The sequence below is a fragment of the Ranitomeya imitator genome, chromosome 6 (genome assembly GCF_032444005.1).
Source record: "Ranitomeya imitator isolate aRanImi1 chromosome 6, aRanImi1.pri, whole genome shotgun sequence".
Classification (NCBI taxonomy): domain Eukaryota; kingdom Metazoa; phylum Chordata; class Amphibia; order Anura; family Dendrobatidae; genus Ranitomeya; species Ranitomeya imitator.
The window spans coordinates 19,086,650-19,158,738 of record NC_091287.1 but is presented as its reverse complement, the minus strand read 5'-3'; the positions used below and the strand labels follow the sequence as shown (position 1 = coordinate 19,158,738).

The 72,089-nt window shown below is 48.7% G+C and overlaps 3 protein-coding genes across 6 annotated transcripts; 1 reads left to right on the top strand and 2 right to left on the bottom strand.

The window, feature by feature from the left end:
* Positions 1 to 19,778: 19,778 nt before the first annotated feature.
* Positions 19,779 to 21,952, bottom strand: LOC138641686 (E3 ubiquitin/ISG15 ligase TRIM25-like). The gene has a single exon (XM_069729275.1). The coding sequence runs from the start codon at positions 21,759 to 21,761 to the stop codon at positions 20,172 to 20,174; it is 1,590 nt and encodes a 529-aa protein (XP_069585376.1). The 5' UTR covers positions 21,762 to 21,952; the 3' UTR covers positions 19,779 to 20,171.
* A 17,689-nt stretch (positions 21,953 to 39,641) lies between these two features.
* On the top strand, positions 39,642 to 51,666 carry SELENON (selenoprotein N). 2 transcript variants are annotated; one of them, XM_069729271.1, is made up of 2 exons: positions 39,642 to 39,737; positions 48,243 to 50,607. In XM_069729271.1, the coding sequence occupies exon 2, from the start codon at positions 48,245 to 48,247 to the stop codon at positions 49,937 to 49,939; it is 1,695 nt and encodes a 564-aa protein (XP_069585372.1). In that variant the 5' UTR covers positions 39,642 to 39,737; positions 48,243 to 48,244; the 3' UTR covers positions 49,940 to 50,607. The 2 variants fall into 2 exon arrangements, with proteins under 2 accessions (XP_069585372.1, XP_069585371.1); XM_069729270.1 differs by having other exon boundaries at positions 39,728 to 39,844; positions 48,243 to 51,666.
* A 1,454-nt stretch (positions 51,667 to 53,120) lies between these two features.
* Positions 53,121 to 70,052, bottom strand: SEC22C (SEC22 homolog C, vesicle trafficking protein). Of its 3 annotated transcripts, none has more exons than XM_069729273.1 (10): positions 69,919 to 70,052; positions 67,932 to 68,007; positions 67,623 to 67,741; positions 65,239 to 65,450; positions 64,137 to 64,300; positions 63,185 to 63,340; positions 58,218 to 58,333; positions 57,984 to 58,049; positions 55,569 to 55,735; positions 53,121 to 53,359 (listed from the first exon to the last, which is right to left on the bottom strand). In XM_069729273.1, exons 4-10 carry the CDS (start codon positions 65,412 to 65,414, stop codon positions 53,257 to 53,259), a joined length of 948 nt encoding a protein of 315 aa, XP_069585374.1. In that variant the 5' UTR covers positions 65,415 to 65,450; positions 67,623 to 67,741; positions 67,932 to 68,007; positions 69,919 to 70,052; the 3' UTR covers positions 53,121 to 53,256. The 3 variants fall into 3 exon arrangements, with proteins under 3 accessions (XP_069585374.1, XP_069585373.1, XP_069585375.1); XM_069729272.1 differs by having other exon boundaries at positions 67,652 to 67,741; XM_069729274.1 differs by lacking the exon at positions 53,121 to 53,359 and having other exon boundaries at positions 55,388 to 55,735.
* Positions 70,053 to 72,089: the final 2,037 nt, after the last annotated feature.

Below are 72,089 nucleotides of genomic sequence, written 5' to 3'. Positions count from 1 at the left end.
CAGGGTCAGCAGGAGGAGTAGAGGAGCAGAGTGTAGGCCGAAGCCTAGTTGAACCAATTTCAAAGGTTACCTTTAACCCCCCCCTCAGGTGTTGCAAGGTACAAGAGCCACACCTTGAACAGCATTAATGATGCACAAGTCAAAGGTTGCTCTATTTAATTTTGCTCCTTGCACACGCTGAATTAAACACGTACACTATTTAGCCCATTATACTGTCAAACAGTTGTGGAGGCGTGACTTGTCTTTTTAACGAGACGCAGCACAGGTGTCAAAATTTGCACCTAGGTACTGGGCGCAGATTCCTGAGCGTTGTTATTTGCTGTACAGGAGTCTGCGCTCTTGTGTTATCCCTTGGCAATACCCTGTTAGTGCAGGCCGTCTCATGACCTCATTTCATGTTGGCCGGTGCGGTTAACGATGGCCATAAATCCCAGACCCACAGTGGCTTTTCCTAAAGTCACACTGCGGTGCTGGGATTCGTGGCCTTGTGCAGTAAATATGTTCGCCGCTCACACATGTCCTTACACCTGCTTCAGACTGGGCGGCCTCAGCTGATCCCTTATCGCATGCCGCGGCCATGAGGCCGCACAGTCAGAAGAAGGCGGAAGGAGGGGAGTGAAAACAGGGGAACATATGCACTGCTCGTGCCCATCAATCACACCCTCGCAGTCAAAATATATGAGACAACGGGGGGCGTTGTGTCGGGCAGGGGGGACGCACAGGCACAGCCAGCCAACCAATGATGTCAGGAGACGGGCAGCGCTAACAATGGGGGTGCTGCGTGTCATTACAAAGGAAAGTCACACCTCAGGGACATTGTAATGGTCTCTAATGAGACACATTTTGTACGTGTTGAGTTCCACGTGGGCAAGGAGAAAAAGTCAGCCACCTCGTACAAATGCAGCAGTACTGCTGTACAAGGTGGCTGATATACATAGAAACACCTGTGGGTGGGGGGCAGGCTCCCTTCAATTTCAGTTCATGTGCCTGCGTGGCGTTTGCAGGTCACGTTGCAAGCTACACAGCAGGGGAACAGCTGGCGTTGCTGAACCCCACTAACACATTGGCTGGTGTTTTTCTCTGTGCAGCTAGCATGTCCGGGCAGAAACTGGCGTTGTTTGAGCCCAGGGTCAGCAGGAGGAGGAGAGGAGCAAAGTGTAGGCCGAAGCCTGCACTGGTGGCAGCTTTTGGTCGGTTGTGCCAGCGTGGCTTGTGCTGGACACGATGCCGGCTACACAGCGGGGGAACAGCAGGCGGTGCTGAACCCCACTAACACATTGGCTGGTGTTTTTCTCTGTGCAGCTAGCATGTCCGGGCAGAAACTGGCGTTGTTTGAGCCCAGGGTCAGCAGGAGGAGGAGAGGAGCAAAGTGTAGGCCGAAGCCTGCACTGGTGGCAGCTTTTGGTCGGTTGTGCCAGCGTGGCTTGTGCTGGACACGTTGCCGACTACACAGCAGGGGAACAGCTGGCGGTGCTGAACCCCACTAACACATTGGCTGGTGTTTTTCTCTGTGCAGCTAGCATTTCCGGGCAAAAACTAGCGGTGTTTGAGCCCAGGGTCAGCAGGAGGAGTAGAGGAGCAGAGTGTAGGCCGAAGCCTAGTTGAACCAATTTCAAAGGTTACCTTTAACCCCCCCCTCAGGTGTTGCAAGGTACAAGAGCCACACCTTGAACAGCATTAATGATGCACAAGTCAAAGGTTGCTCTATTTAATTTTGCTCCTTGCACACGCTGAATTAAACACGTACACTATTTAGCCCATTATACTGTCAAACAGTTGTGGAGGCGTGACTTGTCTTTTTAACGAGACGCAGCACAGGTGTCAAAATTTGCACCTAGGTACTGGGCGCAGATTCCTGAGCGTTGTTATTTGCTGTACAGGAGTCTGCGCTCTTGTGTTATCCCTTGGCAATACCCTGTTAGTGCAGGCCGTCTCATGACCTCATTTCATGTTGGCCGGTGCGGTTAACGATGGCCATAAATCCCAGACCCACAGTGGCTTTTCCTAAAGTCACACTGCGGTGCTGGGATTCGTGGCCTTGTGCAGTAAATATGTTCGCCGCTCACACATGTCCTTACACCTGCTTCAGACTGGGCGGCCTCAGCTGATCCCTTATCGCATGCCGCGGCCATGAGGCCGCACAGTCAGAAGAAGGCGGAAGGAGGGGAGTGAAAACAGGGGAACATATGCACTGCTCGTGCCCATCAATCACACCCTCGCAGTCAAAATATATGAGACAACGGGGGGCGTTGTGTCGGGCAGGGGGGACGCACAGGCACAGCCAGCCAACCAATGATGTCAGGAGACGGGCAGCGCTAACAATGGGGGTGCTGCGTGTCATTACAAAGGAAAGTCACACCTCAGGGACATTGTAATGGTCTCTAATGAGACACATTTTGTACGTGTTGAGTTCCACGTGGGCAAGGAGAAAAAGTCAGCCACCTCGTACAAATGCAGCAGTACTGCTGTACAAGGTGGCTGATATACATAGAAACACCTGTGGGTGGGGGGCAGGCTCCCTTCAATTTCAGTTCATGTGCCTGCGTGGCGTTTGCAGGTCACGTTGCAAGCTACACAGCAGGGGAACAGCTGGCGTTGCTGAACCCCACTAACACATTGGCTGGTGTTTTTCTCTGTGCAGCTAGCATGTCCGGGCAGAAACTGGCGTTGTTTGAGCCCAGGGTCAGCAGGAGGAGGAGAGGAGCAAAGTGTAGGCCGAAGCCTGCACTGGTGGCAGCTTTTGGTCGGTTGTGCCAGCGTGGCTTGTGCTGGACACGATGCCGGCTACACAGCGGGGGAACAGCAGGCGGTGCTGAACCCCACTAACACATTGGCTGGTGTTTTTCTCTGTGCAGCTAGCATGTCCGGGCAGAAACTGGCGTTGTTTGAGCCCAGGGTCAGCAGGAGGAGGAGAGGAGCAAAGTGTAGGCCGAAGCCTGCACTGGTGGCAGCTTTTGGTCGGTTGTGCCAGCGTGGCTTGTGCTGGACACGTTGCCGACTACACAGCAGGGGAACAGCTGGCGGTGCTGAACCCCACTAACACATTGGCTGGTGTTTTTCTCTGTGCAGCTAGCATTTCCGGGCAAAAACTAGCGGTGTTTGAGCCCAGGGTCAGCAGGAGGAGTAGAGGAGCAGAGTGTAGGCCGAAGCCTAGTTGAACCAATTTCAAAGGTTACCTTTAACCCCCCCCTCAGGTGTTGCAAGGTACAAGAGCCACACCTTGTGCAGCATTAATGCTGCACAAGTAAAAGGTTGCTCTATTTGTTTTGCTCCTTGCACACGCTGACTAAAACACGTACACTATTTAGCCCATTATACTGTCAAACAGTTGTGGAGGCGTGACTTGTCTTTTTAACGAGACGCAGCACAGGTGTCAAAATTTGCACCTAGGTACTGGGCGCAGATTCCTGAGCGTTGTTATTTGCTGTACAGGAGTCTGCGCTATTGTGATCCCTTGGCCATGCGCTGTGAGCGCTTCCTGTCTTCTGACCTCATTTCATGTCGGCCGTTGCGGTTAGCGATGGACATGAATCCCAGACCCACAGTGTGTTTTTAAAAAATCACACTGCGGTGCTGGGATTCGTGCCCTGGTGCACTAAATATGTTTGCCGCTCACACATGTCCTTACACCTGCTTCAGACTGGGCGGCCTCATCTGATCCCTTATCGCCTGCCGCGGCCATGAGGACACCCAGTCTGAAGAAGGCGGAAGGAGATGAGTGAACACAGGCAAACATATGCACTGCACATGCCCATCAATCACACCCTCGCTGTCCAAAAAAATAAGACACCGAGGGCCGTTGTTTCGAGCAGGGGAGATGCACAGGCGCAGCCAGCTAACCAATGATGTCAAAAGACGGGCAGCGCTAACAAGGGTGGTGCTGCGTGTCATTACAAAGGAAAGTCACACCTCAGGGACATTGTAATGGTCTCTAATGAGACACATTTTGTACGTGTTGAGTTCCACGTGGGCAAGGAGAAAAAGTCAGCCACCTCGTACAAATGCAGCAGTACTGCTGTACAAGGTGGCTGATATACATAGAAACACCTGTGGGTGGGGGGCAGGCTCCCTTCAATTTCAGTTCATGTGCCTGCGTGGCGTTTGCAGGTCACGTTGCAAGCTACACAGCAGGGGAACAGCTGGCGTTGCTGAACCCCACTGACACATTGACTGGTGTTTTTCTCTGTGCAGATTGCATGTCCGGGCAGAAACTGGCGTTGTTTGAGCCCAGGGTCAGCAGGAGGAGGAGAGGAGCAAAGTGTAGGCCGAAGCCTGCACTGGTGGCAGCTTTTGGTCGGTTGTGCCAGCGTGGCTTGTGCTGGACACGATGCCGGCTACACAGCGGGGGAACAGCAGGCGGTGCTGAACCCCACTAACACATTGGCTGGTGTTTTTCTCTGTGCAGCTAGCATGTCCGGGCAGAAACTGGCGTTGTTTGAGCCCAGGGTCAGCAGGAGGAGGAGAGGAGCAAAGTGTAGGCCGAAGCCTGCACTGGTGGCAGCTTTTGGTCGGTTGTGCCAGCGTGGCTTTTGCTGGACACGATGCCGGCTACACAGCGGGGGAACAGCTGGCGGTGCTGAACCCCACTAACACATTGGCTGGTGTTTTTCTCTGTGCAGCTAGCATTTCCGGGCAAAAACTAGCGCTGTTTGAGCCCAGGGTCAGCAGGAGGAGTAGAGGAGCAGAGTGTAGGCCGAAGCCTAGTTGAACCAATTTCAAAGGTTACCTTTAACCCCCCCCTCAGGTGTTGCAAGGTACAAGAGCCACACCTTGTGCAGCATTAATGCTGCACAAGTAAAAGGTTGCTCTATTTGTTTTGCTCCTTGCACACGCTGACTAAAACACGTACACTATTTAGCCCATTATACTGTCAAACAGTTGTGGAGGCGTGACTTGTCTTTTTAACGAGACGCAGCACAGGTGTCAAAATTTGCACCTAGGTACTGGGCGCAGATTCCTGAGCGTTGTTATTTGCTGTACAGGAGTCTGCGCTATTGTGATCCCTTGGCCATGCGCTGTGAGCGCTTCCTGTCTTCTGACCTCATTTCATGTCGGCCGTTGCGGTTAGCGATGGACATGAATCCCAGACCCACAGTGTGTTTTCAAACAATCACACTACGTGGCTGGGATTCGTGGCCTTGTGCAGTAAATAGGTTTGCCGCTTACACATGTCCTTACACCGGCTCCAGACTGGGCGGCCTCAGCTGATCCCTTATCGCCTACCACGGCCAGGAGGCCGCACAGTCTGAAGAAGGCGGAAGGAGATGAGTTAAGACAGGCGAACATATGCACTGCTCGTGCCCATAAACCACACCCTCGCTGACAAAATAAATATGACAACGAGGGGCGTTGTTTCTAGCAGGGCGGATGCACAGGCGCAGCCAGCTAACCATGATGACAAAAGACGGGAAACGCTACCAAGGGGGGTGCTGCGTATCATTACAAAGGAAAGTCACACCTCAGGGACAGTGGAATGGTCTCAATGAGACACATTTTGTACGTGTTGAGTTCCACGTGGGCAAGGAGAAAAAGTCAGCCACCTTGTACAAATGCAGCAGTACTGCTGTACTAGGTGGCTGTTATACATAGAAACACCTGGGGGGGTGGGGCCAGGTTCCCTTTTAATTTCAGTTCCTGTGCCTGCATGGCGTTTGCAGGTCACGTTGCCGGCTACACAGCAGGGGAACAGCTGGCGTTGCTGAACCCCACTAACACATTGGCTGGTGTTTTTCTCTGTGCAGCTAGCACTTCCGGGCAAAAACTAGCGGTGTTTGAGCCCAGGGTCAGCAGGAGGAGGAGAGGAGCAGAGTGTAGGCCGAAGCCTGCACTGGTGGCAGCTTTTGTTCTGTTGTGCCAGCGTGGCTTGTGCTGGACACGTTGCCGACTACACAGCAGGGGAACAGCTGGCGGTGCTGAACCCCACTGACACATCACCTAGTGTTTTTTTCTGTGTAGACAACACTTCCAGGTGGCAACTGACAGTGTTGAAACCCAGGGAATCAAAGAGGAGCAGAGTGTAGGCCGAAGCCTGCAGTGGAGCAAGTTGAAAGGGAACCTTTAACCCCCCCCCCCAGGCATTTGTTGCTGAAAGAGCCATCTTGTACAGCAGTAATACTGCACATGGAAAATGGTGGCTCCGAAAATTATGCTCCTTGCAAACGCTGAAGTACACACTCATATAATGTGTCCCCTCACACCGTCAAACCATCCCGGAAGTGGGACTTTCCTTTGTAATGTGACACAGCACAGCCGTCATTCCAACCCCCTTGGTGCCGGGCACCACCTCCTCAACGTTGTTTGGTTCTGTCACGGAGCCCGCACTGTAATGTTATCCCTTGGCCATGCACAGTTAGCGGTGCCCGTCTTCTGACATCATGTAGGTGTCAGGCTGGCAGTGCCTGTGCGTCCAAGCTGCCCGAGATCCAACCTTGCAGTGTCATCTAATGTAGTCCCACTGCGGGCCAGGGATCCATGGGCATGCGCAGTGCATATCATCGCCTCTCACTCACCTCCTTCCTGCTTCTTCAGACTGTGCGGCGTCACGGCCGTGGCATGCTATTAGGGATCAGCTGACGCCGCCTAGTCTGAAGAAGCGTGAAGAAGGGGAGTGAGAGGCTAGTATATGCACTGCGCATGGCCATGGATACCAGGCCCACTGTGGGATCACATTAGACGACACTGCGAGGTGTGATTTCGGGCAGCGTGGACGCACAGGCGCAGCCAGGACGACAACAAATGATGTCAGAGGACGGGCAGCGCAAACTGTGCATGGCCAAGGGATAACATAACAGCGCAGGGTCCATGACGGAATCAAACAACGCTAAGGAGGCAGCGCACGGTGCCAAGGGGGTAGCAATGACGGCTGTGCTGTGTCACATTACAAAGGAAAGTCCCACCTCCGGGACGGTTGGACGGTGTGAGGGGACACATTACATGAGTGTGTAGTTCAGCGTTTGCAAGGAGCATAATTTCAAGAGCGACCTTTCCCTTGTGCAGTATTAGTGCTGCACATGGTGGCTCTTTCAGTAACAAACGCCTAGGGGGGGGGGGGACAGGTCCCCTTACATTTTAGTTGTGCCAGCGTGGCGGTCGCATGACACGTTGCCGGATACACAGCTGGGGATCAGCTGACGTTACTGAACCCCAATAACAGAGGAGCGACTGTTGACTGTGCACACAGCACTTCCAGGCACCAACTGGCGGTGTTAGAGCCCAGGGACAGCAGGAGGAGCAGATTGGAGGTATTGCCGCACACACAGCTGGGGATCAGCTGACGTTACTGAACCCCAATAACAGAGGAGCGACTGTTGACTGTGCACACAGCACTTCCAGGCACCAACTGGCGGTGTTAGAGCCCAGGGACAGCAGGAGGAGCAGATTGGAGGTATTGCCGCACACACAGCTGGGGATCAGCTGACGTTACTGAACCCCAATAACAGAGGAGCGACTGTTGACTGTGCACACAGCACTTCCAGGCACCAACTGGCGGTGTTAGAGCCCAGGGACAGCAGGAGGAGCAGAGGAACAGAGTGTAGGCCGAAGCCTGATTGGAGCAAGTTGAAAGGAAACCTTTAACCCCCCCCCCCAAGACGTTTGTAGCTGAAAGAGCCATGTTGTGCAGCACTAAGGATGCAAAAGGAAAAGGTTGCTCTTTTAATTATGCTCCTTGCAAACACCGAAGTAAACACTAAAAATGTGTCCCTTTATACCGTTAAACCGTTCCGGAGGTGCGAATTTCCTTCGTAATGGGACACAGCACAGCTGTCATTCCTATCCCCTTGATGCCGTGCGCTGCCTCCTCAGCGTTGTTTTAAGCTGCCACGGAGCCTGCGCTGTTCTGTTAGCCCTTGGCCATGCCCAATTAGCGCTGCCTGTCTTCTGACATAATTTGGTGTCAGGCTGTCAGTGCCTGTGCGTCCACGCTGCTCCAGATCCCACCTCGCAGTCTCATCTAACGTAATCCCACTGCGGGCCTTGGAACCATGGGCATGCACAGTGCATAACCTCGACTCTCACTCCCCTCCTTCCCTCTTCTTCAGACTGTGCGGTGTCACGGCCGTGGCATGCTAGGGATCAGCTGACGGCGCACAGTCTAAAGAAGGCGGAGGGAAATGAGCGAGAGCCCGAGGGGAAGATATGCACTGCGCATGCCCATGGATCCCAGGCCCGCAGTGTGACTCAATCAGAAGACACTGCGAGGCGGGATCTCGGGCACCGCGGCCGCACAGGCGCAGCCAGCCTGACACCAAATTATGTCAGAAGACAGGCAGCGCAAATAGGGCATGCCCAAGGGATAACAGAACAGCGCAGGCTCCGTGACAGCTTAAAACAACGCTGAGGAGGCAGCGCATGGCACCAAGGGGGTAGGAATGACGGCTGTGCTGCGTCACATTACGAAGGAAAGTCCCAGCTCCGGGACGGTATAACGGTATCAGTGAACACATTTTATAAGTGTTAAGTTCTGCGTGTGCAAAGAGCTAAAAAAAAAGAGCTACCTTTTCCTTGTGCAGCATTACTGCTGCACAAGATGGCTCTTTCAGTAACAAACGACGGGGGGGGGGGGGGGGACAGGTTCCCTTACATTTAGGTTGTTGTGCCAGCGTGGCGGTCGCAGGACACATTGCCGGCTACACAGCTGGGGATCAGCTGACGTTACTGAAACCCAATAACACTGGGTCGTATGTTTTTACTGTGCAGCCTGCACTTCTGAGCCGCAACTGGCGGTGTTGGAGCCCAGGAATAGCAGTTCAGGTGGTAGAAAGATGAACACAGCAGGAGACCTGGATGACACCCAATTACTTAATCAGGCAGAGGAGTGGCAAATTCCTGCGAGATCCAGGCCTGGTTCATTTTCAGGAAAGTAAGCCGGTCAACGTTATCGGAGGATAGTCGCATGCGACGGTCTGTTAGTACACCACCTGCGGCACTAAAGACACGTTCCGATAAGACACTAGCCGCAGGGCAAGCCAGCACCTCCAATGCATACTGGCTTAGCTCTGGCCATGTATCCAGCTTAGAGACCCAAAACTTGAACGGGGAAGAGCCGTCTGGGAGTACAGTAAGAGGGCAAGCCATGTAGTCTGTCACCATCTGACGGAACCGTTGCCTCCTGCTGACTGGAGCCGCCGGTGATGGTGTAGACATTTGGGGCGGGCACACAAAAGTGTGCCAGAGTTGTGCCATACTGGGCTTGCCTTGGGCAGAGGCACTGCTTCTGCTCCCTCTTTGGGCAGAGCCTCCCCCACTGCCTCGACGCACTGAGCTGCTTTGTAAAGCACTAGCAGCACTCCTCTCAGTTGGACAGGAGAAGATGATGGAATTCACCAGTGTGTCGTGGTACTCCCGCAATTTACGCTCCCGGGTCAACGCAGGGATGAGGTTTTGGACGTTGTCCCGGTAGCGAGGATCGAGGAGGGTGAACACCCAATAATCAGGCATGTTGAGAATGTGGTCGATGCGGCGGTCGTTTCTCAGGCACTGCAGCATGAAATCCACCATGTGCTGCAGAGTGCCAACCGGCCCAGAAACGCTGTCCCCTGCTTGAGACATGATCTCTGCCCGCTCGTCATCACCCCACCCTCGCTGTACACACTGACCACTGGACAATTGTGTCGCTCCCTCCTCTGGACGGAGCTCTTCCTCCTCCATTGACTCCTCCTCATCCTCCTCACAAATTGGCCCCTGCGTACCCCTTTGTGAGGAACCACGTGGCGCTGACTCTCCAGAAGCTGATGGAAAAGGTGACTCCTCATCCTCCACCTCTTCCACCACATCATCCCTTAACCCTTGCAAAGTTTGCTGAAGCAGGCAGATAAGGGGGACAGTCATGCTGACTAGTGCATCATCTGCACTTGCCATCCGCGTGGAATAATCAAAAGGACGCAAAACCTGGCAGACGTCCTTCATAGTGGCCCACTCTGTGGTTGTGAAGTCTGATCGGCGCTGACTGCGACTTCTTTGCGCCTGATGCAGCTGGTACTCCATAACTGCTTGCTGCTGCTCACACAACCGCTCCAACATATGTAACGTGGAATTCCACCGGGTAGGTAGGTCACATATGATGCGGTGTTCCGGAAGGCGGAATCGGCGCTGCAGAGCAGCAATGCGGGATCTGGCCAAGCTGGAACGCCGCAAGTGAGCACACTCTAGGCGGACCTTGTGCAGCAGGGCATCAAGATCCGGATAGTCCCTCAGAAAACTCTGCACAACCAAATTGAGCACATGTGCCAGACATGGGATGTGAGTGAGGTTGCCAAGGGCCAAAGCTGCCACCAGATTTCGGCCATTGTCACACACTACCATGCCTGGCTGGAGATTCGCTGGCAGTAACCACACATCGCTCTCCTGCTTGATGGCATTCCAGAGCTCCTGCGCTGTGTGGCTTCGATGCCCCAATGAAACTAGTTTCAAGACGGCCTGCTGACGTTTGGCCACGGCTGTGCTCATGTCGGTCATAGGTAAACGTTCACGGGTCCATGTGGAGGTGGACTGTGACGGATCCTGCAGAGAGGAATCAGAGGAACTGGTGTAAGAGGAGGAGTCGATGCGTACAGACTGGATTCCTGCAATCCTTGGAGTGGGCAGGACACGTCCTGCGCCACTCGCACGATCTGTACCTGGCTCAACAACATTAACCCAATGGGCAGTGAGGGAAACATATCGCCCCTGTCCATGCTGACTGGTCCACGCATCGGTGGTGAGGTGGACCTTGCTACTGACGGCGTTCAGTAGCGCATGTTTTATGTTTGCCTCAACATGCCTGTGCAGGGCAGGGACAGCCTGCCTGCTGAAGTAAAAGCGGCTGGGCACCTTGTACTGTGGGACTGCCAATGCCATCAAGTCACGGAAGCTGTCAGTCTCCACCAGCCTGAACGAGAGCATTTCCAGGGACAACAGTTTGGCAATGCCTGCATTCAGAGCCTGTGCTCGGGGGTGGTTGGCCGAGAATGCCCGCCTTTTCTCCCATGCCTGTACTACCGATGGCTGTAGAGTAGACTGGGAGTGTGAGGATGACTGGGAAGGTGGTGCTGTGGGTGGAATTACACAAGGTCTCTGGGAGGAAGCCAAACCAGCTGTGCGTGAGCTGGAGGAAGAGGCAACACGAGCTGAAGAGGTGGTAGCTGCCGCTGTTGGTTGGCCTACATCTTCAGTGTGTTTCTGTAACTCCACCGCGTGCCTGGTCCGCACATGTTTCCACATATTTGTGGTATTGAGGTTGCTGACATTTTTCCCTCTTTTTACTTTATGATGACACAGCTTGCATTTGACAAAACAAATGTCATCTGCAACTGTGTCAAAAAAGGACCAGGCACTGCAAGTCTTGGGAGCGCCCTTTTTGGCTTTGGAAAGAGACAGGCTCCTAACGGGTGCCAAAGTGGAGGCTACAGGCTCCGCAGTCTTCCCCCTCCCTCTCCCTCTTTGGCCCGTAAGAGGAAGCTCTTCCTCTGAGCTGCTCCCACCACCTTCCTGTTCCTCACGCCACGATGGGTCAAGGACCTCATCATCTCCACTACCCTCTGCCACCAACTGCTCCTCCTGGGTAGTCTCAGCAGCACAGTACGCACGAGAAAGCGGCACCTGAGTTTCATCATCAGATGCGTACTGCGCTGTGGTCACCGGAGGCACTGGCCCACCTGCCTCTTCAGAGTCAGAGAGAAAAAGGTGTTGGGCATCACTGCACACTGCCTCTTCTTCCATTTCTCCAATGCTGCTTGGCTGGCCCCCTGTTTCCAAGCCAAGAGATTCAGAGAACAGAAGTAGAGACGGCTCCTGTCCTGGGCTCTCTGACTGCCTGGCCAATTTGGCAGGTGGTGAAGAGACAGATGGCTGCTCTCCAGTGCTCTGTGCCTGAGAGGATGTGGCACTAACTGAAGTCGATGCCGAGGCGTTAGCTGCCATCCACCCGACAACGGCTTCAATTTGGTCTTCACGCAGCAGCGGTGCACGGCGCTCTCCGACAAAGCTGCGCATGAAGGACTGTTCCCTGCTGAAACTGAGTGACGACGAGTCACCGGCGCCCGCAGCAGGCACAGAATCACCACGTCCTCTCCCTGCTCCTCTCCCTGCTCCGCGCCCACGCCCACGTGCCTTACTCCCTGCCCTCTTCATCTTGGTTGACAGATAAAGATAAGCAGAAAAGTACTAAGGCCTTAGTGTGCTTATTCCTGTAATGCTCCTCCTAACAGGTGTAAGAAACACTAATGTTGTAAATTGTGGACTAAACTTTATTATTTTTCAAATGTGGCCTACACAAGTGTAAGTTGTGTTTGGTGAACTTAACCTTTTTTTTGGTGCAGATCGGGCTACAGAGCTAGTTTAAATCACACGGAGACCGTGCAGACAGCCGTAAACGGCGCTGCAAGGCCAAGAAACCCTCCTCTAGGTTATCCTATATAGTGTTTTTCCACTATTTAGCTGGATACAAGTGGAAAGACACTAATAGGAATTTTTTTTTTCAAATTTTAAACTGGCTGCACTATTTGAAAAAAAGGAAATTGTTTTTCAAGGTATGAGGCAGTAACGCACCCTGAGCTGAATCCAACCGGCTATGGCTGCACACAGACTACAGGGCGAGCTGCGCTCACACGGAGACCGTGCAGACAGCCGTAAACGGCGCTGCAAGGCCAAAAAACCCTCCTCTAGGTTATCCTATATAGTGTTTTTCCACTATTTAGCTGGATACGAGTGGAAAGACACTTATAGGATTTTTTTTTGTCAAATTTTAAACAGGCTGCACTATTTGAAAAAAAGGAAAATTTTTCTCAAGGTATGAGCCAGTAACGAACCCTGAGCTGAATCCAACCGGCTATGGCTGCACACAGACTACAGGGCGAGCTGGGCTCACACGGAGACCGTGCAGACAGCCGTAAACGGCGCTGCAAGGCCAAAAAACCCTCCTCTAGGTTATCCTATATAGTGTTTTTCCACTATTTAGCTGGATACGAGTGGAAAGACACTAATAGGAATTTTTTTTTTCAAATTTTAAACAGGCTGCACTATTTGAAAAAAAGGAAAATTTTTCTCAAGGTATGAGCCAGTAACGAACCCTGAGCTGAATCCAACCGGCTATGGCTGCACACAGACTACAGGGCGAGCTGGGCTCACACGGAGACCGTGCAGACAGCCGTAAACGGCGCTGCAAGGCCCAAAAACCCCCCTCTAGGTTATCCTATGTAGTGTTTTTCCACAATAGAGCTGGAGACTGGTGGAAAAACACTAATAGGAAATTTGAGAAAAAATGTGCAGCAGGCTGCACTAAGAGCAAAAAAGAACAACTGTGTGAGGCAGTGTGAACCCCCCCTGAGCTGAATACAACCGGGTATATGGCTGCACACAGACTACAGAGTGAGCTGCACACACACACACACACAGAGACCTTGCAGAACGCTGTTAAAACAGCGCTGCAAGGCAAGAGCAAGGTGAACAGTGAAGAACACACAGCGTTTTGCTAAATTAGCCTTTGGAAAGGAAAATAAAGCAATTAGCTAGCTCAACTGGCCCTCAGTTAGAACACAGCGTCCTGTCCCTAACTGAAATCACAGCAGAGTGAGCGCAAAATGGCGGCAGCGCTTTTTTATAGTGCAGAGTGACATCATTTCAGCAGCCAATCCAAGCCTTGCCAGTACTTACATGCCCACCATGCTAAACAGGATGTGCCCACACTTTCATTCATTCCTCATTGGCTGCTGCGTTCAATTTGAATTCTGGGAACTTCCGATTCCGGTATCCGATACGCGGGAAGTATCGGAATTCAGTATCGGAATTCCGATACCGCAAATATCGGCCGATACCCGATACTTGCGGTATCGGAATGCTCAACACTACCAGCGATCACTAAGTTATTGTCTTATGGATAGGAAAAAAAGTTCCGTTTAAAGAATACCCTTTTAAGAGGATTGGTGGTCCATGACACTGGGAGCTATGGGAACAGTCAAGCGTGCGGACCCCCAGTCTGGAGGTAGCACCTCAGTCATATAGGACATCTGTGGATATGCCATAAATGTCTGCAGAGAGGATACTCCTTAGGCTGGCAGGGATTCCGCTATCTATAAACCATCTTTCTATTTTTTTTATTGTAGCATTCCTGGGACCAGACGATAGAATATTGCCAGATTTACAGAAAGTTTAAAAAAAAAAATAAAGGAATTCTAAACATTCCTCATGGCAGCAGTGATAATCTGTGTAATCTGCTCTGATGTTACATCTGCCCCGCGGAGAGATCGCAGAGTATCGTCTACACGCAGAGAGATCGCAGAGTATCGTCTACACGTGGAGAGATCGCAGAGTATCGTCTACACGTGGAGAGATCGCAGAGTATCGTCTACAGGCGGAGAGATCGCAGAGTATCGTCTACACGTAGAGAGATCGCAGAGTATCGTCTACACGTGGAGAGATCGCAGAGTATCGTCTACAGGCGGAGAGATCGCAGAGTATCGTCTACAGGCGGAGAGATCGCAGAGTATCGTCTACACGTGGAGAGATCGCAGAGTATCGTCTACACGCAGAGAGATCGCAGAGTATCGTCTACACGCAGAGAGATCGCAGAGTATCGTCTACACAAGGAGAGATAGCAGAGTATCGTCTACACGTGGAGAGATCGCAGAGTATCGTCTACAGGCGGAGAGATCGCAGAGTATCGTCTACACGTAGAGAGATCGCAGAGTATCGTCTACACGTGGAGAGATCGCAGAGTATCGTCTACAGGCGGAGAGATCGCAGAGTATCGTCTACAGGTGGAGAGATCGCAGAGTATCGTCTACACGCAGAGAGATCGCAGAGTATCGTCTACACGCGGAGAGATCGCAGAGTATCGTCTACAGGCGGAGAGATCGCAGAGTATCGTCTACAGGCGGAGAGATCGCAGAGTATCGTCTACATGTGCAGAGATCGCAGAGTATCGTCTACACGTGGAGAGATCGCAGAGTATCGTCTACACGTAGAGAGATCGCAGAGTATCGTCTACAGGTGGAGAGATCGCAGAGTATCGTCTACACGTAGAGAGATCGCAGAGTATCGTCTACAGGTGGAGAGATCGCAGAGTATCGTCTACACGTGGAGAGATCGCAGAGTATCGTCTACACGTAGAGAGATCGCAGAGTATCGTCTACAGGCGGAGAGATCGCAGAGTATCGCCTACACGTGGAGAGATCGCAGAGTATCGTCTACAGGTGGAGAGATCACAGAGTATCGTCTACACATAGAGAGATCGCAGAGTATCGTCTACAGGCGGAGAGATTGCAGAGTATCGTCTACACGCAGAGAGATCGCAGAGTATCGTCTACACGTGGAGAGATCGCAGAGTATCGTCTACAGGTGGAGAGATCACAGAGTATCGTCTACAGGCGGAGAGATTGCAGAGTATCGTCTACACGTGGAGAGATCGCAGAGTATCGTCTACACATAGAGAGATCGCAGAGTATCGTCTACACGCGGAGAGATCGCAGAGTATCGTCTACACATAGAGAGATCGCAGAGTATCGTCTACACGCGGAGAGATCGCAGAGTATCGTCTACACATAGAGAGATTGCAGAGTATCGTCTACATGCGGAGAGATCGCAGAGTATCGTCTACACGTAGAGAGATCGCAGAGTATGGTCTACACGCGGAGAGATCGCAGAGTATCGTCTACACGTGGAGAGATCGCAGAGTATCGTCTACAGGCGGAGAGATCGCAGAGTATCGTCTACAGGCGGAGAGATTGCAGAGTATCGTCTACACATAGAGAGATTGCAGAGTATCGTCTACACATAGAGAGATCGCAGAGTATCGTCTACACGCGGAGAGATTGCAGAGTATCGTCTACAGGCGGAGAGATCGCAGAGTATCGTCTACAGGCGGAGAGATCGCAGAGTATCGTCTACACGCGGAGAGATCGCAGAGTATCGTCTACAGGTGGAGAGATCACAGAGTATCGTCTACAGGCGGAGAGATTGCAGAGTATCGTCTACACGTGGAGAGATCGCAGAGTATCGTCTACACGCGGAGAGATCGCAGAGTATCGTCTACACGTGGAGAGATCGCAGAGTATCGTCTACACGCGGAGAGATCGCAGAGTATCGTCTACACGTGGAGAGATCGCAAAGTATCGTCTACACATAGAGAGATCGCAGAGTATCTTCTACACATAGAGAGATCGCAGAGTATCGTCTACACGCGGAGAGATCGCAGAGTATCGTCTACACGTAGAGAGATCGCAGAGTATCGTCTACAGGCGGAGAGATCGCAGAGTATCGTCTACACATAGAGAGATCGCAGAGTATCGTCTACACATAGAGAGATCGCAGAGTATCGTCTACATGCGGAGAGATCGCAGAGTATCGTCTACACGTAGAGAGATCGCAGAGTATCGTCTACAGGCGGAGAGATCGCAGAGTATCGTCTACACGTGGAGAGATCGCAGAGTATCGTCTACAGGTGGAGAGATCGCAGAGTATCGTCTACAGGCGGAGAGATAGCAGAGTATCGTCTACACGTGGAGAGATCGCAGAGTATCGTCTACACGTGGCGAGATCGCAGAGTATCGTCTACACGCGGAGAGATCGCAGAGTATCGTCTACACATAGAGAGATCGCAGAGTATCGTCTACAGGCGGAGAGATCGCAGAGTATCGTCTACACGTGGAGAGATCGCAGAGTATCGTCTACAGGTGGAGAGATCACAGAGTATCGTCTACAGGCGGAGAGATTGCAGAGTATCGTCTACACGTGGAAAGATCGCAGAGTATCGTCTACACATAGAGAGATCGCAGAGTATCGTCTACACGCGGAGAGATCGCAGAGTATCGTCTACACGTGGAGAGATCGCAGAGTATCGTCTACAGGCGGAGAGATCGCAGAGTATCGTCTACAGGCGGAGAGATTGCAGAGTATCGTCTACACATAGAGAGATTGCAGAGTATCGTCTACACATAGAGAGATCGCAGAGTATCGTCTACACGCGGAGAGATCGCAGAGTATCGTCTACAGGCGGAGAGATCGCAGAGTATCGTCTACAGGCGGAGAGATCGCAGAGTATCGTCTACACGCGGAGAGATCGCAGAGTATCGTCTACAGGTGGAGAGATCACAGAGTATCGTCTACAGGCGGAGAGATTGCAGAGTATCGTCTACATGTGGAGAGATCGCAGAGTATCGTCTACACGCGGAGAGATCGCAGAGTATCGTCTACACGTGGAGAGATCGCAGAGTATCGTCTACACATAGAGAGATCGCAGAGTATCGTCTACACGCGGAGAGATCGCAGAGTATCGTCTACACGTAGAGAGATCGCAGAGTATCGTCTACAGGCGGAGAGATCGCAGAGTATCGTCTACAGGTGGAGAGATCGCAGAGTATCGTCTACAGGCGGAGAGATAGCAGAGTATCGTCTACACGTGGAGAGATCGCAGAGTATCGTCTACACGTGGAGAGATCGCAGAGTATCGTCTACACGCGGAGAGATCGCAGAGTATCGTCTACACATAGAGAGATCGCAGAGTATCGTCTACAGGCGGAGAGATTGCAGAGTATCGTCTACACGTGGAGAGATCGCAGAGTATCGTCTACACGCGGAGAGATCGCAGAGTATCGTCTACACGTGGAGAGATCGCAGAGTATCGTCTACACATAGAGAGATCGCAGAGTATCGTCTACACGCGGAGAGATCGCAGAGTATCGTCTACACGTAGAGAGATCGCAGAGTATCGCCTACAGGCGGAGAGATCGCAGAGTATCGTCTACACGTGGAGAGATCGCAGAGTATCGTCTACAGGTGGAGAGATCACAGAGTATCGTCTACAGGCGGAGAGATTGCAGAGTATCGTCTACACGTGGAGAGATCGCAGAGTATCGTCTACACATAGAGAGATCGCAGAGTATCGTCTACACGCGGAGAGATCGCAGAGTATCGTCTACAGGCGGAGAGATCGCAGAGTATCGTCTACACATAGAGAGATTGCAGAGTATCGTCTACATGCGGAGAGATCGCAGAGTATCGTCTACACATAGAGAGATCGCAGAGTATTGTCTACACGCGGAGAGATCGCAGAGTATCGTCTACAGGCGGAGAGATCGCAGAGTATCGTCTACAGGCGGAGAGATCGCAGAGTATCGTCTACACGTGGAGAGATCGCAGAGTATCATCTACAGGTGGAGAGATCACAGAGTATCGTCTACACGCGGAGAGATCGCAGAGTATCGTCTACACGTAGAGAGATCGCAGAGTATGGTCTACACGCGGAGAGATCGCAGAGTATCGTCTACACGTGGAGAGATCGCAGAGTATGGTCTACACACGGAGAGATCGTAGAGTATCGTCTACACGTAGAGAGATCGCAGAGTATCGTCTACACGCGGAGAGATCGCAAAGTATCGTCTACACGCGGAGAGATCCCAGAGTATCGTCTACACGTAGAGAGATCGCAGAGTATCGTCTACACATAGAGAGATCGCAGAGTATCGTCTACACGTGGAGAGATCGCAGAGTATCGTCTACACACGGAGAGATCGGAGAGTATCGTCTACTCGCGGAGAGATCGCAGAGTATCGTCTACAGGCGGAGAGATCGCAGAGTATCGTCTACACGCGTAGAGATCCCAGAGTATCGTCTACACGTGGAGAGATCGCAGAGTATCGTCTACACGCGGAGAGATCGCAGAGTATCGTCTACACGTGGAGAGATCGCAGAGTATCGTCTACACATAGAGAGATCGCAGAGTATCGTCTACACGCGGAGAGATCGCAGAGTATGGTCTACACACGGAGAGATCGCAGAGTATCGTCTACACACAGAGAGATCGCAGAGTATCGTCTACACGCGGAGAGATCGCAGAGTATCGTCTACACAGAGAGATCGCAGAGTATCGTCTACACGCGGAGAGATCGCAGAGTATCGTCTACACGCGGAGAGATCGCAGAGTATCGTCTACACACAGAGAGATCGCAGAGTATCGTCTACACGCGGAGAGATCGCAGAGTATCGTCTACACGTAGAGAGATCGCAGAGTATCATCTACACGCGGAGAGATCGCAGAGTATCATCTACACGTGGAGAGATCGCAGAGTATCGTCTACACGCGGAGAGATTGCAGAGTATTGTCTACACGTGGAGAGATCGCAGAGTATCGTCTACACACGGAGAGATCGGAGAGTATCGTCTACACGCGGAGAGATTGCAGAGTATCGTCTACACGTGGAGAGATCGCAGAGTATGGTCTACACATGGAGAGATCGAAGAGTATCGTCTACACATAGAGAGATCGCAGAGTATCGTCTACACATAGAGAGATCGCAGAGTATCGTCTACACGCGGAGAGATCGCAGAGTATCGTCTACACGCGGAGAGATCCCAGAGTATCGTCTACACGTAGAGAGATCGCAGAGTATCGTCTACACACGGAGAGATCGGAGAGTATCGTCTACTCGCGGAGAGATCGCAGAGTATCGTCTACAGGCGGAGAGATCGCAGAGTATTGTCTACACGCGGAGATATCGCAGAGTATCGTCTACACGTGGAGAGATCGCAGAGTATCGTCTACACGTGGAGAGATCGCAGAGTATCGTCTACACGTAGAGAGATCGCAGAGTATCGTCTACACGCGGAGAGATCGCAGAGTATCGTCTACACGTAGAGAGATCACAGAGTATCGTCTACACGTAGAGAGATCACAGAGTATCGTCTACACGTAGAGGGATCGCAGAGTATTGTCTACTCTGGGTACAAAGCTATTGGGTTTGTCTGTATTTTTTCAGACCTCAGGATTAAAACAAGAAAGGTTCCTTTACTGACAGCAATCAGAGATGTTAAAAATGGCAAAAAAGTATATTAGAAAGTTACAGAACATTGCATTACACAATAACAGTCACATTAAAGATTATAGCAACGTCACCCACATCAGGTCACAGAACTTACAGGGGATCAGGGGCTCCTTCCTTTTAAAGGGAATCACAGCAATCCGCAATCTGGCCATTGAGGAGCTCCATCAAACGGCCACAGAGGAGAGAGGCTACCGGACAATGCATGCTGGGAACACTACATCTCCCACAGTGCACCACAGCAGAACATGAACCAGCAGGGGATGACAAGGGCAGAGTTGAGGTCCTTTATCCTTCCATCTCAGACGTCTTGCCGCCCCCCCGATATCTGCGTCGCCCACTACATACATGTGACATGACCCCTCTGGCCTACGCTGGGTCTCAGCTTCTGATACGGACCCAGGAGTTATTGTAGACGCAGAAGGCGGCGTGCAGGGGTTCTGTGAAGTGTGCGATGAACGTGTGCAGGTGCCTGATGGACTCACACACCTGGTAGAAGGACAGGCGGCCCGCCTCGTAGTCCAGGTATATGCCGAGTCTTTGCACCGCCGTGTCGGGGTACAAGGGGTTAATCTTAGAGTCGTGGATGGCGGAGTGCGTCTTGTCCGACATTCGCAGGCACCAGGACTTCTTGTTGTAGCCGGTCACGGCTCGGTCTCCTTTCCTCTCGATACTTGGGTAGGCCAACCCCACCATCCAGTAGCCGGACTCGCTGGTCTCCACCTCCCAGTAGTTCTGTCCGGACGTGAAGATCCTGGTGCTTAATATGTGATAGTTCACGAAGCGTTCCGAGGTCTTGGGTCGGCACTGCTTAGTCTCAGACCAGGAGGCCGTTTTCAGGTCCCGGGACACTGCGACGTAGTCCCCGGCGGTGTTGACGTCCAGCAGTATATTGGAGGCCAGCTTCATGTTGAAGCCTCGCTTTGCCTTCAGGCCGGTCACGATGTCCGTTAGGGCCGTGTGGAGCATGACGGAGATCAGGCCTTCATCCAGATCGCACACGGCCTGGACCTTTTTCTCGTCCCTCTTCCTGTCCTCCAGTTCTCCACCATCGACGGCGTAACAGTTGGCGGCTTCCGACTCCCGTCCTTGCAAGACGGTCAGCGGGTCGGTGATGCTGCACAGCTCTTCGATGCATTGCATCTTCTTGGTCAATTGGTCCTTCTCCATCTCCAGCTGTTGGATCAGATCGGTCACGTGAAGGGAAACCTGCTCCTCTTGGCTGGACACCTCGTTCAAGACCTTCTTCTCCAGGACCTCCAACTCTTCCCGAATTTCCTTAAACAAGAGGGTGACCCTCTCGGTGATGGCGGACGCCTTCTCTTCTACTTTTTGCCGGTGCTCTTGTAAACTTTGCACCCTCTTTTCGGTCTCTTCTCTCTTCGAGGTCAGTTTCTCCATGACGAGTCTCAGTTTCTCCTTCTTCTTCTTGGACGCCTCGTAGAGAAGCGACACCTGATGTCCCCGGTGCTCTCCGAAGGCACAGCAGGACACGCAGATGCAGGCCGCATCCTGGGAACAGTAGTACTCCAGTAGCTTTTTATGGATGGAGCATTTTCGGTTTTCCAGAGAGGTGGTGGGCTCCGTGAGTGTGTGCTCCACCAACTTGCTGTGTGCCCGTAGGTGGATGTCACACAGGGAGGTCTCGCACTGCAGACAAGTCTTGACGGCGGGCACAGGACAATGGACGCAGTAGGTGCAGAAGATCCCCGCTTGCTCCTGCACCGGTCTGGAGGACAGGAAGCATTCCACGATATTGCACAGTTTCATGTTCCTCTGTACCGGGGGGCGGCTGACAGACTCGGCTCGGCATTCAGGGCAGCTGTAGACCCCCGCGTCCTCCTGGCTGTCCAGGACTCGGTTGATGCACACCCGGCAGAAGTTGTGGCCGCAGTTCAGCATGGCGGGGTCGGTGTAAATGCTCAGACAAATGGAACAGTTCAGCTCCTCTTTCAGCTCAGTCGTAGCCATGTTTGTAGCTGCAGAAGATCGCCTCCTGACACCGTGCAGACCCCCTGCAGCCGCTATGTGACAGCTGCAAGCCCACCAATGCAAATGTAGCCTGACTGCAGAAAAGCACAAGACTTCAGCTGCCCACAGCCCGCCAGTCAGTGCTCGCAGCCCCCAATAGCAGCGCCTGTCTCAGCCCACAGTGCCAGAAAGTGAACAGCGAGCCGGGATTGGTCGCTGTGTTGATAAGGAAGAAAACTCTGAGACAAGAAGGAAACTTAGCTTAAAGGGGCGCGGACCGCTGATAAAGCACAGCAGCATTATCAGGCTATGTACCCACGTTGCAGAATAGAAGCAGAATTTCATGTTCAATTCTGCAAACCCTTGGCAGGAAAAACGCATGCGGATTTAGACGCGGTTTTACCACGTATTTACCGTGTTCTCCATGCCTTTTTAATACATGACTATGGGTGCGGAATTGCCGCGATTCCGCAAAAATAATGAACATGCTGCGTTTTTTACCACGATGCGTTTCCGCCGCGGACAAAAAAAAAAATGCGGCATGGGCACATCAATTGCGGAATGCATTAGAAATTAATGGGATGATGTTTGTAAGCGTTTTTTAAGCGTTTCCGCAGCGGAAAATCACGGCAAAAACACTTAAAAATACTCAACGTGGGCACATAGCCTAACTCATCCCAGTGAAGAGCACCACGTAGAGCATGCAATGGCTGATAGCAGAGAGTAATAGATTGTAGGTCTTTTATTAAATAAAAAATACTTCACGTGACACTAACTGTGACACATTACAAATAAAACACAACAGAACAAAACATATGAACAAAGCTCCAATCAGACGACAACAAACGACAAAAATCACAAAGAAATAAACCAGAAATGGAACCAAAATGGAGAAAGTTCATGACCTACAAATCAGGGACAAGAAAGAAAAATTCCAATAAAATAAAGAAAACAAAACTAAAAGACAACAAACAAAATACTCATAACTTACATGAATACACCGTAATATAATAAATAATAAATAGAATAAAATCATGCAGCTTCATTCATACTACTATATACAACCCCAACTACATTCACACCGTCCTATATACAATATTATATACAGTATACAGGTCCTTCTCAAAAAATTAGCATATAGTGTTAAATTTCATTATTTCCCATAATGTAATGATTACAATTAAACTTTCATATATTATAGATTCATTATCCACCAACTGAAATTTGTCAGGTCTTTTATTGTTTTAATACTGATGATTTTGGCATACAACTCCTGATAACCCAAAAAACCTGTCTCAATAAATTAGCATATTTCACCCATCCAATCAAATAAAAGTGTTTTTTAATAACAAACAAAAAAAACATCAAATAATAATGTTCAGTTATGCACTCAATACTTGGTGGGGAATCCTTTGGCAGAAATGACTGCTTCAATGCGGCGTGGCATGGAGGCAATCAGCCTGTGACACTGCTGAGATGTTATGGAGGCCCAGGATGCTTCAATAGCGGCCTTAAGCTCATCCAGAGTGTTGGGTCTTGCGTCTCTCAACTTTCTCTTCACAATATCCCACAGATTCTCTATGGGGTTCAGGTCAGGAGAGTTGGCAGGCCAATTGAGCACAGTAATACCATGGTCAGTAAACCATTTACCAGTGGTTTTGGCACTGTGAGCAGGTGCCAGGTCGTGCTGAAAAATGAAATCTTCATCTCCATAAAGCATTTCAGCCGATGGAAGCATGAAGTGCTCCAAAATCTCCTGATAGCTAGCTGCATTGACCCTGCCCTTGATGAAACACAGTGGACCAACACCAGCAGCTGACATGGCACCCCACACCATCACTGACTGTGGGTACTTGACACTGGACTTCAGGCATTTTGGCATTTCCTTCTCCCCAGTCTTCCTCCAGACTCTGGCACCTTGATTTCCGAATGACATGCAAAATTTGCTTTCATCAGAAAAAAGTACTTGGGACCACTTGGCAACAGTCCAGTGCTGCTTCTCTGTAGCCCAGGTCAGGCGCCTCTGCCGCTGTTTATGGTTCAAAAGTGGCTTTACCTGGGGAATGCGGCACCTGTAGCCCATTTCCTGCACACGCCTGTGCACGGTGGCTCTGGATGTTTCCACACCAGACTCAGTCCACTGCTTCCTCAGGTTCCCCAAGGTCTGGAATCGGTCCTTCTCCACAATCTTCCTCAGGGTCCGGTCTCCTCTTCTCGTTGTACAGCGTTTTCTGCCACATTGTTTCCTTCCAACAGACTTACCATTGAGGTGCCTTGATACAGCACTCTGGGAACAGCCTATTTGTTGAGAAATTTCTTTCTGGGTCTTACCCTCTTGCTTGAGGGTGTCAATGATGGCCTTCTTGACATCTGTCAGGTCGCTAGTCTTACCCATGATGGGGGTTTTGAGTAATGAACCAGGCACGGAGTTTATAAAAGCCTCAGGTATCTTTTGCATGCGTTTAGAGTTAATTAGTTGATTCAGAAGATTAGGGTAATAGGTCGTTTAGAGAACCTTTTCTTGATATGCTAATTTATTGAGACAGGTTTTTTGGGTTATCAGGAGTTGTATGCCAAAATCATCAGTATTAAAACAATAAAAGACCTGACAAATTTCAGTTGGTGGATAATGAATCTATAATATATGAAAGTTTAATTGTAATCATTACATTATGGTAAATAATGAAATTTAACACTATATGCTAATTTTTTGAGAAGGACCTGTATACACTATAAACATAATACACTAAACCGATTTATACAACACCACAAACACAATAAAACCCTACTGGTCCCACTGCCTTACCTTACAGCCACCCCCTTACACCACCACATTCACCCTACAACAAACCTAAATACAGTGTTTTTTTTTTTTTTTTAATTAACATTTTTTTTTTTTCAATTTATTATTTTTTTTTCTTTTTCCATTATTATTATTATTTTATATATATATTATTTTATATATATCTAATATATAATTGCCTAGAATACTACTTCCTGCAATTTGTGCCAACTTCCTGTCCGGAGCTAATGTCCGGAGATAAGTGACGTCAACAGTGTCCAGTGTCTGATTGGTTGCCGCCTGCTGCGAGCGACCAATCAGAAACGTGCCGTACTGTGACACACTCCGCCCGCCATTTTGGTGTGATTTTTGAATTTTTACCTCACAGCAAGTTTCTACTGCGTGGAGGCGGGCCCAGTGACGTTGCTCTTCAAGCTCCTGCCGAATTTCGTCAAAAAAATGATAATACCATTTACCAAAACTATATATATTTAGTTGTGAAGTGGTTCAGTGACATTTTCACACCAATTTTGAACTTTTGTTTGGTGTTTTCTCCATATACTGCCTATTATTTTTGTTCTTTCTTACTATTATTTATTAATTGTATTATTCTTACATTTGAATAAATAAAGTATATATGGATTCTAGACTCCCGATTCTTTAGAATCGGGCTGCCATCTAGTATAAATATAAACACACACCTACACTAACTGTCCCGCCACCCCTGATCCAGCTCTGGCCACAAAGTTCAGGAATTATCCGAGCTAGGATCAGGCCTCAAAGTTTTTCTCCAGGCGAGGCCTGGGCCAGGCCAGATCAGTCTCTTATCACTGCCTTTGAACCCCCCAGTCCCCCCACCCAACCTAACTAAGACCCTCTATTATACACAATATATACAATACAATATACACATAAACCAACATCACAGAACACAACCTACATACTCACCACCCGAGGCTCAAGTTCGATGCCTGCAAACCTTCTATTCAGGGAACAGAAATACAAAACAAAAATCTAGGGTGTAAAGACATCAGCCCACCACCAGGATATAGGAGCGCTAACGGACTAAGGCACCCCGAAGGAGAAACCCCTCCAGAGATGGGTCGCCCTCCGGGCACCCAGTCCCCTGCACTCCAGAGAACGCACCTTCACCAGGGCACCTAGGATGCTGCTACAAACTTCATCTACACAGAGGATTTTACTCTGCGTCGAAACTAAAACTCGTGCGTTCCACATGAAATACCTGACCACTGCGCTGACTAAGAATAAAGTGGCTCGGTCCCTTCACCCGAGGTCTCTGAACGCTCCTGTACTTCAAATTGTCCTTCACATACAACTTACCTTGGAAGCAGCGCCAAGTCAAGTCCCAATACTTCTTGGGGATCCTGCTAGAATTTAACAAACTTAACCCAACCTCTAGATCCCAACTAGGGCAGTCCTTGAGGACCAATGGTCTCTGAAAATGCGAAACCAAGACCCGCATGTTGAGGAGTTTCCTCGGGAGGGACCTCACTTCTCACATTCCCAGACCCCACTGGCGCATCATTTTCAGAACCGGGGTAACATAAGCCGGGAGATGCCAGTGCGGTGTGCGAAGATCCTTCAATCTTCCCCCTGTCTCCCATTCCTGGAAGAAAGGCTGAAACCATCCTTTGCAGGAGAATACCCATGGAGGAGCCCTCTCTTTCCAGAGGTTTGCCACGATAACTTTCAAAAAGGTGTTCACTAGGAACACCACGGGGTTCACCATATTCAACCCCCCTAGTCTCCTCGTGCGGTAAATGACCTCCCGTTTGACTAGGTTTAGTCTATTCCCCCATAACATCTGGAAGAACAGACTGTAGACCCGTGTCCAGAGAGGCTCCGGCAAGACACAGACGCTGCCCAGGTAGATTAGCAAGGGGAGCAAGAAAGCTTTGCACAGGTCAACCCTTTCTATCAGGGTCAAAGACCAACCCTTCCATTGGTCCACTCTTTGGGCGACACCTTTGATTCTGCCTTCCCAGTTTTTCGTGGGGTAATCACCCTGGCCAAATTCGATGCCTAGGACTTTGGCATGTTCTTGAGGTTCGGGGAGGATGTCTGGAAGATCAAATGCGCTCCCCTGTCGCAGCCGCGTGCCTCTTCTCTGTTGAGGCACACTGCGCCCCTGTCACAACAGTGCGCCCCCCTTTCACCGCACCATGTTTTTCGGACCTGCTCCCCACAGCCCCAGCGTCGGCCGGCTCAGCCGTAGTGAGCAGGGATGGAGTCTGCCCACACTGTCCCCCTTTCGCAATGGCGTGGACATCCCCCCGCCCTCAATGGCCCCGGTGATAACCGGCTTAGCCGCAGAGGGCAGTGAGGGAAACTCCTTGGGGTCCCCTATGTCCGGCGCCGTGAGTACCTCCACAGCCTTGCCCCCTGCACTGTTCCCTGCACAGACGGCAGCACCGCCGGACGTCCTCCTCCTCTCCCCACCTTGCCTATGCCCCGGACCCACTGCAGAGCCCGTGCCTTTAGGTTTGGTGGGGTTTACACAGGAGGTGGTAGGTGTAACATCAGCCATAGGTACATATTTGTAATTCACCACCTCCCGTGCGGTCTCCTTCGTCTTCTTCTTCCTCTTCTTGATTTCCTCTGCTGGCTCGTCCTCACCAAAGGAAAAGCGCTCCAGGTTCACTGGAGACTCCAGCTGTCGGATCTCCTCTAGCAGACCGCCCTCCTCCTCTTCCTCCTCTACCAAACCACCTGTCCACCACAGAATAAGAAATCACCAGAGGGTACCACAGTAATAATCTCGTTAATATGCCTTTATTACATATATTTGGCAATACAATCTATATTATTTAAAAAAAATATGAATACATATATGAATAAAAAACAAACTGCAGGAATAATATTTGTATGGGGTCCAGAAATTTTAAAATATAATTTTAAAAGCCCACCAGGGATAACAAGGCCAAATACTCGCCGTGCTGCACAATTAAATAATTTTTGTAGAAAAGTCAAAATAAAATCAAATTGTATATACCATATAGAATCTGCTATATATAAAAATTAATAAAAGTGAAACCAAAAAAAAAAAAACTACACAAAAATCTGTTGATTTTTTGAAAAAAACCAAATAAAATTAATATAAATGTTCACAAACAACCATAGTGCTGGAAAAAATCAGATAAAAAATGTACATAAGAGTGGAATTATAGCAGCATACAAGTGCATCGTCAGGGGAAGGAAAAGATATCCGAAACGCGCGTCGGGCGCATGCAGGTTCGGGACCCAGTCTTACCCCACAGGTATATATGAAAGACTTATGTGCGGCCATGGTTTGTCCGCCTAGTCACTAATTAGCTATTATACAGGGAGCTCATCTGAGGTTTTTTGCCTGAATCAGCCATTTATTTGTCTGCACGTGGGTACACATATATAGTAACCTAATAGACCATATGTTTATGTACCCACGGTCTATCTTGGCTATTCAACATAGATATATGCAGGGAGCCTATACAAATCCCCATCTATCTCGCTGTGCTATCACTGCCAACACTACTCTTTGCTCTGACACTTTATAATTAATGTAATATAATATACTTTTCATTTACCTCATGGTGTCATTAACACCTTATGCACTTGTACACTTTATAGGAAATATGCTGCTATAATTCCACTCTTATGTACATTTTTTATCTGATTTTTTCCAGCACTATGGTTGTTTGTGAACATTTATATTAATTTTATTTGTTTTTTTTCAAAAAATCAACAGATTTTTGTGTAGTTTTTTTTTTTGGTTTCACTTTTATTAATTTTTATATATAGCAGATTCTATATGGTATATACAATTTGATTTTATTTTGACTTTTCTACAAAAATTATTTAATTGTGCAGCACGGTGAGTATTTGGCCTTGTTATCCCTGGTGGGCTTTTAAAATTATATTTTAACATTTCTGGACCCCATACAAATATTATTCCTGCAGTTTGTTTTTTATTCATATATGTATTCATATTTTTTAAAAATAATATAGATTGTATTGCCAAATATATGTAATAAAGGCATATTAACGAGATTATTACTGTGGTACCCTCTGGTGATTTCTTATTCTGTGGTGGACAGGTGGTTTGGTTCCCCTTTTATCAGTGGTTGTCCACTGAGGCTTTCACAGTGCACCTTTACCCCATGAGATATATTATTAATTATATTGACGTTTACAGAAAGAATTGTGGGTATATTAGGTGTGTTCTGTGTCTTTTAACTCTTCCTCCTCTAGCAGACCGCCCTCCTCCTCTTCCTCCGCTGACAATCCAGCCTGTGCTGTCGGAGTCCTCTGCCGTGCCGGGAGGCCGCTCCCCTGTTGTCGACTCTGCGACTCACTCTCCCGGCTGGTTCCAGCTTGTAGGACTCCAGTCACAGCCACGTCGTCCTCCTCCTCCTCCTCGTCGCTTAGGACTCCGGCTGGCGGCTCTCCTGAGGTATTTAACCCCTTCATTTCTGAGAACCGCAGCTGGTTCTTAAACCTCTCCAGGAAGGGACCTGCGCTTTTCTCTATCCCCTCCCGGAGGAGCACTAACCGGACCACCTCATCTTTGAGGGCTCTGAACCTCTGGGAGGTTGCGGGTCTCTCCCTGTTAGAGGCTCGGGTGTTCAGGATCCGAGCCACCCGCAGCTCCTCCTTCAGCCCGGTCAGTGCTATGCCAGAGTCCTCGTACTCACGTAGCATGGCGACCACTCGGGAGGAGAAGGTACTCGTGGACACGCCGGACCTCCTTTCCCCCCAGGATGTTCCTAGGCTCTTCTTCCTGGGGCCTGGGGCGCCCCTGTCTCCCTCTCTGGGCGGACGATGAGCCGTCTCAGGGTTGGTGTAGGTGGGTATGGTTTTTCTCATCAGTCCTGACCTCCTCACTCCTCATTAAACTGTCGGATGAACCCATCAATAGTGAGGACTTTAGCCAACCCTAATCTAATGTGTATGGGGGGGGGCTGAAACCTCTCCACACTACGTTCCAAATTATTATGCAAATTGGATTTGTGTTGTAAAGTTGTAATTTTTTGTTTTTCCCATAACCTTATGGACGGTTTGTGTCTCAGAGTCTTTGAATCACTGACATCAATCTCAGATCCCTGTGATAATTTGTTGCCAGGTGTGCTGTTGTGTAAGTTATGTTCTTCAGGTTCTATGTATGTTGTTATATTTTACTCTGCTGCCACCCAATGGCCTTTTTCCGTATGGCAGCTTGTTATTCATTTATTCTTATGGGCATGTCTTTCACTTCCGGTTCAGGGGTCAAGTCTTCTCTTCCTCTGGCAGCCATTTCATTTTCAGTTTACCTGATGTTGTGAGAGGACATACTTGAAATGGGCTTAGGAAAGCATCAGTCTTTCGACCTCTTGCTGCTCACACTTCCAGTCATACTTGGTGCTACATCTTACTGTACCTGGTCTACACCTGCATTTCTGGAGAAAGTACTGTATTACCAGTTATACACTGTATGTCCAGATTTCCAAATAAACAAGTCTGGACTGCACAATCCCATGTGCATCATCTCTCCGGACGCTGAGCAGCATTGGTCCTGTCTGCCTCACGTGGAGGAAAATACTAAAGGTACGATTATCTCTCACAACCTTTATTAGTCAATGACACCTCCATTCGCCTCATGTGGGGACAGAACACCAGGTGCCCAATAAAGAAAAACTACTTAAGGAGGACAATCCACATTATTAAGCAGCAGTGGGTTTCAAGTAATATGGAAAATAAAAATGATCTCTGCTGCCGAAAATCATCACATAGTACATTGCCTCGGATGAGATATGAAAACACTAGATATGTCACAAAAACGTAAGCGTGATCATCGTACTGTGAAGAGAATTGTGGCTGATACAGAGCACAAACAGGTTTGTGCAGATAAAGGAATAATGATGAAGGTTTGTGCAGATAAAGGCATATTGAGGAAGGTTTGTGCAGATAAAGCCATAATGAGGAAGGTTTGTGCAGATAAAGCCATAATGAGGAAGATTTATGCAGATAAAGCCATAGTAAGGAAGGTATGTGCAGATAAAGGCATAATAAGGAAGGTTCTGCCAGACAAATTAATCAGATTAGGAGAGCAGCTGGTAAAATACAATTACAAAGCAGCAGACAGGTATGTGAATGTCTGCAAACCTCAAGGCGTAGGACCCACCAGAGGCTGCAGTAGTGCATATAGCTACTGTTTGGCCACCACTGAAGTGCGCTCTCAAGCCTAAATGGCTGCAGTGGCCGAGAGACTTACATAAAGACTGATTGTAAACCAGTCTTGGTTACTGATGGTGCCGTACAACCCTGGATGGTCCAGATGGATGGAGTAGTGGATGGTTGGTGGGTGGCCACCATGTCCCAACAAGGCTGCGACGTAAGCAAGGAGGTGGAGGAGTCATGTTTTGGGCCGGAGTCACAGGGAGAGAGCTGGTAGCCCCTCTAGGGTCCCTGAAGGTGTGAAAATGATCTTGGAAAAGTATATAGAGTTCCTGACTGACCATTTCCTTCCATCGTACAAAATCCTGTTCATGCCGCAAATGATACCTCCGAGTCATTGGCTGCTATGGGCGTAAAAGGAGAGAAACTCATAGTGCGGTCACCACCCTCCCCTGACCTCAGACCTACTGAGAACCAGAAGACCTATGAGGGTGGGGGCCGATCACATCAGAACAGCAGAAACTCGCCAAAAACTCCCAAGATCAATGGAGGCCGAATTGTGGCGGTGAAATCATGAAGCTCCGGTGTCACATGTTCATGTGATGTCTTAATGCTGCAGATGCTGATTGATCTCAGCTCTTTACAACCTATAACATCTCCGGAGTCTTGTTGTGCAGAAGAATTTGCTGCATTTTGAGTTTTTTTTTTTTTTAAATAAATCCTGATCTCATTGGGAGATTTGTCCAATAAATGTAATTTATTCTCGAACAGTCGATGATTGAACATTACACGTCTCACCTGCAGCCGCCATCCTGGAAAATCAGAGGAAAAACAGCATCTGTGTAATCATTTGTAGCGCAGTGTAGCATGAAATGTCTGATAATAGATTGGTACAGGAAAGATATATATCTTGGTACCGTGTTCGCCAGTGAAAAGAATAATATTTAGAATTGAGAGTCCTCAGTGGTTGATACCTTTTAATGGCTAACTGAAAAGATGGGAACAAATTGCAGCTTTCGGGCTACTCAGGTCTCTTCATCAGGGAAATTCTGAATAATTACATATTTATACACAACACAGCACAGAAATAATGCCATAGATAAGACAGGTGATGTGAAGCAGAACTACCATTATAGGAGAGGGGGATAAACAGTTGTGTCCATAAATATTGGAACATTTCACAGATAAGGAGTGTGAATGTTTTATTGTCCTCTGATTGGGGTCTGTGCTGTGATGCCCCCACAAGGTCTGAGGAGCAAATTCCTTAATTGATGTAAAATGCTGCCATATAGGGCTCCCATTATGCCGCCATATAGGTCTCCCATAGCGACGCCATATTACTCTGCTCCCATACAGAGCTCCCATAGTGCCGCCATATAGGGCTCCCATAGTGACGCCATATTACTCTGCTCCCATACAGAGCTCCCATAGTGCTGCCATATTACTCTGCTCCCATAGTGCTGCCATATAGGGCTCCCATAGTGCTGCCATATTACTCTGCTCCCATATTGCCGCCATATAAGCTCTATCCTCACCTACTGTATTCTCACCCATCCCTTGTAGATTGTGAGCCTTCGCGGGCAGGATCCTCTCTCCTCCTGTACCAGTTGTGACTTGTATTGTTCAAGACTATTGTACCTGTTTTTATTATGTATACCCCTCCTCACATGTAAAGCGCCATGGAATAAATGGCGCTATAATAATAAATGATAATAATAATATAGGGCTCCCATTTTGCTGCCATATAGGGCTCCCATAGTGCTGCCATATAGGGCTCCCATAGTGCTGCCATATTACTCTGCTCCCATAGTGCTGCCATAAAAGGCTCCCATAGTGCTGCCATACAAGGCTCCCATAGTGCTGCCATATTACTCTGCTCCCATAGTGTTGCCATATAGGGCTCCCATAGTGCTGCCATATAGGGCTCCCATAGTGCTGCCATATTACTCTACTCCCATAGTGCTGCCATATAGGGCTCCCATAGTGCTGCCATATAGGGCTCCCATAGTGCTGCTATATAAGGCTCCCATAGTGCTGCCATATAGGGCTCCCATAGTGCTGCCATAGAGCTGCCACATAGGGCTCCCATTGAGCTGCCATATAGGGCTCCCATAGTGCTGGCATATTACTCTGCTCCCATAGTGCCGCCATATAGGGCTCCCATAGTGCTGCCATATTACTCTGCTCCCATAGTGCTGCCATATAGGGCTCCCATAGTGCTGCCATATAGGTCTCCCATAGTGCTGCCATTTAGAGCTCCCATAGAGCTGCCATATAGGGCTCCCATAGTGCTGCCATATAGGGCTCCCATAGTGCTGCCATTTAGAGCTGCCATAGAGCTGCCATATAGGGCTCCCATAGTGCTGGCATATAGGGCTCCCATAGTGCTGCCATATAGGGCTCCGATAGTGCTGCCATTTAGAGCTCCCATAGAGCTGCCATATAGGGCTCCCATAGTGCTGCCATATAGGGCTCCCATAGTGCTGCCATTTAGAGCTGCCATAGAGCTGCCATATAGGGCTCCCATAGTGCTGGCATATAGGGCTCCCATAGTGCTGCCATTTAGAGCTGCCATAGAGCTGCCATATAGGGCTCCCATAGTACTGCCATATAGGGCTCCCATAGTGCTGCCATATAGGGCTCCCATAGTGCTGCCATATAGGGCTCCCATAGTGCTGCCATTTAGAGCTGCCATATAGGGCTCCCATAGAGCTGGCATATTACTCTGCTCCCATAGTGCTGCCATATAGGGCTCCCATAGTGCCGCCATATAGGGCTCCCATAGTGCTGCCATATTACTCTGCTCCCATAGTGCTGCCATATAGGGCTCCCATAGTGCTGCCATTTAGAGCTCCCATAGAGCTCCCATATAGGGCTCCCATAGTGCTGCCATATAGGGCTCCCATAGTGCTGCCATATAGGGCTCCCATAGTGCTGCCATATAGGGCTCCCATAGTGCTGCCATGTTACTCTGCTCCCATAGTGCTGCCATATAGGGTTCCCATAGTGCTGCTATATAGGGCTTCCATAGTGCTGCCATATAGGGCTCCCATAGTGCTGCCATATTACTCTGCTCCCATAGTGCTGCCATATAGGGCTCCCATAGTGCTGGCATATTACTCTGCTCCCATAGTGCCGCCATATAGGGCTCCCATAGTGCTGCCATATAGGGCTCCCATAGTGCTGCCATATAGGGCTCCCATAGTGCTGCCATATAGGGCTCCCATAGTGCTGCCATATAGGGCTCCCATAGTGCTGCCATATTACTCTGCTCCCATAGTGCTGCCATATAGGGCTCCCATAGTGTCGCCATATAGGGCTCCCATAGTGCCGCCATATAGGGCTCCCATAGTGCTGCCATATAGGGCTCCCATAGTGCCGCCATATAGGGCTCCCATAGTGCTGCCATATAGGGCTCCCATAGTGCTGCCATATAGGGCTCCCATAGTGCTGCCATATTACTCTGCTCCCATAGTGCTGCCATATAGGGTTCCCATAGTGCTGCTATATAGGGCTCCCATAGTGCTGCCATATAGGGCTCCCATAGTGCTGCCATATTACTCTGCTCCCATAGTGCTGCCATATAGGGCTCCCATAGTGCTGCCATATAGGGCTCCCATAGTGCTGCCATATAAGGCTCCCATAGTGGTGCCATATAAGGCTCCCATAGTGGTGCCATATAGGGCTCCCATAGTGCTGCCATATAGAGCTCCCATAGTGCTGCCATATAGAGCTCCCATAGTGCTGCCATATAGGGATCCCATAGTGCTGCCATATAGGGCTCACATAGTGCTGCCATATAGGGCTCCCATAGTGCTGCCATATTACTCTGCTCCCATAGTGCTGCCATATAGGGTTCCCATAGTGCTGCTATATAGGGCTCCCATAGTGCTGCCATATAGGGCTCCCATAGTGCTGCCATATTACTCTGCTCCCATAGTGCTGCCATATAGGGCTCCCATAGTGCTGGCATAATACTGTGCTCCCATAGTTCCGCCATATAGGGCTCCCATAGTGCTGCCATATAGGGCTCCCATAGTGCTGCCATATAAGGCTCCCATAGTGGTGCCATATAGGGCTCCCATAGTGCTGCCATATAGAGCTCCCATAGTGCTGCCATATAGAGCTCCCATAGTGCTGCCATATAAGGCTCCCATAGTGCTGCCATATAGGGCTCCCATAGTGCTGCCATATAAGGCTCCCATAGTGCTGCCATATAGGGCTCCCATAGTGCTGCCATATAGGGCTCACATAGTGCTGCCATATAGGGCTCCCATAGTGCTGCCATATAAGGCTCCCATAGTGCTGCCATATAGGGCTCCCATAGTGCTGCCATATAGGGCTCCCATAGTGCTGCCATATAGGGCTCCCATAGTGCTGCCATATAAGGCTCCCATAGTGCTGCCATATAGGGTTCCCATAGTGCTGCCATATAGGGCTCCCATAGTGCTGCCATATAGGGCTCCCATAGTGCTGGCATATAGGGCTCCCATAGTGCTGGCATATTACTCTGCTCCCATAGTGCCGCCATATAGGGCTCCCATAGTGCTGCCATTTAGAGCTGCCATAGAGCTGCCATATAGGGCTCCCATAGTGCTGGCATATAGGGCTCCCATAGTGCTGCCATATAGGGCTCCGATAGTGCTGCCATTTAGAGCTCCCATAGAGCTGCCATATAGGGCTCCCATAGTGCTGCCATATAGGGCTCCCATAGTGCTGCCATTTAGAGCTGCCATAGAGCTGCCATATAGGGCTCCCATAGTGCTGGCATATAGGGCTCCCATAGTGCTGCCATTTAGAGCTGCCATAGAGCTGCCATATAGGGCTCCCATAGTACTGCCATATAGGGCTCCCATAGTGCTGCCATATAGGGCTCCCATAGTGCTGCCATATAGGGCTCCCATAGTGCTGCCATTTAGAGCTGCCATATAGGGCTCCCATAGAGCTGGCATATTACTCTGCTCCCATAGTGCTGCCATATAGGGCTCCCATAGTGCCGCCATATAGGGCTCCCATAGTGCTGCCATATTACTCTGCTCCCATAGTGCTGCCATATAGGGCTCCCATAGTGCTGCCATTTAGAGCTCCCATAGAGCTGCCATATAGGGCTCCCATAGTGCTGCCATATAGAGCTCCCATAGTGCTGCCATATAGGGCTCCCATAGTGCTGCCATATAGGGCTCCCATAGTGCTGCCATGTTACTCTGCTCCCATAGTGCTGCCATATAGGGTTCCCATAGTGCTGCTATATAGGGCTTCCATAGTGCTGCCATATAGGGCTCCCATAGTGCTGCCATATTACTCTGCTCCCATAGTGCTGCCATATAGGGCTCCCATAGTGCTGGCATATTACTCTGCTCCCATAGTGCCGCCATATAGGGCTCCCATAGTGCTGCCATATAGGGCTCCCATATAGGGCTCCCATAGTGCTGCCATATAGGGCTCCCATAGTGCTGCCATATAGGGCTCCCATAGTGCTGCCATATAGGGCTCCCATAGTGCTGCCATATTACTCTGCTCCCATAGTGCTGCCATATAGGGCTCCCATAGTGTCGCCATATAGGGCTCCCATAGTGCCGCCATATAGGGCTCCCATAGTGCTGCCATATAGGGCTCCCATAGTGCCGCCATATAGGGCTCCCATAGTGCTGCCATATAGGGCTCCCATAGTGCTGCCATATAGGGCTCCCATAGTGCTGCCATATTACTCTGCTCCCATAGTGCTGCCATATAGGGTTCCCATAGTGCTGCTATATAGGGCTCCCATAGTGCTGCCATATAGGGCTCCCATAGTGCTGCCATATTACTCTGCTCCCATAGTGCTGCCATATAGGGCTCCCATAGTGCTGCCATATAGGGCTCCCATAGTGCTGCCATATAAGGCTCCCATAGTGGTGCCATATAGGGCTCCCATAGTGCTGCCATATAGAGCTCCCATAGTGCTGCCATATAGAGCTCCCATAGTGCTGCCATATAAGGCTCCCATAGTGCTGCCATATAGGGCTCCCATAGTGCTGCCATATAAGGCTCCCATAGTGCTGCCATATAGGGCTCCCATAGTGCTGCCATATAGGGCTCACATAGTGCTGCCATATAGGGCTCCCATAGTGCTGCCATATAAGGCTCCCATAGTGCTGCCATATAGGGCTCCCATAGTGCTGCCATATAGGGCTCCCATAGTGCTGCCATATAGGGCTCCCATAGTGCTGCCATATAAGGCTCCCATAGTGCTGCCATATAGGGTTCCCATAGTGCTGCCATATAGGGCTCCCATAGTGCTGCCATATAGGGCTCCCATAGTGCTGGCATATTACTCTGCTCCCATAGTGCCGCCATATAGGGCTCCCATAGTGCTGCCATATAGGGCTCCCATATAGGGCTCCCATAGTGCTGCCATATAGGGCTCCCATAGTGCTGCCATATAGGGCTCCCATAGTGCTGCCATATTACTCTGCTCCCATAGTGCTGCCATATAGGGCTCCCATAGTGTCGCCATATAGGGCTCCCATAGTACCGCCATATAGGGCTCCCATAGTGCCGCCATATAGGGCTCCCATAGTGCTGCCATATAGGGCTGCTCCCATAGTGCTGCCATATAGGGCTCCCATAGTGCTGCCATATTACTCTGCTCCCATAGTTCTGCCATATAGGGTTCCCATAGTGCTGCTATATAGGGCTCCCATAGTGCTGCCATATAGGGCTCCCATAGTGCTGCCATATTACTCTGCTCCCATAGTGCTGCCATATAGGGCTCCCATAGTGCTGGCATATTACTCTGCTCCCATAGTTCCACCATATAGGGCTCCCATAGTGCTGCCATATAAGGCTCCCATAGTGGTGTCATATAGGGCTCCCATAGTGCTGCCATATAGAGCTCCCATAGTGCTGCCATATAGAGCTCCCATAGTGCTGCCATATAAGGCTCCCATAGTGCTGCCATATAGGGCTCCCATAGTGCTGCCATATAAGGCTCCCATAGTGCTGCCATATAGGGCTCCCATAGTGCTGCCATATAGTGCTCCCATAGTGCTGCCATATAGGGCTCCCATAGTGCTGCCATATAGGGCTCCCATAGTGCTGCCATATAGGGCTCCCATAGTGCTGCCATATAGGGCTCCCATAGTGCTGCCATATAGGGCTCCCATAGTGCTGCCATATAGGGCTCCCATAGTGCTGCCATATAAGGCTCCCATAGTGCTGCCATATAAGGCTCCCATAGTGCTGCCATATAGGGCTCCCATAGTGCTGCCATATAGGGCTCCCATAGTGCTGCCATATAAGGCTCCCATAGTGCTGCCATATAGAGCTCCCATAGTGCTGCCATATAGGGCTCCCATAGTGCTGCCATATAAGGCTCCCATAGTGCTGCCATATAGAGCTCACATAGTGCTGCCATATAGGGCTCCCATAGTGCTGCCATATAGGGCTCCCATAGTGCTGCCATATAAGGCTCCCATAGTGCTGCCATATAGAGCTCCCATAGTGCCGCCATATAGGGCTCCCATAGTGGTGCCATATTGGGAGCCCTATATGGGAGCCCTTAGTGCTGCCATATAGAGCTCCCATAGTGCTGCCATATAGGGCTCCCATAGTGCTGCCATATAGGGCTCCCATAGTGCTGCCATATAAGGCTCCTATAGTGCTGCCATATAGGGCTCCCATAGTGCTGCCATATAAGGCTCCCATAGTGCTGCCATATAGGGCTCCCATAGTGCTGCCATATAGGGCTCCCATAGTGCTGCCATATAGGGCTCCCATAGTGCTGCCATATAAGGCTCCCATAGTGCTGCCATATAGGGCTCCCATAGTGCTGCCATATAAGGCTTCCATAGTGCTGCCATATAGGGCTCCCATAGTGCTGTCATATAGGGCTCCCATAGTGCTGCCATATAGGGCTCCCATAGTGCTGCCATATAGGGCTCCCATAGTGCTGCCATATAGAGCTCCCATAGTGCTGCCATATAGGGCTCCCATAGTGCTGCCATTTAGAGCTGCCATAGAGCTGCCATATAGGGCTCCCATAGTGCTGCCATATAGGGCTCCCATAGTGCTGCCATATAGGGCTCCCATAGTGCTGCCATATAGAGCTCCCATAGTGCTGACATATAGGGCTCCCATAGTGCTGACATATAGAGCTCCCATAGTGCTGACATATAGGGCTCCCATAGTGCTGCCATTTAGAGCTGCCATAGTGCTGCCATATAGGGCTCCCATAGTGCTGCCATATAGGGCTCCCATAGTGCTGCCATATAGGGCTCCCATAGTGCTGCCATATAGAGCTCCCATAGTGCTGCCATATAGGGCTCCCATAGTGCTGCCATATAGGGCTCCCATAGTGCTGCCATATAGGGCTCCCATAGTGCTGCCATATAGAGCTCCCATAGTGCTGCCATATAGGGCTCCCATAGTGCTGCCATTTAGAGCTGCCATAGAGCTGCCATATAGGGCTCCCATAGTGCTGCCATATAGGGCTCCCATAGTGCTGCCATATAGGGCTCCCATAGTGCTGCCATATAGAGCTCCCATAGTGCTGACATATAGGGCTCCCATAGTGCTGCCATATAGAGCTCCCATAGTGCTGACATATAGGGCTCCCATAGTGCTGCCATTTAGAGCTGCCATAGAGCTGCCTTATAGGGCTCCCATAGTGCTGCCATATAGGGCTCCCATAGTGCTGTCACACTGTAACTGCCTCCACTGATCACCTCTCTTTTGCTGTGTAGTTGTCTATAGAATTCATTCTCCCACCAGCACACAAAGAGTTAACAGAACATCTACAGCTCCCCCCACTCATCACACAGAATGGATGCGCCTCCCCAGCCTCCGCTCACTTTACACCAGCGACGAACGCGTTAACCCGCTGGGCCCGGCCCATACAGTGCAATCAGGCTTCAACCCCGGACCGTACCACTGCGCGACTAAATGGGGGGGATGCAAACATCTGACTTGTTATTTCCAGTGCTATGGAGAGTGTGCAATCACCCGAGGCGTTACAGTGCGGGGAGATTCTTCCCGTAGATGAAGGTCTGCGCCGGGTGGAGCAGGTAGGGAGCGAGGAGACGGCGCGAAGGGTTAGGGTCTCCCCATCCCTGGCAGTGGTAGTGACGCCCTGTGTGCGGGCAGCGGCTCGGTCTGGCCGGGAGTGCGGGAGGTAAGCGGCGGCTCATCCTCCTCCTCGTGAGGGGCGATCACCTCTGGGGTCAGCTCTGCCACCAGCAGCAGTGTAGGGTGGGCTGTAGGGGGCGCTCCGCTGTCTGCCCTCTGTGCGCCGCCCTATACGGAGGGGGTTAATCAGACGCTGCGGTTTTCATGCGATTTGAACCATGAAACTTTATTAAACACGCACACACCTTCACAGGACGCTGACGATCGATCCGCCATAAAGTCGCTTCGCACAAAAGTTTCCATCATCGCATTTATCAGACGCTAAAATACTGTGTAGTCGGAGCGTCAGGCGCTGAGGGTCGGGGTCTCCTTACATTGGTATCCAGTGACGTAATCGGACGTCCATGGGCCCCAATGCAGAAGCTCCAGGGGCCCAATCATTGCACGTCATTAATACCAGGGGTCTGATCATGGGGGATAAAGGGACTATTGGGCCCCGGGGCGACTGTAACCCCTGCCCCCATTGTAGTTACACCCGACCATCGATCTGTCCATGGTCCGGACGCTTCCTGTTCTGTCACATTCATCTGATGATCATCTGAAGGTTTTATATCATCATCTGTATCATTCGCTCCAGTCCGGACACTTGTAGCACCGGCTGTTCTGTCCTCATCATTAACGCCGTCCTGTATTCTACATACATGCCGTGGTGGATACACTATGGTAGATACACGCCGTGGTGGATACACTGTGGTAGATACAGGGTTGTAGATACAGGGTATGGATACACGCCGTGGTGGATACACAGTATGGATACACGCCGTGGTGGATACACACCGTGGTGGATACACAGTATGGATACACGCTTTGATGTAGAGTCCCTGTGGGTGGAGATAAGGGGAGGGGGAAAAAATAATAAATTACTGAATACAGAAACCTGCAGTTCCAGCAAAGGTGATCGGTGTCTGACAACTATGAGAGACAATTACCTTTCACAACTGGTTCAGGACCCAACAAGAAGGGGGGCACTGCTAGACCTAATATTAACCAACAGGCCAGACCGCATATCAAATATAAGGGTTGGGGGTCACTTGGGTAATAGCGATCACAAAATAATAAGTTTTCATGTATCTTTTAATAAGATGTGTAGTAGAGGGGTTACAAGGACACTAAACTTCAGGAGGGCAAATTTCCAACAGATGAGAGATGATCTTGGTGCAATTAACTGGGACGATATCCTGAGACATAAAAATACACAAAGAAAATGGGAGACGTTTATTAGCATCCTGGATAGGACCTGTGCACAGTATATACCGTATGGGAATAAACATACTAGAAATAGGAGGAAACCAATATGGCTAAATAGAGCTGTAAGGGGCGCAATAAGTGACAAAAAGAAAGCATTTAGAGAATTAAAGGAAGTAGGTAGTGAGGAGGCATTAAATAAATACAGAAAATTAAATATATTCTGTAAAAAGCAAATCAAGGCAGCAAAGATTGAGACAGAGAGACTCATTGCCAGAGAGAGTAAGAATAATCCTAAAATATTCTTTAACTACATAAATAGTAAGAAACTAAAAAATGATAGTGTTGGCCCCCTTAAAAAATGTCTGGGTGAAATGGTCGATGAGGATGAGGAAAAAGCCAATATGCTAAATGACTTTTTTTCATCAGTATTTACACAAGAAAATCCCATGGCAGACAATATGATCAGTGATAACAAAAATTCCCCATTAAATGTCACCTGCTTAACCCAGCAGGAAGTGCGGCGGCGTCTAAAAATCACTAAAATTGACAAATCTCCGGGCCCGGATGGGATACACCCTCGAGTACTGCAGGAATTATGTACAGTCATTGATAGACCATTATTTTTAATCTTTAAAGACTCCATAATAACAGGGTCTGTACCACAGGACTGGCGTATAGCAAATATGGTGCCAATATTCAAAAAGGGGACAAAAGCTGAACTCGGTAATTATAGGCCAGTAAGCTTAACCTCTACTGTGGGTAAAATCCTGGAGGGCATTCTAAGGGACGCTATACTGGAGTATCTGAGGAGGAATAACCTCATGACCCAGTATCAGCACGGGTTTACTAGGGACCGTTCATGTCAGACTAATTTGATCAGTTTCTATGAAGAGGTAAGTTCCGGACTGGACCAAGGGAACCCAGTGGACGTAGTGTATATGGACTTTTCAAAAGCTTTTGATACGGTGCCACACAAAAGGTTGATACATAAAATGAGAATAATGGGGATAGGGGAAAATATGTGCAAGTGGGTTGAGAGCTGGCTCAGGGATAGGAAACAAAGGGTGGTTATTAATGGAGCACACTCGGACTGGGTAGCGGTTAGCAGTGGGGTACCACAGGGGTCAGTATTGGGCCCTCTTCTTTTTAACATTTATTAATGACCTTGTAGGGGGCATTCAGAGCAGAATTTCAATATTTGCAGATGACACTAAACTCTGCAGGGTAATCAATACAGAGGAGGACAATTTTATATTACAGGATGATTTATGTAAACTAGAAGCTTGGGCTGATAAATGGCAAATGAGCTTTAATGGGGATAAATATAAGGTCATGCACTTGGGTAGAAGTAATAAGATGTATAATTATGTGCTTAATTCTAAAACTCTGGGCAAAACCGTCAATGAAAAAGACCTGGGTGTATGGATGGATGACAAACTCATGTTCAGTGGCCAGTGTCAGGCAGCTGCTACAAAGGCAAATAAAATAATGGGATGCATTAAAAGAGGCATAGATGCTCATGAGGAGAACATAATTTTACCTCTATACAAGTCACTAGTGCGACCACACTTAGAATACTGTGCACAGTTCTGGTCTCCGGTGTATAAGAAAGACATAGCTGAACTGGAGCGGGTGCAGAGAAGAGCGACCAAGGTTATTAGAGGACTGGGGGGTCTGCAATACCAAGATAGGTTGTTACACTTGGGGCTATTTAGTTTGGAAAAACGAAGGCTAAGGGGTGATCTCATTTTAATGTATAAATATATGAGGGGATAGTACAAAGACCTTTCTGATGATCTTTTTAATCATAGATCTGAGACAGGGACAAGGGGGCATCCTCTGCGGTTGGAGGAAAAAAGGTTTAGGCATAATAACAGACGTGGATTCTTTACTGTAAGAGCAGTGAGACTATGGAACTCTCTGCCGTGTGATGTTGTAATGAGTGATTCATTACTTACATTTAAGAGGGGACTGGATACATTTCTGGAAAAGTATAATGTTACAGGGTATATACACTAGATTCCTTGATAGGGCGTTGATCCAGGGAACTAGTCTGATTGCCGTATGTGGAGTCGGGAAGGAATTTTTTTCCCCAAAGTGGAGCTTACTATTTGCCACAGTTTTTTTTTGCCTTCCTCTGGATCAGCATGTTAGGGCATGTTAGGTTAGGCTATGGGTTGAACTAAATGGACTTATAGTCTTCCTTCAACCTTAATAACTATCGTATGTTACTATGTATGATGTATACATGCTGTGGTAGATGCATACTATGTATACACGCTGTGGTGGATAAACGCTGTGCTAGATACACGCTGAGGTGGATACACGCTGTGGTGGATGCACGCTGTGGTGGATACATACTATGGATGCATTCTATGACGGATACACGCTGTGGTGGATACACGCTGTGCTGGATACATGCTGTGGTGGATATATACTATGGATACATGCTGTGGTGGATATATACTATGGATACACGCTGAGGTGGATACACGCTGTGCTGGATACACGCTGTGGTGGATACATACTATGGATACACGCTGTGGTGGATACACGCTATGACGGATACACGCTACGATGGATACATACTATGGATGCATTCTATGACGGATACACGCTGTGGTGGATACACGCTGTGCTGGATATATACTATGGATACATGCTGTGGTGGATATATACTATGGATACACGCTGTGCTGGATACATACTATGGATACACGCTGAGGTGGATACACGCTGTGCTGGATACACGCTGTGGTGGATACATACTATGGATACACGCTGTGGTGGATACACGCTATGACGGATACACGCTGTGGTGGATACACGCTACGATGGATACATACTATGGATGCATTCTATGACGGATACACGCTGTGGTAGATACACGCTGTGATGGATACACACTATGGATACACTCTGTGGTAGATACACGCTGTGATGGATACACACTATAGCTACATACCGTAGATCCTTTGTAGGCCGTGACTTCGGGGGTCGGTTTCTTGCCTCTCAGACTTTCACGTCGCAGGACCGGATCACTCGGGCACATTTGGCCGCCATTAAGTTGCGTTTGACTTTTCTGGTCTATGGAGTTTCTAGGGTTCTCCACACCTCAGTGCAGGGAGATAGTGGGGGGTCAAGCACAGACCATGTGACCTGCCCAGAATGAGGGTCCGCTCAGTATTACACCATAAAGCCCCTAGTTCATATTTTTTCTCCATGTGTCGCCATCTGCACGTGTCAGTAGGAGTTTTCGGGGCACAGTTCCCTCCTGATCAGTTCGGGGGGGGGGGGGGGAGCACCTGGTTCCTCTCACCTGATATCCCCAGTCTCCTCTCTCCGGAGGGAACCACCTAGATCTGCTCCAGCAGATGGAGTGTCCCTACGCTTCAGCCAGGAGAGGCCAGCAGTCCCTGACCCTCATTGTGGCCGTCTGACTCGGCGGGACGCTGATGGTTTATTGGGGGGCTTTTTCCTGTTGGAGCAGGCTACAGTGGACCGCATCCTAGTGCACTTTTTGTGGCACTTTTGTGAGCGCGGGACTGGGGCGACGGGAGCGCGGGACTGGGGCGACGGGAGCGCGGGACTGGGGCGACGGGAGCGCGGGACTGGGGCGACGGGAGCGCGGGACTCGGACGACGGGAGCGCGGGACTCGAGCTCTCCTTTTTAGAGGAGAGGATTTTTTCACAGGTTCTTGTCATCTACTAAAAGTTAGAGGACTAAGCAGTGCTGGGGCCCCTCTCTGCAAGGGCCACAAGCAGTCACATGATTTTATGATTTTCTCCTGTGCCCGTTGCAGCTCTGGGGGGGGTCGCTTTGTTCTAAATCTGCATTATAAGACACATTCACAGGCCACTGAAACTATTGACAACTTCTATAGCAAAAATAATAGCAGCCGATAATGGTTGTCACCCATCACCTCCGAAGCAAAATTAGAAATGGTGGAAGAAATTATAGATCCCCTTTATTTTCAGGATTTAAGGCTTCCCCATTCCCACTGACCAAAGTATAATAGGAATATCCCTTTAAGGATGCACACGGTAGGACGACTGACAAGTGTGCACAATGCAGAGGCAACGTGCGGAATGAAAATAAATGACGTCCGTTCCGCCCCGGAGCCCGATATTGGCATTGATCGAGGTGAACGCCCGCAGGCTAAATCTGCACTTAGTCTGATTTTCATGACTTTTGTGAAACGAGGCAAAAATCTAATTCATTCTTTGCTGTGCAGTGAAGGAAACAATAGAAAACTGCACAGATGTAGCAGAGCCGAGGCGGTCACTACACAAATCGTGGAGATAATAAGGCTATGTGCACATGGATTTCTGCGCGGATTTTTCCGCCCAGTTTTTGAAAAATCTGCAGGTAAAATGCCCTGTGTTTTACTTGCAGATTACCCTCGGATTTACCCCGGATTTCCAGCGTTTTTTATGCGGATTCCTATTGAGGAGCAGGTGTAAAACGCTACGGAATCTGCACAAAGAATTGAAGTGCTGCGGAAAATGTGCACTGCAGGTTTGGTTTTCCATAGGTTTACATGGTACTTGCACCGCATGGAAAACTGCTGCGAATCCACAGCGTCAAATCCGCAACGTGTGCACATACCCTTAGATGTTCTGTGTAATAAAAAACTAGAGACTGAGCATACCAGAGAGCAGGTGTGAACAGGTGCAAACAGAGTATTCACCTCCAAATATAACAGACAAGGTTACACTACAACGCGAAAACAGGACATGTATGAAACTGGAATTACATTACTGCTCTAGAAAATGGGAAAAACGGAGATACTTAGCTCATAAAGTGGCCAATTGGTGTGTGTGCAGCAGCCAACGACGAGGCGATCCTCCTTATTAGGAATTTAATCCAATGTAGTTATATTCTTGTACATAGGGGCAGTATTATAGTAGTTATATTCCTGTACATAGGAGCAGTATTATAGTAGTTATATTCTTGTACATAGGGGGCAGTATTATAGTAGTTATATTCTTGTACATAGGGGGCAGTATTATAGTAGTTATATTCTTGTACATAGGGGGCAGTATTATAGTAGTTATATTCTTGTACATAGGGGGCAGTATTATAGTAGTTATATTCTTGTACATAGGAGCAGTATTATAGTAGTTATATTCTTGTACATAGGGGCAGTATTATAGTAGTTATATTCTTGTACATAGGGGGCAGTATTATAGTAGTTATATTCTTGTACATAGGGGGCAGTATTATAGTAGTTATATTCTTGTACATAGGGGGCAGTATTATAGTAGTTATATTCCTGTACATAGGAGCAGTATTATAGTAGTTATATTCTTGTACATAGGGGGCAGTATTATAGTAGTTATATTCCTGTACATAGGAGCAGTATTATAGTAGTTATATTCTTGTACATAGGGGGCAGTATTATACTAGTTATATTCTTGTACATAGGGGGCAGTATTATAGTAGTTATATTCTTGTACATAGGGGGCAGTATTATACTAGTTATATTCTTGTACATAGGGGGCAGTATTATAGTAGTTATATTCTTGTACATAGGAGCAGTATTATAGTAGTTATATTCTTGTACATAGGAGCAGTATTATAGTAGTTATATTCTTGTACATAGGGGGCAGTATTATACTAGTTATATTCTTGTACATAGGGGGCAGTATTATAGTAGTTATATTCTTGTACATAGGAGCAGTATTATAGTAGTTATATTCTTGTACATAGGGGGCAGTATTATAGTAGTTATATTCCTGTACATAGGAGCAGTATTATAGTAGTTATATTCTTGTACATAGGGGGCAGTATTATACTAGTTATATTCTTGTACATAGGGGGCAGTATTATAGTAGTTATATTCTTGTACATAGGAGCAGTATTATAGTAGTTATATTCTTGTACATAGGAGCAGTATTATAGTAGTTATATTCTTGTACATAGGGGGCAGTATTATACTAGTTATATTCTTGTACATAGGGGGCAGTATTATAGTAGTTATATTCTTGTACATAGGAGCAGTATTATAGTAGTTATATTCTTGTACATAGGAGCAGTATTATAGTAGTTATATTCTTGTACATAGGGGGCAGTATTATACTAGTTATATTCTTGTACATAGGAGCAGTATTATAGTAGTTATATTCTTGTACATAGGAGCAGTATTATAGTAGTTATATTCTTGTACATAGGGGGCAGTATTATAGTAGTTATATTCTTGTACATAGGGGGCAGTATTATAGTAGTTATATTCCTGTACATAGGAGCAGTATTATAGTAGTTATATTCTTGTACATAGGAGCAGTATTATAGTAGTTATATTCTTGTACATAGGAGCAATATTATAGTAGTTATATTCTTGTACATAGGGGGCAGTATTATAGTAGTTATATTCTTGTACATAGGGGCAGTATTATAGTAGTTATATTCTTGTACATAGGAGCAATATTATAGTAGTTATATTCTTGTACATAGGGGGCAGTATTATAGTAGTTATATTCTTGTACATAGGAGCAGTATTATAGTAGTTATATTCTTGTACATAGGAGCAATATTATAGTAGTTATATTCTTGTACATAGGGGGCAGTATTATAGTAGTTATATTCTTGTACATAGGGGCAGTATTATAGTAGTTATATTCTTGTACATAGGGGCAGTATTATAGTAGTTATATTCTTGTACATAGGAGCAGTATTATAGTAGTTATATTCTTGTACATAGGGGGCAGTATTATAGTAGTTATATTCCTGTACATAGGAGCAGTATTATAGTAGTTATATTCTTGTACATAGGAGCAGTATTATAGTAGTTATATTCTTGTACATAGGAGCAGTATTATAGTTGTTATATTCTTGTACATAGGAGCAGTATTATAGTAGTTATATTCTTGTACATAGGGGCAGTATTATAGTAGTTATATTCTTGTATATAGGGGCAGTATTATAGTAGTTATATTCTTGTATATAGGGGCAGTATTATAGTAGTTATATTCTTGTACATAGGGGCAGTATTATAGTTGTTATATTCTTGTACATAGGAGCAGTATTATAGTAGTTATATTCTTGTACATAGGGGGCAGTATTATAATAGTTATGGAATAGGGACTCTATTACCTTGACTATTCTTCCAGTTTGATATGAGACCTATTAATCCAATATTCTGTTACGTGAGCGGTGAGGATTTCATGTCTTTACAGTTTTTTCTTATTTTCAGATATGACAACTGATCTTCGCAAAAGGAAAAAAGATACAGACTTGAACAATGTTGCACACAAAGAAACTTTGGACAAAGAGAAAGTCCAGAAAGAAAAAAGCTCTTCGTTTTGCTTAAAGTGCTTTCGATGGACAATGATCCTGGTTTTGCTCGTGGCCTCGGTGATTGGAGTTCGTTTGTACCGGGATAATGAGCTGGTGAAACGCCAGGAGGCCGGCCTGCGGACTCTAGGTATCGAGGGTCTCCTTCTCTTCTCTTCCCTGGATGCTGACAAGGACATGTTCATTAGTCCTGAGGAGTTCAGACCTATTGCCGAAAAATTTACTGGGATCTCTCCAGCATTTGACTATGAAGAAGAGGACAACTTGGATCCCAACGGGGAGACGCTGACTGTTGCCGCACAGTTTCAGCCTCTGCTCATGGAGACCATGACTAAGAGCAAGGATGGGTTCTTAGGAATCACCAACAGTGCTCTTTCTGGGCTGAGAAACTGGACGTCTCCAGCTGTGCCCACCACTGTTTTTTTTGCTCGGCAGTTCAAGGCTTTCCTCCCACCAAAAAATAAAGTAGATCTTGGTGATCTTTGGTGGATCATCCCCAGCGAACTCAACATCTTCACAGGTTACTTACCCAATAACAGAATTTATCCTCCACCTCCGAAGGGAAAAGAAGTCCTCATCCATAAACTCCTGTCCATGTTTCACCCTCGTCCCTTCATCAAGACCAGGTTTGCACCTCAAGGATCGGTGGCTTGTATCCGGGCAGTCAGCGACTTCTACTATGACATCGCCTTTCGGATCCATGCCGAGTTTCAGCTTAACGAGCCACCAAATTTTCCATTCTGGTTTTCTCCTGGTCAGTTCACTGGCCACGTAGTCCTCTCCAAGGACGCTTCCCATGTGAGATACTTCAAGTTGTTTGTCCCAAATAACCGGACGCTGAACGTTGACATGGAATGGCTGTATGGAGCCAGTGAAAGCAGCAACATGGAGGTGGACATCGGCTACCTGCCCCAGATGGAGTTGCAGTGTCTGGGTCCGTCCATCCCCACGGTGGTCTACGATGAAAACGGAAATGTCATAGATAGCCAGACGTCAGATGGGGAACCTCTAGAATTTGTATTTGAGGAGATAACTTGGGAGTCTGAGATAAGCTGGGAAGATGTGTCCAAAAAACTTGAAGTTACCATGTACCCCTTCAAGAAGGTTTCGTATTTTCCTTTTACGGAAGCGTTTGATAGAGCGTTGGCCGAAAAGAAACTTGTTCACTCGGTCTTACTTTGGGGGGCACTGGACGACCAGTCCTGCTGAGGTTCGGGGCGAACTCTCCGGGAGACCGTCCTGGAGAGTTTGCCCGTTCTTGCTCTGCTCAACGAGAGCTTCATCAGTAGTTGGTCACTGGTGAAAGAACTCGAGGAACTTCAGGGCAACAAAGAAAACAATTCGTATGCCACTTTGGCTTCTCTACACCTGGAAAAATACAACTTTCCTGTGGAGATGATGATCTGTCTTCCTAACGGAACCGTCGTTCATCACATTAACGCCAATTATTTCCTAGATATCACTTCCGTGAAGCCAGAAGAAGTGGACTCCAGCCTGTTTAGTTTCGCCGACGGGTTGGAAGATGTGTCCACTTCTACCTATGTGAAATTTCTGAAGGAAGGGTTGGAGAAATCGAGATCGTACTTGGAGTCTTAAGTGAAGAGGGCGAAAAATGGATTTTGGGATTTTTTTTATTTTTCTTTTACCATAGGGTCTTGACTAAAATCTTCGTCTGATCTCACGTCGAGTCTTACAGTATTATACAAGTACGTTCCTCAACTTTGCAGGTACTACTCTTGGGGTGCACAACCCGCGGCGCGGGGGCTACATGCCGACTTTGATATTTTCTGTGAACAGATGGTGCACGTATGGAATATTAAGGCTAAGTTCACACTGGGCATTTTTTATTCTAATTTTCAGCTGCGTTTTATAGCCTGACATTTCAGAAATCTCCTGAACACATTGTTTTTTGTCCTCGGGATTTTGGGCTTTGCTTGGTTTTCTGGACATAGAGGATGCCATTTCTTTCAGCATTCTTCACCTATTGACTTGAATGGGTGGTGAATGCACTAAAAACTCATATCAGATTTTGCTGCGTTTTTTTGTTTTTAGCCAAAACCTGATTCTATAGAATAAGACTTTTAGTTTTCAATACTAAACTTTATCATCAGGCACGAGTAACAAATCTAGCGTGCCAAAACCACAGCGAAAACCAAGCAAAACACGCTTTTTTCTGCAGCTTCGTTTCTGCCAAGAGATCAGGTTTTGCTGCTGAAACACGTAGTGTGAACTTCGCCTTAAGGTTTCTTACTTTTCAGAGTGCCAAAAAAAAAAAAAAGAGTCGGGGACGTCTATTCTTAAAATTGACATTTATGACGTCTACTGTCACTATGGCATCAATATCTGATGGAGTACCAGTCTGTTTATTGCTGGCCTTGGAGTGGTACAATCTCATAGTGTGCCCCATTAACCTGGGCGCCCACCTCAGATGGAGGATTCATTTAAAGTGGTATCTTCATCACAGACTCCCGTAAAAGCAAATGAAGAGAGCCCAGGAGCTGAGCGCCCATTTCTAAATAGATTTTGATATGGTCACTTTAAAGGGGTTGTCCACTTCTGGACACTACATGTTCGCTCTATGGGATTAGTGAAGGCTGAGGCCGATCAGTGATCTCTGATTGGCTGCAGGGGTCACGTGACAATGTTGCGACCACTGAATGAGACAGCGCCAATGTGGCCAGAACGGCGCAGAACTAGAGGAAGAATTTGTTTTATCTGCAGCACCCAAGCAGGCAAGATGGAGTTGCCCAGTAGAGGACAACCCCTCCATAGATGGTTCTGGGGTGGGGATAACTGGTTTTCAATATATGTGGGATCCCCGTTTATGGAACCTTTATAATGTAAACTTTGGATATGATGAATGTCTGATGGAAACACCCCTTTAAATGTATCCCTGACTAGAAGATGATAATCCCCCCCGGACTCCAGATGCACTAATCCCGCCCCCCAGACACTAATCCCACCCCTGGTCTCAACAGACACACTAATCCCGCCCCCGGTCTCAGATGCACTAATCCCGCCCCCCGGACTCCACAGATGCACTAATCCCGCCCCCCGGACTCCACAGATGCACTAATCTCGCCCCCCCCGGACTCCACAGATGCACTAATCCCGCCCCCCGGACTCCACAGATGCACTAATCCCGCCCCCCGGACTCCACAGATGCACTAATCCCACCCCCAGACACACTAATCCCGCCCCCCGGACTCCACAGACGCACTACAGATTATAAGAAATTATAATGTAGATGATAGTAATAATTTTTTTAGATTTTGGGGATTTTTCACCCCCATGTGAACTATGCATAAAGAGAATTATAATTCTGCTCTTAAGTATTATTTGTGCCAATTTTTTTTGTATCTTACAGCAGCGGAGAATGAGAACTTCCCCTCGTCCCTGACGAGTTGCGTTCTATGATGGTTTAACCCTAAATTTACTGTTAACGGATTAGACCTGATATTTCACGCTTCTCGCGCTCCGGGAAGCGGAGGCATTTTGTCTCATTCTTGCTGTTCTTTTTTCCTACAAATGTTTTTGGCATTTTTGTAAGCGACCCTTGGAAAAGTTCCTGGTGGGTTGTCCCAATATATCGTCATTGTACGTGGGGTCTTTAGTGACTGTAATGATGGACGTTGATTAGGGAACTTGGAGGTGACCGCAAATGTATGATAACGAGGGGGTGGGATGATGGATGAAGCCAAACTGACCAGGAATGGGGCCCTTATGTTGGAGACTAGAAAGCTGCACCGTCACCACGTTGTAGCTTGCCCTTCATAGTATAAAGCTAAAAGGAACAGTCCATGACAGACTGGCATTAATTAGAAGCTCATTGGCCTTGGGGGTGGAGAATGCTATTGGTTTAACTTTAAGTCCCGCCCCTGAGGATTTAATATAAAGACCTTCCCATGAGGAACTTAGGTGTTTAAGAATTTGGGGTTCGTAAATAAGTAGTTGACTGAGTTTTCACGTGGAAACCATCAATCCTCAGAGGGGATCACTCCGAGTTGGAGAAAGGGGTCCTGAGTTCCCTCATCACGTCAGGGCCCCCTGTTATAATCGTGTCCTGTAAAGTCACGTACGGCGCCACCTGTTGGCAGAGGGTGGCATCATGTCCCCTGTCCCCCTACTTGTTATTTTTAGTCCCCTGTTACAGTGTGAGAAGGTCCCGACCTGATTACTAAGTGTCGCTATGCAGAGATTGGAGCCGCCCCCTCGATAGGACGGCTCCGGACACGTGTTTTTTTTATATGTATTTAGACAATGTAACTATTTTTCTATTTTAACATTGATTATTATTTTACGATACATTTTCACCTACCTTGTGTGCTGTCCAGAAGGCTCGAGGGTTAACTCACAGACTTGTTTTCTCTAAACACGGCTGCGCTTATATTTATGCAACTGCATTGGGTGTCGAGTCGTCCCCCCCCGCCAATCCAATATGGAGACATGAACCGGCCCTTTAATAAATGGGAGGGCCATATGCAAATTAAAGTAGCGGGGGGCCTTAATGTATTCATGATTAGAAAAAAAAGTTACAGAAAGGAAGTAGTGTGAAAGGAAACTATTAAAAGCACATAAAACAGCAAAAAAAGTCATTTATTAAATATATATAATAAAGAGGAGGGGCTGTCAGTAACTGCCAATCAGATTGCACGCGTTCATGTAGTGCTGGACTCTGATTGGCCGGTCACAGCCCCTCCTCTTCCGCCTGGTTTTTGCACTACTGGTGTTTTATACATTTGTTTCTTTTTATATTGCCGCAGACAGGATGGATTATTTTGCCTTTTCTTACATTTTCTGTTCTTTTTTGACAGTCTGATCTGAAAGTAACAGCGTTGCCGGATCAGACCTGAGGACCGGACAGTTGTTTAAGAAATAGCAATAAAAAGTATTCTTTCTGCTAAAATTGGTTTTCAAAAATTTGTAAATTTTTTTTTTTTTTTTCCCCTTTCATAATTTGATGCATTAATAATAAATTGATGTGTAGATGATGTCGACCGTTTCACTGATCCATTGCTGAAAGGCAAAGGTTGAAAGAGTTCGAACAATGTAACTTCTTTAATTAAAAAATGAGAAAATGACACGAAGAATAATGACAAAGCAAGAATTACCGACCTAGTGACTTCATCCATGGAACAATAAAAAAAAAAAAAAAAAATTGTTACGGCCAAAAAGAAAAACAAACTAAGTTTTTTTCCAAGCCACTGAAAAAGTAAAAATAATAATACTGGCCTGTCACTGCCGTAGTTGTGCTGACATGAAGAATTCTATTACCTAGTTATTTTTATTACAAACTTAGTGCTGTAAAACCGAAACCCAAATACGACAAAATTGTTTTAATTCACCTCATTTGTAATTTTTTTTTTTCCAGATTTTGATTTAAGGGGTTATTATGGCTCTAGTACAGCACCCTCTAGTGGCCAGAGCACGCTGGTGGCCGCAGAGCAGCACCCTCTAGTGGCCAGTGAACAGAGCAGCACCCTCTAGTGGCCAGTGAACAGAGCACGCTGGTGGCCGCAGAGCAGCACCCTCTAGTGGCCAGTGAGCAGAGCACGCTGGTGGCCGCAGAGCAGCACCCTCTAGTGGCCAGTGAACAGAGCAGCACCCTCTAGTGGCCAGTGAACAGAGCACGCTGGTGGCCGCAGAGCAGCACCCTCTAGTGGCCAGTGAGCAGAGCACGCTGGTGGCCGCAGAGCAGCACCCTCTAGTGGCCAGTGAGCAGAGCACGCTGGTGGCCACAGAGCAGCACCCTCTAGTGGCCAGTGAGCAGAGCACGCTGGTGGCCGCAGAGCAGCACCCTCTAGTGGCCAGTGAGCAGAGCACGCTGGTGGCCGCAGAGCAGCACCCTCTAGTGGCCAGTGAACAGAGCACGCTGGTGGCCGCAGAGCAGCACCCTCTAGTGGCCAGTGAACAGAGCACGCTGGTGGCCGCAGAGCAGCACCCTCTAGTGGCCAGTGAACAGAGCACGCTGGTGGCCGCAGAGCAGCACCCTCTAGTGGCCAGTGAACAGAGCACGCTGGTGGCCGCAGAGCAGCACCCTCTAGTGGCCAGTGAACAGAGCACGCTGGTGGCCGCAGAGCAGCACCCTCTAGTGGCCAGTGAACAGAGCACGCTGGTGGCCGCAGAGCAGCACCCTCTAGTGGCCAGTGAACAGAGCACGCTGGTGGCCGCAGAGCAGCACCCTCTAGTGGCCAGTGAACAGAGCACGCTTTTGGCCACAGAGCAGCACCCTCTAGTGGCCAGTGAACAGACCACGCTGGTGGCCGCAGAGCAGCACCCTCTAGTGGCCAGTGAACAGAGTGCCCTGGTGGCCACAGAGCAGCACCCTCTAGTGGCCAGTGAACAGAGCACGCTGGTGGCCACAGAGCAGCACCCTCTAGTGGCCAGAGCGCCCTGGTGGTCACAGAGCAGCACCCTCTAGTGGCCAGTGAACAGAGCACGCTGGTGGCCACAGAGCAGCACCCTCTAGTGGCCAGAGCGCCCTGGTGGTCACAGAGCAGCACCCTCTAGTGGCCAGTGAACAGAGCACGCTGGTGGCCACAGAGCAGCACCCTCTAGTGGCCAGAGCGCCCTGGTGGCCACAGAGCAGCGCCCTCTAGTGGCCAGTGAACAGAGCACGCTGGTGGCCGCAGAGCAGCACCCTCTAGTGGCCAGTGAACAGAGCACGCTTTTGGCCACAGAGCAGCACCCTCTAGTGGCCAGTGAACAGAGCGCCCTGGTGGCCACAGAGCAGCACCCTCTAGTGGCCAGTGAGCAGAGCACGCTGGTGGCCGCAGAGCAGCACCCTCTAGTGGCCAGTGAACAGAGCACGCTGGTGGCCGCAGAGCAGCACCCTCTAGTGGCCAGTGAACAGAGCACGCTTTTGGCCACAGAGCAGCACCCTCTAGTGGCCAGTGAACAGAGCGCACTGGTGGCCACAGAGCAGCACCCTCTAGTGGCCAGAGCGCCCTGGTGGTCACAGAGCAGCACCCTCTAGTGGCCAGTGAACAGAGCACGCTGGTGGCCACAGAGCAGCGCCCTCTATTGGCCACTGAACAGAGCCATCTGGTGGTAATAGTGCCACAGAGCAGCGCCCTCTATTGGCCACACGTATAATTGCTGGGTTTAGGAAGAATCCGCTTGAAACTTTTCTTGTAATTTCATTTATAAAAAAAAAAAATGTAAATAAATTGTGATATAAATAAGAGTCAGTCACACCCCACAGCCCGTGTGTCTGTCCACACACCTCCGATTCCCGACCTGCACCGCAGACAGGAACGCCACCAGGACGTGGAAGCCGATCTGCCACAGGTTGCGCAGTCCGTACAGGTAGAGGTTACACAGGCCGATCACCAGGAACGATCCCCAGGACTTCAGGGCGCGGGCCGGAGAGAACACCACGTACAGGTAACACTGGGGGCCGAAGAAACAAAGGTTAGAACCCCGGGACATGCTCAGTGTGCTCTACTGCTCTCTGGTACCAGCCAAGGCAGCTGACTGTAGTGTTGTTTAACCCCTTCCTGACTACAGTTTTAATATTACAGGACATAGAGAAAGCCATGGTCTGTAGCTGCACCTCACAAAAGCACCAAGATGGCGGCGACCACTCATCAGCGTCCGCTGACGGGGTATCAGACAATGACAGCAGCAGTCAAGTGGTTAAACAGCAGCGATCAGAGCTGCTCCGTACACAGACATCGGGAAGGGGTTAATGGGATAAGTGACGGGAAGTGGAAAAAGAAAACATCCAGAATCACAAATTCGACTTCTGCGCCAACTATGGCTCCGGAAACTTCATAGAGAGGATAATTCAGTGTAAGAGATTGTGTCACTGTCATGATCTCGGCTTACTGCCGGGACATGGAAAAGCCTCATCCCCCCCCCGAAAACCTGTAAGAGAGCGAGGGGTTGTTACAATGTATCAGTGCAGATTACATGTATCAGTCTGGGGTCCGGGCTGAGGGGTTGTTACAGTGTATCAGTGCAGGTAACATGTATCAGTCTGGGGTCCGGGCTGGTGGGTTGTTACAATGTATCAATGCAGGTAACATGGATCAGTCTGGGGTCCGGGCTGGTGGGTTGCTACAATGTATCAGTGCAGGTAACATGTATCAGTCTGAGGTCCGAGCTGAGGGGTTGTTACAATGTATCAGTGCAGGTAACATGGATCAGTCTGGGGTCCGGGCTGAGGGGTTGTTACAATGTATCAGTGCAGGTAACATGTATCAGTCTGGGGTCCGGGCTGGTGGGTTGTTACAATGTATCAGTGCAGGTAACATGGATCAGTCTGGGGTCCGGGCTGGTGGGTTGTTACAATGTATCAGTGCAGGTAACATGTATCAGTCTGGGGTCCGAGCTGAGGGGTTGTTACAATGTATCAGTGCAGGTAACATGGATCAGTCTGGGGTCCGGGCTGGTGGGTTGCTACAATGTATCAGTGCAGGTAACATGTATCAGTCTGAGGTCCGAGCTGAGGGGTTGTTACAATGTATCAGTGCAGGTAACATGGATCAGTCTGGGGTCCGGGCTGGTGGGTTGTTACAATGTATCAGTGCAGGTAACATGTATCAGTCTGAGGTCCGAGCTGAGGGGTTGTTACAATGTATCAGTGCAGGTAACATGTATCAGTCTGAGGTCCGAGCTGAGGGGTTGTTACAATGTATCAGTGCAGGTAACATGGATCAGTCTGGCGTCCGGGCTGGTGGGTTGTTACAATGTATCAGTCTGGGGTCCGGGCTGAGGGGTTGTTACAATGTGTCAGTGCAGGTATCATGTATCAGTCTGGGGTCCGGGCTGGTGGGTTGTTACAATGTATCAGTGCAGGTATCATGTATCAGTCTGGGGTCCGGGCTGGTGGGTTGTTACAATGTATCAGTGCAGGTAACATGTATCAGTCTGGGGTCCGGGCTGGTGGGTTGTTACAATGTATCAATGCAGGTAACATGTATCAGTCTGGGGTCCGGGCTGGTGGGTTGTTACAATGTATCAGTGCAGGTAACATGTATCAGTCTGGGGTCCGGGCTGGTGGGTTGTTACAATGTATCAATGCAGGTAACATGTATCAGTCTGGGGTCCGGGCTGGTGGGTTGTTACAATGTATCAGTGCAGGTAACATGTATCAGTCTGGGGTCCCGGCTGGTGGGTTGTTACAATGTATCAGTGCAGGTAACATGTATCAGTCTGGGGTCCGAGCTGGTGGATTGTTACAATGTATCAATGCAGGTAACATGGATCAGTCTGGGGTCCGAGCTGGTGGATTGTTACAATGTATCAATGCAGGTAACATGGATCAGTCTGGGGTCCGAGCTGGTGGATTGTTACAATGTATCAATGCAGGTAACATGGATCAGTCTGGGGTCTGGGCTGGTGGGTTGTTACAATGTATCAGTGCAGGTAACATGTATCAGTCTGGGGTCCCGGCTGGTGGGTTGTTACAATGTATCAGTGCAGGTAACGTATCAGTCTGGGGTCCGGGCTGGTGGATTGTTACAATGTATCAGTGCAGGTAACATGTATCAGTCTGGGGTCCCGGCTGAGGGATTGTTACAATGTATCAGTGCGCACGAAAACTAGGAAACAACTCTCCCCATCGTCCTCTCTGGCTGGACGGTTGTTTTCCACAATCTGAGATTTGAGTAAAATGTTTGTATTTTCTCCTCACCTGTAATAAACTTGCAGAAAAAGCCACGAGGAACGCCAGAACTTTTCCTGCATTTTCATATCCGTCCTGTAAAAAGGAAAACAAGTCTATTCTCATTACATCTATTTATACCAAGGAAAACATCAGACCCGTTAGATGAAGCATATTAGTGACTCTGGTGATACACAGGAGGCAGCGGCAATGTCACTCCTGCTCCTCACTCCCCAGCAAGTTATCACAATGTCCGGCGTGTACCTGGAATGAGTTCTCAGCCAGGTGGACTCCCCGGATGAGGCTCAGCGAGCTGCACATGATGTTCAGAGTCAGCGACAGGATGCCCAGCGCGCTCACCGGGCTCATCCGCTGACTGGCTACGAGGAATAAATAAGATGGAAATCAGGAAAATGCTGCAAATATCAGGAAGGAGAATTACACCACAGGGCACATCTGCTCGCCAACTCTAGACTCTTTTACTAAATTCTGCTGATTTAATTACAAATATACCGTTATAAGGAGGGAAGTTCATTTTTTCTCTGATACAGAGTTTCAAATTCTGAGACACATGATTATATTCTGGTTATCGGCAACAACAACTAGATGTAGCTCATTGTACACAGGTTTATATAGTCACCACTAGAGGGAGCTCACTACATACAGATTTATACAGTCACCACTAGACGGAGCTCACTACATACAGATTTATACAGCCACCACTAGAGGGAGCTCACTACATACAGATTTATACAGTCACCACTAGAGGGAGCTCACTACATACAGATTTATATAGTCACCACTAGAGGGAGCTCACTACATACAGATTATACAGTCACCACTAGAGGGAGCTCACTATATACAGATTTATACAGCCATCACTAGAGGGAGCTCACTACATACAGATTTATACAGTCACCACTAGACGGAGCTCACTACATACAGATTTATACAGCCACCACTAGAGGGAGCTCACTACATACAGATTTATACAGTCACCACTAGAGGGAGCTCACTACATACAGATTTATATAGTCACCACTAGAGGGAGCTCACTACATACAGATTATACAGTCACCACTAGAGGGAGCTCACTATATACAGATTTATACAGCCATCACTAGAGGGAGCTCACTACATACAGATTTATACAGTCACCACTAGACGGAGCTCACTACATACAGATTTATACAGCCACCACTAGTAGGAGCTCACTACATACAGATTTATACAGCCACCACTAGAGGGAGCTCACTACATACAGATTTATACAGCCACCACTAGTAGGAGCTCACTACATACAGATTTATACAGCCACCACTAGGAGGAGCTCACTACATACAGATTTATACAGCCACCACTAGAGGGAGCTCACTACATACAGATTTATACAGTCACCACTAGAGGGAGCTCACTACATACAGATTTATACAGTCACCACTAGGGGGAGCTCACTACATATAGATTTATACAGCCACCACTAGAGGGAGCTCACTACATACAGATTTATACAGCCACCACTAGTAGGAGCTCACTACATACAGATTTATACAGCCACCACTAGGAGGAGCTCACTACATACAGATTTATACAGCCACCACTAGAGGGAGCTCACTACATACAGATTATACAGTCACCACTAGAGGGAGCTCACTACATACAGATTTATACAGTCACCACTAGACGGAGCTCACTACATACAGATTTATACAGTCACCACTAGTAGGAGCTCACTACATACAGATTTATACAGCCACCACTAGAGGGAGCTCACTACATACAGATTTATACAGCCACCACTAGAGGGAGCTCACTACATACAGATTTATACAGTCACCACTAGAGGGAGCTCACTACATACAGATTTATACAGTCACCACTAGTAGGAGCTCACTACATACAGATTTATACAGTCACCACTAGAGGGAGCTCACAACATACAGATTTATACAGCCACCACTAGAGGGAGCTCACTGCATACAGATTTATACAGCCACCACTAGTAGGAGCTCACTACATACAGATTTATACAGTCACCACTAGAGGGAGCTCACTACATACAGATTTATACAGTCACCACTAGAGGGAGCTCACTACATACAGATTTATACAGTCACCACTAGAGGGAGCTCACTACATACAGATTTATACAGTCACCACTAGAGGGAGCTCACTACATACAGATTTATACAGTCACCACTAGTAGGAGCTCACTACATACAGATTTATACAGTCACCACTAGAGGGAGCTCACTACATATAGATTTATACAGCCACCACTAGTAGGAGCTCACTACATACAGATTTATACAGCCACCACTAGGAGGAGCTCACTACATACAGATTTATACAGCCACCACTAGGAGGAGCTCACTACATACAGATTTATACAGCCACCACTAGAGGGAGCTCACTACATACAGATTTATACAGTCACCACTAGAGGGAGCTCACTACATACAGATTTATACAGTCACCACTAGGGGGAGCTCACTACATATAGATTTATACAGCCACCACTAGAGGGAGCTCACTACATACAGATTTATACAGCCACCACTAGTAGGAGCTCACTACATACAGATTTATACAGCCACCACTAGGAGGAGCTCACTACATACAGATTTATACAGCCACCACTAGAGGGAGCTCACTACATACAGATTATACAGTCACCACTAGAGGGAGCTCACTACATACAGATTTATACAGCCACCACTAGAGGGAGCTCACTGCATACAGATTTATACAGCCACCACTAGGGGGAGTTCACTACATACAGATTTATACAGCCACCACTAGAGGGCGCTCACTACATACAGATTATACAGCCACCACTAGAGGGAGCTCACTACATACAGATTTATACAGCCACCACTAGGAGGAGCTCACTACATACAGATTTATACAGCCACCACTAGAGGGAGCTCACTACATACAGATTATACAGTCACCACTAGAGGGAGCTCACTACATACAGATTTATACAGTCACCACTAGACGGAGCTCACTACATACAGATTTATACAGTCACCACTAGAGGGAGCTCACTACATACAGATTTATACAGCCACCACTAGGGGGAGCTCACTACATACAGATTTATACAGTCACCACTAGAGGGAGCTCACTACATACAGATTTATACAGTCACCACTAGAGGGAGCTCACTACATACAGATTTATACAGTCACCACTAGTAGGAGCTCACTACATACAGATTTATACAGCCACCACTAGGAGGAGCTCACTACATACAGATTTATACAGCCACCACTAGGAGGAGCTCACTACATACAGATTTATACAGCCACCACTAGAGGGAGCTCACTACATACAGATTTATACAGTCACCACTAGAGGGAGCTCACTACATACAGATTTATACAGTCACCACTAGGGGGAGCTCACTACATATAGATTTATACAGCCACCACTAGAGGGAGCTCACTACATACAGATTTATACAGCCACCACTAGTAGGAGCTCACTACATACAGATTTATACAGCCACCACTAGGAGGAGCTCACTACATACAGATTTATACAGCCACCACTAGAGGGAGCTCACTACATACAGATTATACAGTCACCACTAGAGGGAGCTCACTACATACAGATTTATACAGTCACCACTAGACGGAGCTCACTACATACAGATTTATACAGTCACCACTAGTAGGAGCTCACTACATACAGATTTATACAGCCACCACTAGAGGGAGCTCACTACATACAGATTTATACAGCCACCACTAGAGGGAGCTCACTACATACAGATTTATACAGTCACCACTAGAGGGAGCTCACTACATACAGATTTATACAGTCACCACTAGTAGGAGCTCACTACATACAGATTTATACAGTCACCACTAGAGGGAGCTCACAACATACAGATTTATACAGCCACCACTAGAGGGAGCTCACTGCATACAGATTTATACAGCCATCACTAGTAGGAGCTCACTACATACAGATTTATACAGTCACCACTAGAGGGAGCTCACTACATACAGATTTATACAGTCACCACTAGAGGGAGCTCACTACATACAGATTTATACAGTCACCACTAGTAGGAGCTCACTACATACAGATTTATACAGTCACCACTAGAGGGAGCTCACTACATACAGATTTATACAGTCACCACCAGAGGGAGCTCACTGCATACAGATTTATACAGCCACCACTAGGGGGAGCTCACTACATACAGATTTATACAGCCACCACTAGAGGGAGCTCACTGCATACAGATTTATACAGCCACCACTAGGGGGAGCTCACTACATACAGATTTATACAGCCACCACTAGAGGGAGCTCACTGCATACAGATTTATACAGCCACCACTAGGGGGAGTTCACTACATACAGATTTATACAGCCACCACTAGAGGGCGCTCACTACATACAGATTATACAGCCACCACTAGAGGGAGCTCACTACATACAGATTTATACAGCCACCACTAGGAGGAGCTCACTACATACAGATTTATACAGTCACTACTAGGGGGAGCTCACTACATACAGATTATACAGTCACCACTAGTAGGAGCTCACTACATACAGATTTATACAGTCACCACTAGAGGGAGCTCACTACATACAGATTTATACAGTCACCACCAGAGGGAGCTCACTGCATACAGATTTATACAGCCACCACTAGGGGGAGCTCACTACATACAGATTTATACAGCCACCACTAGAGGGAGCTCACTGCATACAGATTTATACAGCCACCACTAGGGGGAGCTCACTACATACAGATTTATACAGCCACCACTAGAGGGAGCTCACTGCATACAGATTTATACAGCCACCACTAGGGGGAGTTCACTACATACAGATTTATACAGCCACCACTAGAGGGCGCTCACTACATACAGATTATACAGCCACCACTAGAGGGAGCTCACTACATACAGATTTATACAGCCACCACTAGGAGGAGCTCACTACATACAGATTTATACAGTCACTACTAGGGGGAGCTCACTACATACAGATTATACAGCCACCACTAGGGGGAGCTCACTGCATACAGATTATACAGCCACCACTAGGGGGAGCTCACTGCATAGATTTATACAGCCACCACTAGGGGGACCTCACTACATACAGATTATACAGCCACCACTAGAGGGAGCTCAGTACATACAGATTATACAGCCACCACTAGGAACAATCATTATTTATATGCACTTAACCAACCCTTCCTACCTGGACTCACTTGTGTGCCTATGTGCCCATTAGCAATACCATTCGCTTCCGCTACCTCCTCGAGCCTGACAGACACCGGTGTGGCGCTGGGATCCAGGTGTATGGGCGGGCTGGCACCAGAGTTAAAATTGTGTTTTACACGTTGTATGACGCCATCTGCAATATGGACACAAAAGGAAGAAAATGTCTACAAAGGTCTCTCCTTGTTCCTGCAATCTTCCCAACTTCCAGGTCCCGCTGCAGACAATCTCATCCTGTGTCTGCTGCTGTTCCCAGAAGCGGAAAGGATAACACAGGAGCAACTGCAGAGTCTAGTCTGGAGGACTTTATTTGTGTAAGGGTCCTGGTCTGGGGTAATGATTTTACTTAGAAGGTATGGCTTGGGGAAGGGGATCTGCACTTATTTAGAAGGTCTGGTGGTCTATTGATGGGGTCACGTTTAGGGGCTATATGACTTTAGAGTTTCTGTTCTGGGGCTTGCATTAGTGTACGGGCTTTGGTCTAGGATCTCTATTAGTTTACAGGGTCTGGTCTGGGGGTCTATTATTCTTAAAAGGTTTTAGTATGGCGTCTGTATTTATTCAGTGGGTCTATTATGGATTCTATAAGTTTAGGAGGTCTCGTAGGAGGACTATTACTTTAGGGGTCTGTATTAGTTTAGGGAGCCTGGTATGTGTTTATTCAGGCGGTCTGGGATCTGTGTTTATTTAAGGGGTATGGTCTGGGGTCTATATGGTTTCTGGTCTGCATTTATTTAGGGCGTCTGATGTGGAATCTATATTTTTAGGAGGTTTAGTCTTGGAGGCTACATTACTTCAGGGGTCTGTATTAGTTTTGGGAGCCTGGTCTGGGGTTTGTATTTAGTCAGGGGGGGTATGGTCTGGGGTCTATATTTACTCAGGGGCTATGGGCATCCGTTTTCTGCACGGACAAGCGCTTGATTATAACTCACCGAACTCCAGGAAGGCGTACGGTCTGGATGCTAGGGCTATGGCGGTGCTATTGTACGAAGCGGAGAACTCCCAGATGAGCTCCTCCAGGAAGGAGAACGCGGCTGCGGACTGGAAACTGCTGGTGCAGATGGTCAAAGAGGAAATGTCACCTGAAGAGCAGAAACTGGGGAGACAGAAAAACACATAAGTGGGGAAAAAAACCAACAAAAAACACGGAGTCATATACACACCTTCGAAGCCGTGGCCGCTATTATCTGTGGCATTTAAGGGGTTAAGAAGACTAGAAACCTATTTCATGGCCCCTTATGAGTGTCTTGATGCCAATTTCTTAAACGGTTAAGATTCTGCTTGCTGTGAGTGAATGGAAACCTTCATGCCCGCAGTCTGTGTCTCTGTGGCACAAAGGATCTCATCTGTACAGGATTCAGCAAGGAATCTTTTCACTGACAGCTGGCAGAGATCTTACACACATAGAAAGTCGCAGAAATGTTCATTTTTTTAGGGGAGGAACCTGGGTATTACAGGACCCGAGCCGCGGGGAGGAACCCGGGTAACACAGGACCCGAGCCGCAGGGAGGAACCCGGGTATTACAGGACCCGAGCCACAGAGAGGAACCTGGGTATTACAGGACCCGAGCCGCGGGGAGGAACCCGGGTATTACAGGACCCGAGCCGCAGAGAGGAACCCGGGTATTACAGGACCCGAGCCGCGGGGAGGAACCCGGGTATTACAGGACCCGAGCCGAGGGGAGGAACCCGGGTATTACAGGACCCGAGCCGCGGGGAGGAACCCGGGTACCACAGGACCCGAACCGGAGAGGAACCCGGGTATTACAGAACTCGAATTCTCCATCCCCTCAATCATAACAATCGATAGAAATTGTGTCACTTTCATATTTTTTTGTATAATGAACAATTCAAGAACTTTCATGTAAAGTTTGGGTTTTAATTTCTCAGCTTAATTATGCCTATATGCAAAGGCTGAACACAGACAGAGAGACACCACTTATCACAGCTGGGCGCTTGTTACAATGTATTCAGTCTGAAAAATTAGAAATAATAATCCCCCCATTACAGATGTTCTGTGGGCGCGGGACTCACTGTATGCGGAGGTCGCACACCCTGGTGCTGCCCCTGGCCGGCCGCTGGGACAGGTCCACACACAACCTCCGCAAACATTTCTTGCACTCCAACACTTGCTTGTTCGGGTGGAAATCTGTGGAAGCCGAGAGCGGGAGACCGTCCTGTAGCCTCACGATGCAGGCGTAGAGGATCATGGGCAGAGGCTGCCGTACGACTCATGAAGTCACCACCTGCATCAGAGGAAAGAAAATCACTATTGTAATCATTGTACGGATCATACAGAGAAAACAGCAGAATCACCAAGTGCTGCTCCGGAGTCACATCCGGTACTATACCCCAGAGCTGCACTCACTATTCTGCTGGTGCAGTCACTGTGTACATACATTACATTACTGATCCTGAGTCACATCCTATATTATACTCCAGAGCTGCACTCACTATTCTGCTGGTGCAGTCACTGTGTATATACATTACATTACTGATCCTGAGTTACATCCTGTATTATACCCCAGAGCTGCACTCACTATTCTGCTGGTGCAGTCACTGTGTACATACATTACATTACTGATCCTGAGTCACATCCTATATTATACTCCAGAGCTGCACTCACTATTCTGCTGGTGCAGTCACTGTGTATATACATTACTGATCCTGAGTTACATCCTGTATTATACCCCAGAGCTGCACTCACTATTCTGCTGGTGCAGTCACTGTGTACATACATTACATTACTGATCCTGAGTTACATCCTGTATTATACTCCAGAGCTGCGCTCACTATTCTGCTGGTGCAGTCACTGTGTACATACATTACATTACTGATCCTGAGTTACATCCTGTATTATACCCCAGAGCTGCACTCACTATTCTGCTCGGGCAGTCACTGTGTACATACATTACTGATCATGAGTTACATCCTATATTATACTCCAGAGCTGCACTCACTATTCTGCTGGTGCAGTCACTGTGTACATACATTACATTACTGATCCTGAGTCACATCCTGTATTATACCCCAGAGCTGCACTCACTATTCTGCTGGTGCAGTCACTGTGTACATACATTACATTACTGATCCTGAGTCACATCCTGTATTATACCCCAGAGCTGCACTCACTATTCTGCTGGTGCAGTCACTGTGTACATACATTACTGATCCTGAGTTACATCCTGTATTATACCCCAGAGCTGCACTCACTATTCTGCTGGTGCAGTCACTGTGTACATACATTACTGATCCTGAGTTACATCCTGTATTATACCCCAGAGCTGCACTCACTATTCTGCTCGGGCAGTCACTGTGTACATACATTACATTACTGATCCTGAGTAACATCCTGTATTATACCCCAGAGCTGCACTCACTATTCTGCTGGTGCAGTCACTGTGTACATACATTACATTACTGATCCTGAGTTACATCCTGTATTATACTCCAGAGCTGCACTCACTATTCTGCTGGTGCAGTCACTGTGTACATACATTACATTACTGATCCTGAGTTACATCCTGTATTATACCCCAGAGCTGCACTCACTATTCTGCTCGGGCAGTCACTGTGTACATACATTACTGATCCCGAGTTACATCCTGTATTATACCCCAGAGCTGCACTCACTATTCTGCTGGTGCAGTCACTGTGTACATACATTACATTACTGATTCTGAGTTACATCCTGTATTATACTCCAGAGCTGCACTCACTATTCTGCTGGTGCAGTCACTGTGTACATACATTACATTACTGATCCTGAATTACATCCTGTATTATACTCCAGAGCTGCACTCACTATTCTGCTGGTGCAGTCACTATGTACATACATTACTGATCCTGAATTACATCCTGTATTATACCCCAGAGCTGCACTCACTATTCTGCTGGTGCAGTCACTATGTACATACATTACATTACTGATCCTGAGTTATATCCTGTATGATACTCCAGAGCTGCACTCACTATTCTGCTGGTGCAGTCACTGTGCACATACATTACTGATCCTGAGTTACAGCCTGTATTATACTCCAGAGCTGCACTCACTATTCTGCTGGTGCAGTCACTGTGTACATACATTACATTACTGATCCTGAGTTACATCCTGTATTATACTCCAGAGCTGCACTCACTATTCTGCTGGTGCAGTCACTATGTACATACATTACATTACTGATCCTGAGTTATATCCTGTATGATACTCCAGAGCTGCACTCACTATTCTGCTTCCTGACACTTGATTTTAACTGCAGTGCCCCCGAGGCAGGGACACTAATCTAGAGTTGGGGTCTTCCAGAGGGTAAAATCCAGACATCTACAGCTGGACCCCAGAGCAGATATAGGAGCTCTATCTCCTGTGTATGAATCTAGGAATTATTGATACTTTGTGGTACAAATGTTTAGAGGATTACTTGCAGCTGGGGATTTGTTCCATCCTTACAATTTAACTCTTAAATTAGGCGGCGCAGTCACATGAGCAGCAGTTTGACCACCAGTCCGGCACTCGCTCATCAGTCCATAGGTCGGTGATCTACAGAGAGAATGACATCAGCTGTTACATCCCTCCTGGCAGCGCTCGGACTTGTCCTGTCCCCCCAGCTCCACCCGCCATGTTCCTCCCATGCAGCTGAAGAAATCATTTCTGCCTTATAGAAGAGCAGCGACATTAAGTGACTCCATCTAAAGAAGATCTGCAGCTACAAAACTCCCTCGTCTCTTACCTGCGAGTGCAGAGTCTACAGCGAAGCCTGTGAGATGGTGCAGTAAAGAGAGCTCCCTGCCTCCTGCTTGTAAGAGCTGACAGGAAACAAAGCTTATGTCAAGCAGAAGGCAGGAAAACTTTGTTCTATATACACACACACACACATCACATCCAATATATACAAACAGCGCAGATATATATATATATATACACACACACGGCACAGATATACATACACCCCCGTATACACACACACGGCACAGACATACATACACCCCCCGTATACACACACGGCACAGACATACATGCAGACATACACCCCCCGTATACACACACGGCACAGACATACATGCAGACATACACCCCCCGTATACACACACGGCACAGACATACATACACCCCCAGTATACACACACACGGCACAGATATACATACACCCCCCGTATACACACACGGCACAGATATACATACACCCCCCGTATACACACACGGCACAGATATACATACACCCCCCGTATACACACACACGGCACAGATATACATACACCCCCCGTATACACACACGGCACAGATATACATACACCCCCCGTATACACACACGGCACAGACATACATACACCCCCAGTATACACACATACACCCCCCGTATACACACACATGGCACAGATATACATACACCCCCAGTATACACACATACACCCCCCGTATACACACACACGGCACAGATATACATACACCCCCCGTATACACACACACGGCACAGACATACATACACCCCCCGTATACACACACACGGCACAGACATACATACACCCCCCGTATACACACACACACACGGCACAGACATACATACATACACCCCCCGTATACACACACGGCACAGACATACATACACCCCCCGTATACACACACACGGCACAGATATACATACACCCCCCGTATACACATACGGCACAGACATACATACATACACCCCCCGTATACACACACGGCACAGATATACATACACCCCCCGTATACACACACACGGCACAGATATACATACACCCCCAGTATACACACATACACCCCCCGTATACACACACATGGCACAGATATACATACACCCCCAGTATACACACATACACCCCCCGTATACACACACACGGCACAGATATACATACACCCCCCGTATACACACACACGGCACAGACATACATACACCCCCCGTATACACACGGCACAGACATACATACACCCCCCGTATACACACGGCACAGATATACATACACCCCCCGTATATACACGGCACAGATATACATACACCCCCCGTATATACACGGCACAGATATACATACACCCCCCGTATATACACGGCACAGATATACATACACCCCCCGTATACACACGGCACAGATATACATACACCCCCCGTATATACACGGCACAGATATACATACACCCCCCGTATATACACAGCACAGATATACATACACCCCCCGTATATACACGGCACAGATATACATACACCCCCCGTATATACACGGCACAGATATACATACACCCCCCGTATATACACAGCACAGATATACATACACCCCCCCGTATATACACAGCACAGATATACATACACCCCCCGTATACACACGGCACAGATATACATACACCCCCCGTATATACACGGCACAGATATACATACACCCCCCGTATACACACGGCACAGATATACATACACCCCCCGTATATACACAGCACAGATATACATACACCCCCCCGTATATACACAGCACAGATATACATACACCCCCCGTATACACACGGCACAGATATACATACACCCCCCGTATATACACGGCACAGATATACATACACCCCCCGTATACACACGGCACAGATATACATACACCCCCCGTATATACACGGCACAGATATACATACACCCCCCGTATACACACGGCACAGATATACATACACCCCCCGTATACCCACAGGGTACAGACGTGTGACGTCACTAGAGCTCCCCCTACCTGTCAGTGCGGGGGTTACAGGACGCACCAGGTGTGAAGCCGAATCTCCAGTCTGAGTCCCCGCGGACAGGCCAGAGCCGCTCACTGAGCATGCGCGCACAGCGGGGTCTTCTCTTAAAGCAGCACCAGTCTGCTGATGTTCTTAAAAGGGCGAGCACAAGGCTGAAGCTGCGGATAGCGCCTCCTGTCAGAGCCCAGGACGAGACACAAAGCTGTAATGTGCAAATGTCTGCAGCCCCTCATAATGGGGAAACCAGACTGCATTCATCCTGTTCTACAGTCGGCTTTGTACACAGCAGCGTATGACTGATAACAGAGAGCAACAGCTTGTTATTACAGTTGTCAGCCTCTTTCCAGTCTGAAGGGGTTGATAACAGACAGCAGTAGATTACAGTCATGAGGAAAAGTATAGGAAGAAATATTACCCTGGGAAGCAGATACAGGGGGGTCCGCGAGCCTCCAGACTGGAGCATAACCCCCAGCAGACGCAGCGGTATGTCGGCGGCTTCTCAGGGCGCAGACTGAGGTCCTAGAGAACAGCCGGCACAATACACCCCCTTATCAGCAGGGAGTAACGTGCAGGGTCCTGATCTAATATGGGGGACGTCAGGCCGGTCACGTGCCACGAATCATGGAGGAGACCCTACACAGGGGTCCGGGGGTACACAGGAAACATGGCGACCACCCCCCGAGGGGGCACACAGGAAACATGGCGACCACCCCCCGAGGGGGCACACAGGAAACATGGCGACCACCCCCCGAGGGGGCACACAGGAAACATGGCGACCACCCCCGAAGGAGCACACAGGAAACATGGCGACCACCCCCCGAGGGGGCACACAGGAAACATGGCGACCACCCCCGAAGGAGCACACAGGAAACATGGCGACCACCCCCGAAGGAGCACACAGGAAACATGGCGACCACCCCCCGAGGGGGCACACAGGAAACATGGCGACCACCCCCCGAGGGGGCACACAGGAAACATGGCGACCACCCCCCGAGGGGGCACACAGGAAACATGGCGACCACCCCCGAAGGAGCACACAGGAAACATGGCGACCACCCCCCGAGGGGGCACACAGGAAACATGGCGACCACCCCCGAGGGGGCACACAGGAAACATGGCGACCACCCCCGAGGGGGCACACAGGAAACATGGCGACCACCCCCCGAGGGGGCACACAGGAAACATGGCGACCACCCCCCGAGGGGGCACACAGGAAACATGGCGACCACCCCCGAAGGAGCACACAGGAAACATGGCGACCACCCCCGAGGGGGCACACAGGAAACATGGCGACCACCCCCGAAGGAGCACACAGGAAACATGGCGACCACCCCCGAAGGAGCACACAGGAAACATGGCGACCACCCCCCGAGGGGGCACACAGGAAACATGGCGACCACCCCCCGAGGGGGCACACAGGAAACATGGCGACCACCCCCCGAGGGGGTACACAGGAAACATGGCGACCACCCCCGAAGGAGCACACAGGAAACATGGCGACCACCCCCCGAGGGGGCACACAGGAAACATGGCGACCACCCCCCGAGGGGGCACACAGGAAACATGGCGACCACCCCCCGAGGGGGCACACAGGAAACATGGCGACCACCCCCGAAGGAGCACACAGGAAACATGGCGACCACCCCCCGAGGGGGCACACAGGAAACATGGCGACCACCCCCGAGGGGGCACACAGGAAACATGGCGACCACCCCCGAAGGAGCACACAGGAAACATGGCGACCACCCCCTGAGGGGGCACACAGGAAACATGGCGACCACCCCCGAGGGGGCACACAGGAAACATGGCGACCACCCCCGAGGGGGCACACAGGAAACATGGCGACCACCCCCCGAGGGGGCACACAGGAAACATGGCGACCACCCCCGAGGGGGCACACAGGAAACATGGCGACCACCCCCGAAGGAGCACACAGGAAACATGGCGACCACCCCCCGAGGGGGCACACAGGAAACATGGCGACCACCCCCGAAGGAGCACACAGGAAACATGGCGACCACCCCCCGAGGGGGCACACAGGAAACATGGCGACCACCCCCGAAGGAGCACACAGGAAACATGGCGACCACCCCCGAGGGGGCACACAGGAAACATGGCGACCACCCCCGAAGGAGCACACAGGAAACATGGCGACCACCCC

Bases quoted from the DNA above. Each gene is read 5' to 3' on its own strand.
- LOC138641686 (XM_069729275.1), bottom strand. From the start codon at position 21,761: ATGGCTACGACTGAGCTGAAAGAGGAGCTGAACTGTTCCATTTGTCTG.
- SEC22C (XM_069729273.1), bottom strand. From the start codon at position 65,414: ATGATCCTCTACGCCTGCATCGTGAGGCTACAGGACGGTCTCCCGCTC. The intron at 55,736-57,983 runs GTGAGGAGAAAA...TTCGGCCCCCAG, and splicing joins TTTCTGCAAGTTTATTACAG to TGTTACCTGTACGTGGTGTT. The intron at 53,360-55,568 runs GTGTGTGGACAG...TTTGCCTTTCAG, and splicing joins GTGCAGGTCGGGAATCGGAG to CAATGGATCAGTGAAACGGT.